The 72,089-nt window shown below is 45.9% G+C and overlaps 1 long non-coding RNA gene across 1 annotated transcript; it reads right to left on the bottom strand.

The window, feature by feature from the left end:
• Window positions 1–41,417: 41,417 nt before the first annotated feature.
• LOC128339801 (uncharacterized) lies at window positions 41,418–70,449 on the bottom strand. Its single transcript, XR_008313220.1, has 4 exons — window positions 70,303–70,449; window positions 69,556–69,670; window positions 45,785–45,914; window positions 41,418–42,385 (listed from the first exon to the last, which is right to left on the bottom strand). It is a non-coding gene; the product is annotated as an uncharacterized LOC128339801 (long non-coding RNA).
• Window positions 70,450–72,089: the final 1,640 nt, after the last annotated feature.

Here is a 72,089-nt window from a genome sequence, read left to right as displayed (position 1 = left end):
TTCCCCCTCCGGCGCTGTATTTAGAAGTGAAGTTTTGGGGGTGGCAGCATTCCTCCCTGCCGCCCCTGCCCCCGTCGTTGCCAGGAAGTAGTGTAAATAGCAGCACGCATGGGCCTATTGCGGTGCGTGCGCGCGCGCCTGTCGCCGCCGTGCGTGCACGCGCCACATACATCACACGCAAGCTGCATGTGACGTATGCGGCGCGCATGCGCATGGTGGTGACAGGCGCGCAGGCCGTGACAGGCGCATGCATGCTGCTATTTACACTACTTCCTGGCAACGACGGGGGCAGGGGCGGCAGGGAGGAACGCTGCCGCCCCCAAAACTTCACTTCTAAATACAGCACCGGAGGGGGTAGAGCGGTGGGAGGGGTAGGTACTATCCCCCCGCCCTTAAAGTTCGACCCCCCTCAGTGCCGGGCCGCGCCTCCATGGTTCCATGCACACCACTACTGCTTGTATTAAGCTGTGGAAAGGAAAGACAGAGGATGTATTGGAACAAGTGGGGGTGGAGCAGTAATTAGAAAGTGATAGCATGCAGTTGCATGCAGGGCTTTACTTTGGTAGAATTCAGGTGCTTCTTCTGAAAGCACATTCATTGTTGGCTCCCTTGGTTGCCTTTCCTATAGGTACCAGACATTGGAGGGTAAGCGCTTGGACCAACGTGGCTGCTTCATTTAGAAGACTGACAACAAATGTATCTTATTTTGAGCCTGTTCTGTGATTGTCACAGATATGTGCTTCTTAACAAAGAGGTTTAGCTGTTAATTTTCAGTTGTTATTTTTCTTCATCATTAATTTATTATTAACATTTTTAATATCCCGCTCTTCCTCCAAGGAGCCCAGAGCGGTTTACTACATACTTAGGTTTCTCCTCACAACAAACCTGTGAAGTAGGTTAGGCTGAGAGAGAAGTGACTGGCCCAGAGTCACCCAGCAAGTATCATGGCTGAATGGGGATTTGAAATCGGGTCTCCATAATAACATGTTTTATTTGTCACATATTAAAGTTTTTATGTCATACTATTGGTAGTATCAGTTACAGAAAGATTAGGCTATAGAAAGTATGAGCCCCTTATTCCTACAGTTCCTAGGGTGCAAAGATACCTATTCAGAAGGCACAGAAACGTGTTGTATTGCACCATAAAAGTACATGGAGTGGAAGCCATTGCTTAGAACAGGGCTACTCAGTTTTGGCCCTCCTGCAGATGTTTATTTATTTATTTAATATATTTTTATACCACCCAAAACATACATCTCTGGGCAGTTTACAACAAGATGTTGACCTACAACTCCCATAATCCCTGGCTATTAGCCACTGTGGCTGGGGATTATGGAAATTGTAGTCCAAAAACAGCTGGAGGGCCGAAGCTGAGCAGCCCTGGCTTAGAAAAACAAAACATATAGTATAGTGTAGCACAGTGGCTAACACTGAAATCCTACGCTGATTTATTGGGGAATAAATCCCATTTAATTCGATGATACATACTTCTGAGTAAATTGCATCGCACATGTGATTGCTGGGTGGCTCTAAGCAAGCAACTGCTGCCTTAACCTCTGCAACTGCAATTAGGAATAATGCTGACCTACCTTACGGAGTCATCATAATTATGAAAAGTGCATCAAACACAAAAAATGTGCTATTGAAATGCTCTACTTTTGTAGTTCTTGCTCCATTGTGAAAGGTGAAAAACATATTTTTGCAATATCTTCTTCAGTTCTTTTTCCATGAATTATGCTGACATATAGGATCCACCTAAACGTGCTGAACTGTCAACCTTTAGAAAGCCATCCTAACAGGATGGGACTTTCAGGCCTTCCCGTTGGCTGTGGGTGGGCCTGAGTACTCACCCAGTGAGGGGACTAAGAAGATGGAGGTAATACAGCACCCAAGTATAGGCAAAGTCAGCTGGTACCCTACACAGTTGCCAGGGAGAGCCATGACACCCAGGAACCCACAGACCATGGATGGGCAAGTATGGCCCAACAGGTTGCCTCCTGGTTGCAAAGAGGAGAAGGCAGGGCCTCAACAGCTGGCAAGACAGGCAACAGCTGAAGGAGGGAGGATGCAGGCAGCTACATTGGAGAGGGCGGAGTCAGGAGAGGGTGGTTGGGATTGCCCTGATTGCAGGGCTTTATTCAAGGCTTGGATGGCCAGAGATGAGGAGGTCTGGAGAGATGGGAGAGATTTGGACCTAGAGTATCCTGGTGAAGAGTAGTCTTACCCCTCTCCCTGACAGCTGGTAGAGGAATAGGGTGACAATTAACCCCCTCACCAGCACCTCTGAGGCCACTTCCGCAGCCTATGAACAGGATTAGAGGAAGGGAGGCAGTTGGATACTGTGATTCCAAGCCAGTGCTTGACAGGGACAATATAGTACCTTCTTATCACTAGATTCATAATAAAAGTCCCTCTTTGCTTTAAAGGTAGCAAGCATTCTGTGAGTGGGGTGTTTGCTGTAAGATTTTGTAATGACTAACAGTTAGTTATGCTAACATGATGATACATAGACTGTGTAGAAGACAGAAATTGGAAGATAGGTTTTTAGGCAACAAATTTCTGAAGCTGAAACAAATCCAGATATGTTTCAATCCAAGTCATCCTGAGATTTAAGATCCAAGGCGTTCTGAAAGCTAAGAGGCTAAACTCCAAGCAAAGCCCAATTTATGCTCTTCTCCATATGGCAATAATGCTAAAAGCTGCTGAGCATCAATACAAGTAAGCCAGAATCCTGGAGAGAGATTAAAATGGAGATGAATTCAGAACTGCCAAGACAAAATTCTTAGAATATATTCCAGCAGTCCTTCATCTGATATAGGCTTTGGGGAATAGAGAGCTAGAACCATTAAGCCAAATCTGTCACAACGGAGATTAATATTCTGTGAATAGAGCATTCTATGATGGGCATGGTTATGCTTAATTCTCATATTAATTGGTGACATGGTAACATTCCTACAATGTAAGTTTGCCCACTAGCATAATGTAGTGACTCTCTCCTTCAGGTGCTGAGATTGATTTTAGAATGGAAGTGAGAAATTTCCTCTCCAGGATGCGCTAGGAGAAAGTAACAAATGGCTGGTTCAGACAATACAACTGAGTCAGCCCTGCCCACACATGATCAGAGCCACTCTTACCCCTGGACTTCCAAGTGGGTCTCCCCACCCCCTGCCCCCCCCCAAATCCTCTTTAGTCTGTCCCAGGTTGGGTGGTCACTGCACCACCAGCCCACACTGCACTGGGCGGCCAAGAGTGCCTGTTACCTGTGCCGAGAGGCAGAACGTATCCTCTGCTTTAGAGATGGGGGCAGGGGGAGAAATATGTGGGATGGGAATATGTTAAGTTTTTGTTTTTGTTTGGTTTTGTACATTTATATACCACCCCATACAATTAAAATGTATATTGAAATGTTTCTGCTAATGCATATTTAGCATAAATATACCTGTTTTATATTCCTACATTATTTTGAGTTCAGTTACTGTTTGTGCCCTCAAGAACTCACATGTTAAAAGTACAATGGGTTACAGTGTGTGTGTAGTGGTGGGGGAGATTATGCTTAATTTGCAGTAGTGGAGGAGTGCTCCAAAGGCCTTTAGGACCAGGCTCCATAATTACCTAGGTACTCCTCTGCACATGATGAGGGGCATGCATTAGCATATACCACCCTGAGCCATTTTGGAAGGGCGGTATACAAATCAAATCAAATCAAATCAATCAATCAATAATAAATATATTGCTCCCCAGCGAGGGATGTGCAAACCAGTTCAAATCTGAACTGGTTTGAATTTGAACTGGTTCAGTTCAATGGTTCCAATTTGAACCGAACCAGCCATTAGGTTCAAGCTGCTGGTTTGAATTCGAACCGAACTGGGGGAGGTTCAATTCGAACTGGATTGAACTGGTTTGAACCTCCCAAAGTGGGTGGGGTGGTAGTTGGCACCCATGGGTGCCTACCACCCAACCCCCCAAAGCAATCAGACACTTTGTACAATTTTTTATGATTTTTTGGGGGGGTGGGTATTTTTCCCCATAGGGTATAATGGGACTCAAACCAGCCCATTATTCCCTATTGCGGAGCACCCATGGGTGCCAACTACCACCCAAACCTCAAAGCAATCGGATACTCCTATGATTTTTTAATGAATTTTTGAATTTTTTAAAAAAATATTTTTCTCATAGGGTATAATGGGACTCGAACCAGCCCATTATATGTTATTGTGGAGCACATAGGGGCACAAAAGTTTGAATTTGAACTGAACCGGGGGGCTTCGAGCAAAACCAAAACCGAACCTCCCCCTCACGGCTTGAACGCAGCTTGAATTCAAAACGAACTGGGCAAACCGGTTTTGTGCACTTCCCTATCCCCAGCCTGCCATTCCCCTTCTAATCGCAAAGGGGGCAGTGGTTCATCCAAAGTACTCCTTCATATGTGATCGTGTAGGCTAGATCACATATGGGCTTAGCCAGCTAAAACTTATATGATTAATGGGCCCCTTGCAGAAGCTTGACTAGTTGTTGTTGTTATTTTAACAGAATTAGGACTGTGCCATCCAAGAAACAGAAAAGGCATTGGGAGTATATCTAAATTCAACATCCATTACACTGCAAAATAAGGAATTTCAATTCAGGATTTGTAACTTGTGCTTCACTGAAGCTGAAATGTTGTAGAGAAACACAAGTGTTTTATTTTGTTTTAAGTTGTATTATCTAGATGTGGGACTATCCAGTTTCAACATGGATACCAATACCAATACAGCTGTCTCTAACTGCTAGGATTAAATTGGTATAACAAAAGCTGAGGGGTGAATGGGAAAATAGAGATATGTCGGCAGATATGTGGATAGCCAACTGCAGGGAGAAGCAGACATTCCAACTTAGGAGGAATCCAGAAGCCTAACCTTTGTGGGGCAGATGCCTACTAAGTACTAGAGAGGGAGAAAGTGTGCCCTCACCACTATACATAAAAGGCATATTAAGTGTAAAAGGTACACATAAAAGGAACCTACTTTTGTTGCTTTGCCATAATTTCCAACATTTCACTGATGGAAACAGGAACACTCCTATGAACAGGCAGTGGGGCGGGGCCTACATAATTCAGATTACAAGAGTTCTGCAAGCAGAGCACATGAAATATATAAGTGCACACAGAACACCTTAACCCAGATAACCAAAGCCATGACTGATCCTAGCTGCACACCACAGGGCAAGTGAAAAACATAATACACAGATGCACAATGGCTGCATTGGCACATAATGTGAAACTGGAGGTTGCTGAACCCACGGTTAATTTTTCTAACTGTGAATCACATAACAGACGTTTGTCCAATCATGGTCCAGTAACATCCATTTTCAGGGCAGGGGAGCCACTCCCTCTTCTTGGTTTGCCACCTCACATCCAGCAAGCTCCCTAGCACTCACATCACCAGACTGTGGGCGAGGCGTCAGAACGTCTGCAGGGCAGCAGCCATTGATCATGATCTTCCAGGGAGTGTGCTGAGTATGATCATGACCTTTTGGGATGGAATGCCTGCCCTCAGCAAGGAAATGGCAATTAAATCCCTTTAAATGTCATGCAAGGCCTTCATCTGTCAGCGATTGCATCAGTGACCCCGTAAGAGCCCTGGAACAAAACTCTCTCACAAGCACAATTTCTGGCACTGGCAGCGGGGGGATGCTGAGGGGCACTGTTTTCCTGTTACTTGGCAAAGGAAAGGGCCAGCAATTGGGCAAGTGAGTGGGTAGGGAGAGAAAGCAGTGGTGGAGGCAGCCGGGGGGTGGGGGAAGAAAGCAAAAGCGGCTGCGGTGGGGGAGAGAAAGTGGCAGCGGCAGCGGGGGTTGGGGGAAGAAAACGGCGGCTGGCCTGAAAAAGCGGCTGGCCAGGCCACTGGCCAGAAAGAAAAAACATTGGAGGGGGGAAGAGGAGGGGGAGGGCTGAGAACGAGGGGCTGAGAATGAGGGGGAACTAGAGGCACAGATGTTTTGTGCCCGGGCCAGCTAGTATTACTTTAAAATTACTACTCTAATAGTAAAGTGCTATATTATAATACTATAAAGCTGCTATCCTTAGAAAAGAGGGTAGCTATGAGTTTAGTAAACAGCTGTATTTACAGAAATTTATGGGCATATAAAATGTAAAGCATCTAAACAGGAACACTAAAAAGTTAAAGTAGTGCTTTAAAACTATGCAGAAGTGATGCAAGGGAATGGGCCTCTGCGAGACCTTTGCGCATGCATGGCGGCAGAGAAAAGGGCACCACGCCAACTTACGGAGGCCTGAACAGGCCAAAAAAGGGGGTAGAACGGGCCGCAGAAGTGATGAATGAGGCTGCTGGGGGAAGGGAACCTTTGTGGACACACACACACACACACACACACACACACACACACACACACACACACGGCCTAGAGGAAGCCCCCCGAAGAGGCTATAGGTAAGACGAAGAATTTTTTTTTTAACTTTGCGAAACCTTCCCCCCCCCCCCCGCACCCGGGACCAAACCGGGTGCTGGACCGAACTGGTCCAGTCAGGTTCGAGTCCAGTCAAGCCGAACTGGGCCAGCTGGTTCCGTGCACATCTATACAATTAATGACAAAGAAGGCTCTCTCTTAAGAAATACACCACTTTGTATTTCACTCAGAAACATATCAGCAGCCAGTGCAATTCTTTCAAAATCGGTGTTACATGGTCCCTTTGGCTTGTGTTTCCACACTATGTACAAGGGCAGCCCCACAAAGAATGCATTGCAGTTATCAGGCCTGGAGGTTACCAGCATATGCACCACTGTTTTAAAGTCATTTACTTCCAGCAATGGACATAGCTGACGTTATCAGCCAAAGCTGATAGCAAATGCTCCTGGCCACTGCCTCAACCTGAGAAACCAGAGAGAGTTTTGGATCCAAGAGCACTCACAAGCTACTTACCCTCTCTTTCAGGGGGAGTGTAACCCCATCCAGAGCAGGCAGATCTGAACTATATCTCATATCACCACCCCATCAGTACCTCCTAATGGGGTTGCCCTGTTAATATTGCCACCGCGACTGCATGTGCTTGTGAACATACATCTTCACCACTTCCTTTTCAGAGTGCAAAGCACATAGTGCCCATCTTGCCATTCCAGAGAGCATTCCCTTTCTCTCTTCCTTGCCAGGCGGGGAGAATAAGAGACACAGTGGGAAGATGGCATGACCCCATGCGACTTTACTTTTTCACAGACTTGGAAGCTTGGGATGGGATGTGGCAGCATCCCTGTTGCTGGGAAACTGCTTTATTAGATTGGAGACAGGGTAAGTGCTTGGAGAGGCAGCCAACGAGAAGTGCTGCAGGCATATGGCTGCGTCCACGTTCAGACGTGTTATTCAATTAAATGTGTATAATATTTAATAGATATAGGTGGTTCTTGTGACTCATCTCAGTTTCTGTCAATGAATCCATGGCGGAGAACTCAATAGCTACATGATATATGCAAAGAATTAAGCATGCACACATTTTGCAGATATGAAATATCAGAGCCTGAAAGATGCGAGGGAGGGAGGTATTCAGACATGCTTTTTCTGATGCACATAACAATCAGGACTCTGACAAGCACACAGGGACAGTGCATGTGCTGCCTGAACACTGTCAGCACTGAACACTATCAGCAGCAAGCTTTTCTACCCGCAGACCCTCCACCTCAGTCCCTTCCAGAGGGATCAGTATTCCCTCTAACAAGGATTCCCAGAAATTGTTGACTACAACTCCCAGAATCCCCAGCTGCAATGACATTTGCTTGGGGATTATGGGAATTGTAGTCAACAACATCTGGGAATCCCTATTAGAGGGAACACTGGTAGGGATTGCATGGAACCGGTTCCGTGCACTCCTGGGAGGGCGGGGGGGTCACTTTAAGGGACAGAGAAGGCGCTGCCTACTTGTCAGCCCCTGCCCCACTGCTCTTCCCCCACTGGTGCTCTTCCAAAAAGGTGTGCGGTTGCAGCATGCCCCTTTGCAGCCAGGATCAGTATCACCATGCAAATGGCCAAATTGAGCACCAAACGGTTCCGTGCACACCCCTACCTTCCAGCTGCCAGCCTGGACAGCCTTTCTGCACCAATAAGCAGCAGCCACAGCCTCAGACCACCTTTGCAACATCACTGCCATCCTTGGGTTGAAGTCCTGCCTCTTCTATTGAAGCCCTACCTTCCTGCCTGCCTGCCTGCCACCTCCCTCAAACTTGGGCTCAAGAGCAGCTTTGTTGGATAGGATAGGGCTGTTGAGAAGAGCATGCTGCAGCATGGAGAACAGGCAAGCTCTTTGAAGCCCCACATGCATTCCTGGATATACAAAAGGCCCATTTCCTCATTTTCTTTGCCACTCTTTGCCAGAGTTTTAAGCCTTTAAGGTGCAAAGTTGCAGGAGTCAGCAGTACTACAACACCCTCTTCATCACAGTCCCATTAAGAATCTGAGTGCCTGCCTTAGCCAGGAAGGTACAAAACCCGGATACTGGTAACACAAGAATGCACTTGTGATTGCCAGTGTAAAGGTGAAGTGTGCTGTCAAGTCGATGTTGACTCCTGGCGCCCACAGAGTCCTGTGGTTTTCTTTGGTAGAATACAGGAGGGGTTTACCATTGCATCTCCCATGCAGTAAGAGATGATGCCTTTCAGCAACTTCCTATATCGCTGCTGCCTGACAGGGATGTGCATGAACTGGTCCGCAGGCCATGTTAGAGGCCTGCGAATCGGTTCGCATGTTGCCTGGTCCGGTGGTCCGAGTGTGTGTGTGTTGCTTTAAGGGCGGGGGGGGGGGTTGTACTTACCCATCCCACCACTTTTCCCCCTCCGGCGCTCCATTTTTTCTTGGAGGTTGCAGTGTTCCTCCCCGCCGCCCCTGCCCCCTTGTTGACTGCAAAACGTGGAAGTAATGTCTGCGCATGCGTGCGTGCCACGCAGCATGTGTGACATGTGTGGCACGCACGTGCGTGCATCAGCAGCGCGCGCATTACTTGAGCATTTTGCAGTCAACAGGGGGGCAGGGGCGGCAGGGAGGAACGCTGCCGCCCCAAAGATGTTACTTAAAAATGGAGCGCCGGATGGGGGAAAGCAGCGGGAGTGGTAAGTACAACCCCGCCAGCGTCAGACCATGCCTCCGTCATTCGTGCACATCCCTACTGCCTGATATAGTAGCAGTGGGGATTTAAACCGGCAACCTTCTGCTTGTTAGTCAAACATTTCCCCGCTGTGCCACTTAAGGTGGCCAATTGCCAGTGTATAGCGACAGTAACCCCAAGATATTTGGGACAACTGGAGGGTATGACTGCTTCTTTGGGAAGCACAAACAGTGGCTAATCCTCCCCCCCAAGTAAATATTTAGCCCTTTTCCTGAATTGCAAAACTGGCCCTGTAGTACAGATGTTGCAAAACTCTTCCTGTTCTCCTGAGAGCTCTGCACACCAAAAGGTGTGCAGAATTAAGTATTGTTAACTATTCATTCTTCCCATTGTCATGTTAGTTTCTTTTCCCCACTTCTCCCAGCATGAACATCTGGTGTGTGTGTGTGTGTGTGTGTGTGTGTGTGTGTGTGTGTCTGTGTCTGTGTCTGTGTCTGTGTGTGTGTAGAGAGAGAGGTGGGGGGGCTACCTTCAGATGTAACACTGAACCATGAGTCCAATTGACCTGAGATTCCGTGCCCCCTCCCCCCACTCTCCCATCCGCATTTGGCTGCTTGGGAGAGCTGCCTCCCCGTAATCAGTGAGACTGCAGAGGCAGGTGATCTGGCTGTACAGGCTTCCTTCTTGAAAGAAGGACAGCCTGCCCAGCCAATTGGGCCCAAGTGAGGGAGGAGCTTCCTCCCTCAACTCCAGTTCCTGGGGCCAAAACTGTGGAGCCAGTATTTGGATGTAGCACTGGCACTGCAGAACCGGAGTTGAAGGCACCCAAACTCCAGTCTGAACAGAAGGTTCAGACTGGAGTTTGGGGAGGGAAACCACATGTCCCTTTCCCTTCTACTCTGGTTTCCCAAATTCGGAGGTGCAGGTTAGGAAACCTGAGGTGACGGGACCTCAGGTTTCCTGTTACGTCTGAATTTGGCCAGAGAGAGAGAGCTGAGTTTCCTGGTACTCTCTTAAAAGCAATGGTTCAGTAAAGCATACACTTACTCCATCCTTTGTATTATTATAATTATTTTATCTTTTATATAGAACCACCTGCATATATGACACTTTAAAAATAATAAGAGTACGGGTCCCTGCCCTGAGGATCTCACAGACTAGATATAAACACAAGGGAGACAACACAAGATGAGGTGTGTGTGAAAGCTGAGGTGAACAGGAAGAATATTCCATTATTTCAGTTACAAGTACTAAGTGTTGTAACAGTACGGAATGGGGACTAACCAGTTATGCCAAAGACTTCACAGCAAGGTGGATTTTAAGGAGAGACTTGAAGGAAGGCAAAGTTGTTTGATGGAGCAGAAGATCTTAGGCTAGCTGAGGGTGCTGGAGCTGGAGGAGCAAAGGTCATGGGTCAGAGTGTAATGGGACAGGAGAACAGAGAGATGGGTGACAAGGCCAAGGGGGTGCTGAAAGAAAGGATCAGGTGTGTGTGCTGGATCTGGGTGCAGCAAATATCCCTTTGGAGACAAACAGCAGTTTGAGAGGTCGTTTTCAGTTGTAAAATTATGCCAAGGAAAGGGTTAACTCTGCACACTACTGCACATGATCTTAGCCAAAACTCCTCCCTTCCAGTGTACCATGGTCCTGTTGGGAATCAACCCATCACAACTGTTTTTACTTAAAGAAGAGGCATTTCTGAGCTCTCCTCTTTAAAGCACAATTATGCGAATGTTTGGTTTGGCCCTTACCTTATAAATTCATAACTGAGCTTTGTTCTGTGAGCTAACTATGTAAACCATAACTGTATTCACAGCTTGTGCTTTTAACACTGCTGATGGGTCTCTTACAGTGTACAATGTTTATGCAATCTTAATTGTCAACTTCCAAATTGCATGAAAATAGATTTTAGCACTGAATAGCATATAATAGCACTGGGTGATCAAAATAAAATCAATTTATATTCACTTTAATTTTCAAATGAGTTTGTTCCAGTCATTCTCAGGGATTCTTTGTACTTGTTTTCTGTGAAATGTTCATGTGATTGAACTTTACAAGTGCAAATGCTCTTGCAGAAGAGAATTTTAAAATCACATGAATAAGTATTATTTGACAATGCCATTTAAATTTGCATGCAAAACTGTTTATGCTAGGAGTGTTTGATCACTCATCCACTCAGAGAACAGAAACAATAGCTCAAGCTGCAAAACATACACATAGAATGACAGGCGGTAGCTAAGGAAACAGAGAGGAGACTTTGGAAGCAATTCAGCTATTAAAAACAGGATTCTACACAAGTCATTGTCTTATAAAAGCTGAAACTCTCAGAAAGTCTATCAGGGCATAAATGATTTCAAACCACTTTGGAATGAGTGGGTTGAGGAGTTCAGTCATAGAAAAGGAAATAAAATTTAATAAATCCACTAAAAGTGGAACTATAATTTTTCATGGAAAATGTGTGTTCCCTTCCCACTATTACATGATATAGATAACAAAAATGAAGGGGGCTCCATAGAAAATCAGTGGGTGGAAGAGAGATATTTAACCCTACACCTGGAAGTAAGCCCAGGTGAGGAAAAATGACCTAGTGCCTCTGAGTACCAGTTGCAGGGGAGAAACATCAGGAGAGAGGGCATGCCCTCAACTCCTGCCTGTAGGCTTCCTGCGGCATCTGGTGGGCCACTGTGTGAAACAGGATGCTGGACTAGATGAGCCTTGGGCCTGATACAGCAGGGCTGTTCTTATTTTCTTATTTGCAGAGGGGATTCAGCAGAAGTAGCAAAGATTAAGAATCCTCTCCTGTCCTACAGTCCCCCCCCCCCGCCTGAAAATGCCCCTCAAGCTTTTCACAAGCATTATGAGAGAAACATGGGGTTTGAAATGCCAAGTTTATCTCAAAATGTGCAGTTCCTTCCTTAGTTCTTGTAAACCTGGATCCATCTCCCAACTATAGAATAAAAACAATTCAATTGCAGCTTCTGGAGATAAATAGCACAGGGTGAGGTATACCCTGGCTCTTGGTTACAAGAGCATTTTTGCATTTTTGGTTACAAGAGGCATTTTTGCACGGGTTCCTGACATCTCTTTGCCTCCTAGTCCTCAAAGGTGGGACTTTTCTCCATTTATCTAGTGTCTCAGAACAGAAAGGAGTCTCGCTACCAGACTCCTGAAACCATCAACCCTGAGTTCTATACTTGCCTTCCCTAGACTTCTGCTTCCCTCCATTAGTCACTAGGTTTTCTATGTCAGCTTTCTTCTTGGTCCATCGTCTCTTGCCTCACCTCTTTTGTCTGCATGCACAAACTGCTTTCCCAGAAAGCCTGTCCCACAATTCTCCAGATCTTGTCTTTGTAACAGTCCATATCCAGAATCAGGTTTCCTAGCCTCCAGCAGTGCAGGCTTCCTCAGCCCTCGCTAATTAGCATTTCAAGTACCTAGCCTCTTTTCCATGGCCAAACTCTGCCTCTCAGTTTCATCATTTTACCAAGTGATAGAGGCTCTGTACCAGAGGACTGGAAAGTAGCCAATGTAACACTGATTTTCAAAAAGGGATCTGGGGGGGATCCAGGAAATTGCAGGTCAGTTAGCTTACTGTCTGTTCCAGGCAAAATGATGGAAACGATTTTGATTCCTAGGAAGGGAGGAGAGCTAGTCTTGTGGTAGCAAGCATGACTTGTCCCCTTTCCTAAGCAGCATTTGCCCTGGTAGCATTTGAATGAGAGACCACATGTGAGCACTGTTAGATATTCCCCTTAGGGGATGGGGCCACTCTGGTAAGAGCAGAAGGTTCCAAGTTCCCTTCCTAGAATCTCCAAGATAGGGCTGAGCGAGATTCCTGCCTGCAGCCTTGGAGGAACCGCTGCCAGTCTGTGTATACAATACTCAGCTAGATGGACCAATGATCTGATTTGGTATATGGCAGCTTCCTCTGTTCCTATGATACTCACTGGGTGTGTGTTCTTGCTCTTTGTGTTTTCTTGAGTGCAACTGTCCCTGGGCTTGCTAAGGGCAATGTATTATCATTCTGCCACCCAACAAGGCCAAGGGTAAATCTGGGGGTAAATCTATCAAGCTAAAAAGCTCCCCTCCTGTGTTGTCCTTGTCATCTGATGAGGAAGATTTAGGCCTGGTGAAGGCCCTCATTGTATGGCTTGAAGCACTTGAAAGGAGAAGAAACAGCAACTGGCTGCCCAAAACCCGGGTGGTCCATCTAGGGTCCCTTCCAGGCCCAGTAGAGTAACAAAGGCTGCTAAGTGTGCTCATCTTTTAAATTCTCTCTCTGAACACATAGCGCAATTGGAAGGGGATACAGCACCATCTGTCCCCGCTCCGGTTGATCTCACGCTGGAGACTAGTCCTCAGAAGCCCATGCCTGCACCTGTTCCTGGTAGCCCGTCAGCTGCTCCTGAGTTAGGTTTGCCCCCTTGATCTATGGTTCAGTATGGGTTTTACCTGCCCACCCTAGTGCCGGGTACAGCAGGTCTGCCCACTGGGCCTATGGGTTGGCCCCCTGGCTCCTTTGGCCACCCCTTTCCTGCTTGGGGTGCTTGTTCACAGGTTTGGAGGGGAACTGGTGGGGTGGGCCAGCCCACCTGGCAGACGCCCTTGCTGGCTCATCTCTGTTGCTGAATATCACTCCTGAGAATTACCCGGCACTTGGTGTCTCGCTGCCTTTGGGGGACCATCTTCTCCCAGCCACCAAAGCAAAGATAAGGAGCAAGGGAGTACGTTGACGTGTTTCAGCTTCTGTACCGTGAACCTGAGACAGTTGTGAAGGAAGGGGAGGAGGTGCTAGACTTAGAAAAGAGCAAGAAAAAGTCCATTGAGAGGAACTGGGCTAATTGGCTGTCTGCCTTTACAATATACATGGGGGTGGTGCTTCAAGTCCAGCCTGTGTGTGGGGCCTGCCCTTGTGAAATATTTTGATATCATTCATAGGGAGTGCAGGGATTTTGCAGGTAATGTATGGTAGGGATGTGCACAAAACGGTGCAGAGGCCATTGTAGAGGCCTCTGAACTGGTTCAAATGTGGCAAAGTCCAAAGGTTCGGTGCAAGGGGGGGTGTTCTTTAAGGGCGGGGTGGTGCACTTACCCCTCCTGCCACTTTCCCCCTGCCGGAGCTCCTTTTTAAAAATAACTTCTTGGGGCAGCAGCGTACCTCCCTGCCACCCCTGCCCCCATTTCCAGCTGCAAGTGGCCGGAAGTACCGTGCACACATGCGCACGTCGTGCACTTGCACGTCAGACATGCAGGCGTGTGCACGGTACTTAGGAACATAGGAACCTGCCATATACTGAGACAGACCATTGGTCTATCTAGCTCAATATTGTCTTCACAGACTGGCAGCGGCTTCTCCAAGGTTGCAGGCAGGAATCTCTCTCAGCCCTATCTTGGAGAAGCCAGGGAGGGAACTTGAAACCTTCTGCTCTTCCCAGAGCGGCTTCATCCCCTGAGGGGAGTATCTTGCAGTGCTCACACATCAAGTCTCCCATTCATATGCAACCAGGGCAGATCCTGCTTAGCTATGGGGACAAGTCATGCTTGCTACCACAAGACCAGCTCTCCTCTCCTGGCCACCTCTGGCTGAAAATGGTGGCAGGGGCGGCAGGGAGCTCTGCTGCCGCCCCAAGAAGATTTTTTTTTTTTAAGGAGTGCCAGCAGGGGAAAAGTGGCGGGGAGGGGTAAGTGCACCCCCCACCCTTAAAGAACCATCTCCCCCTGGCACTGGACCACAGAGGTGCGGTTACGTGCAGACCACCAATGCATGGCAGTGCTACGATCAGAGCTTCCACTTCAGGGCGTCGTTGAAGCTTTCCCTTCCTTGGAATAAGCAGCACCAGGAATTCTAGTTGCTCATAATGACACTGTCCCATCCCATACCAGGGGAGCGTGCTGACAGCAAGCACTTGCTCTCTAAGACCCCAGGGGAGTATGCCTCCCTGGCAACAGGGGTGGGGGCAGCTGGTTCAACCCAAGTTGGTGTGCTGGGATTTTAACACAAGGGGGTGGTGCATGTGCTTATCCTGCAAGTTCCCCCATGACTGCAGATTCTGTGGGAGTAAGCACCCCAGCACCAGCTGTGCCAGGATTAAGAACATTAGAGGAGGAAAGGAGTCAGGTCCCAGCAGGAAGGTTGGGCCAGGTACTGCACTAGGAGCTCCTGGTAAAGGGGCCTAGTCCTATCAACCTTGAGGCCCTGCAGCAGCTGCTTGTGGGGTTCCCACAGCAAGTAAAGGCTGCTTATTTGTTGTATGGTTTCACCTTTGATTTTCATAACCTTGTTTGTTTCCCAGGCCAGCATATTTTGTCAAAAATCTGAAATCTGATGTTGTCCTCTGGAAGATCAACAAGGAGGTGAAGCTGGGGAGGGTGCCAGGCCCCTTTGCATCACCTCCCCTGCCTAATTTGTGGGTTTCCCCACTGGGGGTGGTGCCCCAAAAGGCCACTGGTGAATTCAGACTTTTTCACCATCTTTCTTTTCCTAAGGGCTCGTCCATCACTGATGGTGTCCTGCCTGAGCTTTGCTCGGTGCGCTACAATTCATTTGATGAGGCAGTGTGCATTGTACATGGTTGTGGGGTCAGTGCTCTCCTGGCAAAATGCGACATTGAGTCAGCCTTTCCCCTTTTGCCTGTACACCCTGACAATTTTGGTCCAGGGCTTCTGAGAGGAATTATATCAGGGGGTACAACATTTCTGTCAGGGCCCCCTTCCCTTCTCCATTAGTCATCCTGTTTTTATTCACTATGGTTTTATGCCATGAGCTGTAGCCTGTAAGGCCAAAAAGGGTATAGAAGATGAGAGAGGGGTGGAATGGAGTGCTCTGTTGCTTTTCTGCATTTGAGGCCTTATGCTCCTATACTCCCTCCATGATAAATATAAATATAATAAAATAAAATAAGAGGATCAGAGAGAAGAAAGCACATTTGATTTGAACATCTTTGTTTATGCTACAATAGAGATAAGGAGAAAGAATTCACACTGAAACATCCTTTTATTATTGATTGATTGACTGATTTGATTTTTATACCGCCCTTCCAAAATGGCTCAGGGCAGTTTACAATTAAAACAAACCATAAAACAGTAAAGAGCTAAAACAAAAATTAAAAACAATATAACAACAATTAACAATTTAAAAACGTTTTAAAACGACAATTAAATAATCGCAATAATTAAAAACCCTGAAACAGGGTTAAAATATTAAAACCGATTTAAAAACCCTGGAAAACCAGGCCAAACACATACGTTCTAAGGGCTCTCCTGAAAGCTAATAGAGAATTCAAATTACAGATTTCCACAGGGAGCGCATTCCACAGCTCTGGAGCAGCTCTAGAGAAGGCCCACCTCTGAGTCGCCACCAGACAAGCTAGTGGTAACTGGAGACGAACCTCCTCAGATGACCTTAATGACGCAGAAGAATATATTGCAATGCAGATCAGATCATCAGAAAACAGAATCATTAGTAAAAAGTTGTTGTTGTTTTTAAGGTAGATAGGCTTAGTATTTACTTAAAAAAAAAAAAAAGCACATTGGGTGAACAAAGCATTTTCTGTATCACTCTTTTTATTGGCTTGTTCCCTCTACCAGAGAGCTGTACTGCAGGTTGCACCAGGTTCAATCTCCAGGTCCTGCCAGAATGTTTTAGTTAACAACTCTAGGAGCACAGAGGGCATGGCCTTTTATTAGCTTAGGCACCATTTCACCAAGGGCCTCTAAGTGAAATTCTGTTTTGCCAAAACAGAAAGCACTCATTAGCACCAACAAGAGTTCTCATCTGGCACACAAACATTAGCTACAGGGTAATCCAAGTCTGGACCATGATGAGTCATGGGTGCAGGAGACTTTGGTACTGATCTTTATCACCTCCCTGCCATAGCTACTATTTAGCAAACAATGAACAAGCACATAAGGGCCAAATGCATGCTTCACATAAAATGTAGCTTGACCTTGCCTTGAAAGCAAACAGACACAAAACTATTCACCGGTGCTATTCAAAATCAGCAGTAGGATATTTGATGCAGCGATATCATGGAGCATCTCACAGACACCCAAGCAACCAGAGAGTATCCTTGCAACCCACCCTCATCCACCCCAGTTTAATTGAATGAGTGATGTGGGCCATAGGAAGCTGCCATAGGTACATCTAGTTCACTATTGTCTGCCCAGACTGGCAACGGCTTCTCCAAGGTTGCAGGCAGGAGTCTCTCTCAGCCCTATCTTGTAGTTGCCAGGAAGAGAACTTGGAACCTAGATGCTCTTCCCAGAGTGCCTCCATCTCCTAAAGGGAATAACTTACAGTGCTCACACACCAAGTCTCCCATTCATATGCAACTAGGGCAGACCTTGCTTAGCTCAGGGGACAAGTCAGGCCTGCTAACAATGAAGCTACCAATGACGACACTCATCGTCATTGATGTGATGTGATGTGGACCGCTCATCATCATTTGACCATCTCTGGCCTAAAGAAAGCTGCATTTATATTTTAATTCCAGGTCTCCAGTTTTCTATTATTTGTTTGTTTACTTTTTAAAAAATGAATTACATTTAAGAACCAATTCCCATAGCAGAATTTAATTAAATATGATCACAAAGAAATTTCCAGTGATGTCCTCAAGTACATAATGTACATGAGTCACCAAAGTAAAATAGTTTTCCCCCCCAAAAATGTTGATCTATTAAGCACTATGTCTTGCTATCAAGCTGATGTAAAACATAATCACAGTGGAACACTATATATGTTTATTCAGAAGCAAGTCCCACAGTGTTCCAGGTAATTGCATAGGATTGCAGACTTAATCACATTTGTGTGAATATATGACCTTTAATTATATCTTGTTTCTAAGTGAGCAAAGAAGCACATTTTTAAAATGGTGATTCTCTTTATTTAGCAGGGGGAGAGCAATTGGCCTTATCTATTCCCAACACAGCATCTCTGCAATGGCTGTTGCTGGTTTGTGTCTTATGTTTCTTTTTTAGATTGTGAACTTAAATAATTCTCAATCAGGAATATTTCACAAATGACCTTATTAGGTATGTTTATTTCCAGCATACTGTGTATTAGCAACATGCTTTTCACAAGCTCCTGTAATATAATAAAAGTCTAAGGACAAAACACACAAATAATTATTTGCACAAATTGGTATTGTTCCAAAAAGAAGAGGAATGCCAGTTCCTTTAAGGTCATTGATAAAAACTAATGTTCCACAGGTGCACTTTCCCCAGTTCTTAAGGACATATTTACACTACACATTTTAAGCCAGATTCAAACCTGTTTAATCATTGTCCCTCACCACCCAGGCACTGGGAGCTGCAGTTCTTTGATGAAAGGGTTCTGATAAAGTCTTCTCAGCATTTGCACAAAATTGCAGTTCCCATTGTGTTTTTTTGGAGGGTGGGGAAGCCCAAAATCATGAAAGCTGTTTCAAACTAGTTTAAATGTGTGGTTCACTTGCTTTTGGAATATGATCACCATAGCACAACCCACCACACAACCCTTCTCATTCACCAGCCAAATTACTCTCCATCTCTCTTTAACAAGCTTCCATCAATTTGAGATTTACTGTGGGAGGTAGACAAAATAGGGGAATTGTCCCTTTTTAATGCAAATACAGAAACCTTAATGATGTCTGAAGAAACAGAACAGAACTGTTAAGCAGGCAGGAAAGAACAATATGCAATTCCAAGGGGGAAAACATTCCTCTAGTCTTCAGAAGGGAACTATCAAATTTGGGCTATCAGGTTGAAAGATTTATTACAAATAATAGGAAAAGTAGGAATCCTCAGTTGCTAAATGTTGAGTACTGTATTTGTAGTTATAAAAACTACAAAGCAAAGCTAGCCACCCACCATTTTAAGTAGATGTAAATGATTCATTTTGAGGTGGGGGGGCAAAATGCAGACTATGAGAAGCTGGCATATTTATTCATAGAGATAGAAGGAGCTTTTGAAAAGTGTTCATGCAATTGATATTTACTTTAGGAACATATTGCAGACACAGCAACTGCTTTGAAGGGTAGCTTGGTTTCTGAACATAAGAAAAACCCTCAAATACAAACAAGTTGAAACACAATTCATTCAGGGCAGACAGGGAGACTAATTTCAAGGGTACAACAAATATACTCACCACTACCACTCAAATGTTGTCCAGTCCTATATTAACAATGGAGTTTGTTTCTTTGCTGAACTGAACATCTTATTGTCAAGTGCATTCCTCACACGATGCAGGAGGAACTGTTCCTACAAATACTGCAGTGCTAAACAAAATGGCGATTCCGGCTCTTTTTGTCTTGCCTCTCTCGAAATAGACAGCCCTCCTCTCTGGCCACTCGGATTGGCTGATAGGGTAGTCAGTCCACATGATGCCTCCTATTAGGTCATTTCAGGGTCGTTTCAAGCTCTGCCCACTTTATGAAAACAAAGGCAGGCCTTTTCCTTGGCTGCTTCCTCATTAATATTTAAATGAAGGAGGAACACTGTTCTGCCTGTTCAATAGGAGCCTGCTACCGGTGCCCACTCTATGTAAACATTGCTGGGCAGGCAAGCTGCAGGCAGGGAAGTGCAGAAGGCAGCCACACACAGGGAGGCATTAGGCCACAAAAGTTCTATAGATAAGCTATGAACTGTTGCAATAAGGTGTAATAGATTATAGTTAATACTTTGGTTCCTGGGCCCCCTTTTGGACCCTGGGCCCAGGTACGATGTACCCCCTGCACCCCCCCCCCTTTCATGGGCCATGTTTGGGCTTTTAGGTTTTTGTTTTTAGGGGTGCTACTATGTTGACAGGGTTTTACCCATGGGTTGCTCAGTTTCCTGCGCGGCCTTTGAGGCTTTCAGCTCTTGGCTCGAATGTGCCTTGTGTAAAAGGACAAGCTTGCGCACAACAGCACATTTACTGGATGATATTTGATGGTCGGGCATAGCACCTCAGGGCAATGTATATTCCTGCTGCATACCTTCATTGAGCTATGCAAGGAACTTGGGGTCCCCTTGGCAAAGGATAAAATGGAGGGGCCTGGCGGTGCAGCTAACTTACTTGGGCATCGAGCTGGATTCAGTGGCCGGCTGTGTGAGGCTGCCTGATGACAACTTACAGCAATTGAGGTCCATGGTAAGAGACTGCCTGTCCGTGGCTAAAATCACTCTTAGACAACTTCAGAGTTTACTGGGACATCTTAACTTCGCCTGCAGAGTGATCACCCTGGTAGGGCCTTCTTGCATTGCTTATACAATTCCACCATCAAGCTTAAGGCCCGGCATCACAGGATTAGAGTTTCTGCACAGATGCATGAGAACCTGAAAGTATGGGAAGTGTTCATAGAAAGCTTTAACGGGGTATCTTTCCAGTGTGCAGAGTGCCTCTTGGAGGCAGAAGTCCAGATCAACTCTGATGTGGCTGGTAGCTCCAATTTTGGGATATATTTCAGGGGCATTGGTATGCAGAGCAGTGGCCTGTGGCTTGGTTTGAGAGAGGTATTACCAAAGATTTCACCTTTCATGAATTCTTCCCCATTGTGGTTGCTGTGCACCTGTGGGTCTTGGCTTTCACCAATTCCATGGTTAGGTTTTGGTGTGACAACCAGGCCACTGTTTAGGTTATTAACTCACAAACTTCTCACCCAGACAGCATGCCACGATGGTTATGGAGCCTTGGCGAGTAGAGGCCCAGGAGGCCCAGCGGGCGGTGTGGGCATCCCTTACTCTAAGTACCAGGGTTGCCTATTACAGTAAGATCAGGGCTTTTCAGTCCTTCAGGGAAAGGGTTGGGGTGTGAGACACTTGGCCTGCCCCAGTGGAACATCTCATGCAATTCATGGTGCACCTGCGTTCCATCAGCCTGTCATCCAACTCTATGGCTGGACATTTGGCAGCCTTGGCCTTTTACTTCAAGGTGCAGGACTTAGGTGATACTACTCAGGATTTCAGGGTGTGCCAAATGGTTGAGGGTTGGTCAAGGGACTGTCCTCCTCAGCATCATTCTAGGCAGCCCATCACACCTGAGATGCTAAGCTCTATTCTGGGTTTCCTGCTGGCCTTGTGCTCTTAGCCTCACGAAGTAGTTTTATTTCCAGCAGCTGCTCTTGTCGTTGTGTGTGTGTGTGTGTGTGTGTGTGTGTGTGCGTGTGCGCTTTCCAGGCTTCTAAGCTTCTGCCCAGAGGAAAGGCTTCACTTACAGGCAGGGTGGTACAGCAGTCGACGGTGCTGCTGCATCCTGACAGAGTTCCCATCAAACTACAATTCTCTAAGCCTGACCAGAAGGGTAAGGGACAGATGGTTATGCTGTACATGTCTGAGTTGTCTGCACTTTGCCCTGTGCATGCTTTGGAGCTCTAGTACTTTGGGTGGTGAGTGAGGTTGCCTGTTCCAGCATGGTGATGGTTCCTCCTTGACGCACTACCAGTTTTGGACTATGGTCAGGCAGGCTTTGGAACAGGGTGGTTGGCCAATCGGGACTGTTTCCCTCTATTCCTTCTGGATTGCGGCTGTTTCAGTGGCTGCACATTTTGTCTTTTTCTGAGGGAGACGTCATGCGCATTGGACGTTGGCAGTCTCAGGTTTATAAGCGTTATGTTCATTTGTGATTGGTTAACACTGTTGTTCCTTTGGCAGGTCCTAGGGTGTCCAGTCAGCAGGCCAGGCCAGTGTTCACATCGTGGGCCACTTCATAGTGTTCTGGGTGCACAAGAAGAAATGGCATTTGGTACCCAGCTTGGGCTGAGTCAGCGGGCTGCTATCTGTTGGATTGGAAGCTGGGGCACAATGCTCCAGCAACTGCTGCTGACAGTTGCAAATTTCTTGGGGGCTAACCCTCCTCTTGATGTTCTGTTATTACATTTGGGTGGGAATGATTTAGTGCAGAGGGTTGGCCATTTCCCACCAGGTTCATAGAGATTTAGAAGCCATTCACAGCTGGGTACCTGGGGTGATGTTGGTTTGCTCTAAGTTGCTGCCACAAAAGGTTTGGTGAGGAGCTCAGCACCCGGGTAGGATAGACTGGGCACAGTCCAAAATTAATAGCTATGTGAGTAGGTGGTTGGCTGCAGAGGGTGGGGCATTCATCCCTCACCCTGCAATTCATCCCTCACCCTGCCCAACCAGAGTTGTTATGGGTGGATGGTATGCATTTGACCCCGGGTGGTTATGAATTATTTTCGTCAGACTTAAAGGGAGGATTGGTAGTGATATTGCAAGAGGTTGAGTGGTGAAGGGGTTAAGCTAGGTCAAACCCTTCTTATGGCAGGTACAGTGCAGTTTCTTGGATATTTGGCTTCTGGTGAGCACCTTTTCAGGCATGTGTTTGGCGTATGGAGAGGTCATTGCCTACATACTTTACAGCTCAGGGAGTCCTGGTGGTGGCTTACTTCTACCTGCCAATAGGATTCAACACCCTCTAATGCTTTATGGCTTGGGGGTGGTGGAGACTACAGCAGGTGCCTGCACATTAGGTGCCTATGATTGGCAGCAGATGGCCTAAGGCCTGATGCTGCCTGGAGCGGAGGTGTATTGCCCTAGGTTATTCTGGCTGGCTTGTGCGTAAGCCGCGAGTTCTTCAGCCCTTCACAGTGGAGGGTAGAGTGCCAATCCTCTCCTTTCATTATCCAGTTAATAAAGTTGTGGCAGAAATGCTAACCAAACATAAAATACAACTTGTCTTATGTCTTTGAATCCGTACAACTTGTCTTGTGTCTTTGTTGTCCAGGTGCAAACAGCACTGTGCAGATTTCCCCATTGTACTAAATGGGGAGATCTGCAGAAGCACCGATTGTAAAACTGCCCATTTTGTGCAGTCCCAATGCTGCCTTTGAAGGGTGCAGCATCATTGCAGTCAGTGTTATGGACATGTAACGCTGAGCTGAATGTCAGCCGCTGTTTCTACTATGACTGCCACTGCTGCTGAAGCTCCTTCTTTATGAGTTACCACTTATGTGCATGTTGTGTTCAATAGAAAAGAAACAACTTGTATTACATCCTAACATGCAGAAACAAGACTTGTTCATACTTGAAGGCCACAATGAAAAAATGAATCCAAAACACAACACAACATATCGAATGATACAATTGGGGAAAAGGACAAAAAGAATGAATATATAAATGTAAACTATTTTGTAAATTATAAAATCATATGAACATAGTGATAATGATGGATCATGCAAAGCAGAAATGCTAACAAAACATAAAATACACTAAATGACAATTGTTCAAAAAGGAGAACTATATAGTATGTAATAGATGTTACAATGACAGCACCCCTGTCATTAAACATAAGCTGTTTAGAACTAATTTGTCAAGTGTCCATATGAGTTCATATTGTCTCCTATGAATATCAATCAAATCTTCATTGAAACATCAAAGCCATGTTGAAAAAAACTTTTGAAGATATGAAATAAATCTTCTTCATAAGGAACCTCAAATCTTCTCCTGTGATGGGACACTTCCTATGAAATATACATATACCCATATGCATCAAATTGCTACTAACATCATAATCTACTAATTTTAAAACAGACTCCTTATGTATGTATGTATGTATGTATGTATGTATGTATATATCTATCTATCTATCTATCTATCTATATCCATACTCCTTATGTATATGTATAGTCATTATTACAAAGTTATTGGACATAATCCCTTATTTTCCCATTAAGGAAATGTTGTTTACCATTAAAATAGTTGTACAAGAGCAATATCTTTGGTTTATATTTCAGATCAGATTGGAAGTATCATCAAAGAACGTGCTAAACCTCCCATCTTGTATATCTTGCCTAAAATTCACAAGGAAGGTTTCCCACAGGAAGACCCATTTGATTGATATTCATGGAAGACAATATGAACTCATATTACTGGGGTGCTGCCATTGTAATATCTGTTACAGACTGCATAGTTCTTCTTGATCAATTGTCGATTTATCCTTTTTTTCACACTGAAAATACTTCATGAAGAGAAGAATGCAGTGGTTCAGCTTTCAACTGATGGGCATTTTGCAATTACAGGAGAACCTCATTATCTGCAGATTCCGTATCCGTGGATTCGCATATCCGTGGTCTGGTAAATGACACCTGACCTCAGCATACGCAAGGGAAAAGAGGCAAAAAGCATGTTGACCTCACATATCCGCAGGTTGGGGGTAGCTGGAAATGAACATGGAGGTCATTTTCAGCTGCTATTTCATTTATCAGAGCCACAAAATGGCTACATTAAGTTAAAAAAGAAAAGAAAAATGGGTGATTTTCAGCTGAATTGTGGCCGATTTGGGGGCATTCCAGGACACTGCATGACTTGGGGGGATCAGCAAAGTGGGATAAGGAGCTCCCCCCATGTTTTCCTCGCAAAATCGGCAAATTTTCAGCCGGCCAGGAACCTAACCCCTGCAATACCATATCCCCAATTCCTCAATGTTCACAGTTTCCATACTGCGGCTGCAGCCGGGAACAGAACCCCCATGAATATTAAGGTCCACCTGTATACATTTGACAGGCATAAGGACTATTATTATTGATATGGCACTTTTAATATATATGGGGTATCCATTTTATTTGTATTCACAGTCACAATACTGTTAAAAGTATGACATGAGATGCATTCAACAAGTAATATCTGGTAGGTCAGTTTAATTCACTTACTGATGGAGTAAATCTCAGTATATATTTCAGGTTGTAAATTGCCTGTGAAGGATGAGGAGATAGTAGAAAACATAGGCACAACCACATGATTCTGTAGTGTCTGCTTTAAATGAAAAAAGAGCACTGCAATAAAGAGAGAAAATATCTAAAAAGAAGATTACAGTTTTTAAAAAAACCCTAGGCTAATTCAGCAACATGTGAAAGGAAAAGGATATTGTGTTTTTTTAATCACTGCATGCCTAAATTGATATGTATTTATATATCTTCAAAGATTATTTTTTGATATGAATGTAGAAGAATTATTCCTGAGAGATGATCTCTATTTTAATCCCTTTCGGAGGTAGGCAAAAGCTTCCTTTTCCCAGAATGTTTTTGTCTTTCAGTCTAGATCTTAGCCTGACAGAATAGTGAACAGGAAGAAATAGACCACTGAACAGGAAGGAAGAAGATGAAAGCATAGATGTGGGAATACAGGAAGTATGAATGGTTGATAAGAACTGGCTTGTGGCCTAATTCTTTGAAGGTTGTTCCTTTTTCTCAGAATTATGTATGAGGGCTATAACTAAACAAACAGAGCCAGTGACTCATTCCTGTTGATACCAAGGGGATGCACAGTTCAGGCAAGTATCTGAATATGCAAAATCTGCAGGTAACAAGAAAAGTGCTGCGGAGGCTTCCCTTCAGAGGTTCCAAGGAGTGGGAAGACTGAACATTTGAGACACGATAAGGTTGTTCTCACAAGCAACCTAAAATATGCTAGGGCAGCCTAGCCTGGTCTAGGCTGTTCATGTGGAGGGCCGTGATCCACGTGCAGAAGCGTATCTAGGGGAAATAGCGCCTAGGGCAAGCACTGAAATTGCACCCCCTGTCCAAACATCTGACACCAATCTTTCAGATTACTTTCCCATAATATCAGCTGAAAAATACAAGTCAAGCTTGTTAATCTTTTAATATTTCAAAAACGATTTCGCAGTGGACGTAGCCAGACCAAAAAATGCTGGAAAACTACAAATTTCATTATGCTGGGGCTCATGGAATACCCAAATACTATGTGGAGGTGTACTTGGAAAACTAAACAGAAGTGCCTGTCTAATTGTCTACTATGCATTGTAGCATCACTATTACGTAAGTTTTAAAAATAAATGGAAAATTTGGCTTTTCCCAGCTACTCTGAAAATAATTAAAGGATATGCAGAAAAAACTGTGTCACTGCTTGGAATATATTCTAGTATTTCAGAAAGACAGTTAAAATGAGAGAAAGGGAGCAAGAAACTCCCACTGGGCATTAATACTAAGGATTTCACACTGATTCAAAGACAAACTCACCATTGATAGCCATATTATTAAGACATCACATTTAGCTCTCTTATCACAAGAAGCAAAGTAAGAGCAAATGAATGCAATCCTAGCTCATAAGCTTCAGCTCAGTATTTACAAGCCCTGATTCTCTATACATAGTGCCAAACTGAATATGTGTACAGTGATTTATATTATATTATTTTTTAATTTATTTACCTGTAGCCCCTTCAGGGGGCTTCCTAAAGGCCATGGGGTGTCTGCAAAGGTTCCCCCTCCCCCGCTGGCCTCTAGGGCCTCGCAGGGACCATTTGGGCATGTGCAATGGCCATTTTTTAAAAATAATTTTTTTTAAAAAAAAAAGGCCACTGAAAACTTAAAGGCCACCGCGCAAGCTCAAATGGCCTCTGCAAGGCCTGGCATGGCCTAGGGAATCACAGAGGCCATTTGAGCATGTGTGGTGGCCATTTTGATTTTAGTGGCCATTTAAAAAAATTTTTTTAAAATGGCGCCCTCTTCAAGTAGCACCCGGGGCACATGCCCTGCCTGCTCTACCCTAAATACATCCCTGTCCATGTGGAACCCTGCACTCCCACCTAGCCTGACCGTACTGCAAAGCCCAGCCTTTAGCTGAAGGTAAAGGCACGAGTTTATGCTTAACCCCAGCACTGGATCATGTGTGTGCTCGGGCTGCTTGCAGCCCAAGCACACACAGAGATGTGCACCTAGAGCGCCAGGATCATGGGGGTATCCGCCAATGCACTGTGCTCATCGTGCAGTGCATTGTGAGATACATGGAGGATAGGAAGCAGCATCCCAACCTCCAGAGATCCACACTGCATGCAGCCATGTAGATCATGTGGGAGCATGGTCCATGCCTCCCACCAGCTACAGAGATCATCTGGGGGGAAGTTAAGGTTTGCAAAATGCCAGGAATGCGAACTAAAACACAGATCTCCTTCATCATTCATTCATTCATTCGATTTCTATACTGCCCCTCCAAAAGTGGCTCAGGCCAGTTTACATTAAAATAATTATTTTATATTAAAATAATTTGTTTTGTTTGTTCATTCATTTGTTCATTCATTCATTCATTCATTCATTCATTCATTCATTCATTCATTCCACTTTTCACCAAGTTCTCAAGGCAATTTACAAAGAATAATAATAATAAAAAGATGGTTCCTGTTTACAAAGGGCTTGCAGTGAAGTCTAAAAATAACCACAAGCTAGATGCTGACAGCAGCCACTGGAGGGATACCATTCTGGGGCTGAATTGAGACAGTTACTCTCCCTTTGTTTAATCCCATATAAAGACTATTATCACTTTAAAAGGTGCCACTTTGCCTAGTTAGCAAGTTCCTGGGTGCGAGTGGGGTCTGTTTTCAACAGCAGAAGAGCTGAGTGGGTGAGGAGTGTAGAATCCTCCTCTGCCTTTGGATTTCCCACACCGACTAGCAGAAATGGGCTCTGCTGTAGGGATGTGCATAAAACCGGTTCTCCCGGTTCGGTTCGGGTCCGAACCGGGTCCGGACCGGACCGGGGTGGTTCGGTTTTGGTTTTGCCAGACCACCCCCCCGGTCCGGTTCGGTTTCGAACCGGTTCGGATCTGAACCGAACTGGTTCGGATCACAAAAAGTGGCTGGTTTTGAAGGGGACATTGTGTTCTACCTGCCACCCAAATTTCAAGTCGATTGGACCTTCCTCTGATTTTTTACAAATTTTTTTCAAAAAATAAATTTTTGCCCATAACTCACAATGTGGAGCCCTTAGGGGCAAAAAAGCTGGGGTGGGTGGTAGCCACCCATGGGTGTCCTCCACCCCAAAAATCCCAAGGCAATTGGTGGCTCCTAGTATTATTGGTGAATTTCTGAAGAAAAAATTTTTTCCCATTGGCTAGAATGGGGGTTTGGGGCTGCCCCAGACCCACCTCTGTGGGGTGGCAGCACCCCCAAAGTGGGTCCGGGGCCATGGCAAAAATGCCTTCAGTCCCTCCCAGCAATCCCCGTAGAGATAGGAGTGATGGTTCTGTTGTTTTTCTGAGGTATTCTGAGTGTAGATTCTATGATAGCTTATGAGATTTCCAATGAGACACCATGAATCCACTCTCATTTGCTATCACAGAATCCACACTCACTCAGAACACCTCAGAAAAACAACAGAACCATCACTCCTATCTCTACGGGGATTGCTGGGAGGGACTGAGGGCATTTTTGCCATGGCCCCGGACCCACTTTGGCGGTGCTGCCACCCCACAGAGGCGGGTCTGGGGCAGCCCTAAACCCCCATTCTAGCCAATGGAAAAAAAAATTTTCTTCAGAAATTCACCAATAATACTAGGAGCAACCCAACAATTGCCACCCCATCTTTTTGGCGCCTCTCTCTGGGCGCCCTAACACGTAACACCTAGTCAGTCCATCTTAATGCCTACCTACTACCACCACTCCTATCCAAGCAAGTAAGAGGAGGACACTCAGAGAGACAACACCCACTCTCTGATCTAACAAAAAGGCCACTGCTGTGCTGCCTGCCAGCACAGCAGCAGCAGCGGAGAAGCACACTAAGCACAAGAGCAGCACACACAGAGAAGAAGCAGGAGGCGGAGCAGCAGAGCAGCAGACCTGCCGCTCTGCATGATGGGTGACGTGATGCCCAAAGAAACCACCGCCTCACTCAGTGCCTGCCACTGACTAGGCCCGACAGACAGAAGCCAGCCAACCTGCTCTGCTCTGCTCTGATGCTCCCCATGGATGATGCACACACACCCTACATCTGCATCCCAATGACCAGACCAGACCAGACCAAGTGCGCAGAGTCAGCACAGGCCAGCAGCCACCAGCCCAGCAACAACAACAGCTACTACTGCTACCACCACAACCAGTGTTGCCGCTACAATAACATTCCCAGTCCAGTCACGCGCGCCACAGCCTGAGCCTAGCACACAGCCAACAGCTGCTGCCAGCCAGTGCCTGGCAAGCCCAGCCAACATGAGGAGGAGAGAGCTAACAAGTAGACGGCGCACGCACATCACCAACCCATCACGACGGCGCAACTGCAAGGGGAGAGGGCACAATTACAGGCAGGAGGAGGAGGAGGAGGAGGAGGAGGCGGGCGAGGCAATCCTAGCACAGATTTGAAAGTTTAAAATCCACCAGGACATCTTCTAGAATCTAGACTTCTGTTTTTTCTACCACCAGCTGTAGTGTCTAGTTAGTCAGTGTGCTGTGCAGCTGAGCTGAGCTGAGCTGAGCTGCATGTGAGGAAGGGTGATTGTAGCTAGTTCTTTAGTTTCAGCAGACTGAGCATTGAGCATGGGCAGTGGCCTTGGGAAGCAACACAATTACACGACACTCACCTGCTGCTGCTGGTTCTAGAAGTTGCCTCTTCTCGTCTTCACCTCTTCGTGTGTGTGTGTGTGTGTGTGTGCAGTGAGTGCATGCCTTTTGCCTTGCTGGAAAGAAATGCTTCTCTGGTCCACCACCACATATCTGCTCAAGGACACAGAGGCCCAAGGCAGAGGTGGTGGCACCAGTGTGAGTGCATGTGTGCTGGTGGTGTTTGCCACCACAGGTGTTTTGTGTGTGTATGTGTGCGCTGCTAGCTAGGAGGGGGGAGGGAGGCAGGGAGGGAGGCTGGGAGGCAGGGGGGAGGAAAGGGGAGGGGGAGAGGGATGTAGAGGGGATTGAAGGGGGGAGGGTCCGGCTCAGAGTTGGTCAGCCACATATTTGTGCACACACGTGCTCACGTGTGTGCTTCGGTGGGAGAGACCAGACTCTCATCATCTGCCAGACCGGGGTTGGGGGCAGGTGAGGCGGTGGTGGGCTGGAAGGGAGGGAGGATGGAAGGTGGTGAAGAGGAAGGGGAGAGGATGAGAGGGGAAGGATGGAGGGAGGCATGGGGGGGAGGAAAAAAAACATGTAGACAGACACACACCACACTACACACAGAAAGCATCCACACACAGAGACAGTGCTAGGCATCCATTCACACAGACAGACAGACAGACAGACAGACACACAACAGGAAGAGACAGACTGAGCCTGCACCACACACACACACACAGACCCAATTCCCCCCCTGCACAGTTATCAATCAATATGTTGTGTTGGCAGCCAGTTCATTGCTATTCTGATGGTTTTGGGTTTTTTGCCATCAGCCAACATCAACAGTGACCACAATCAAGATGAACATAAGATGATAATAATTCATTCGTTTCATTTCAAAAAATCACCCAATCATTTTCTCCATGTAAACCAAGCCCCCCACACATGATTTCTGGTGACATTTTCAATAAAATCAATTCATTTGGCATTCATCATTTTGTTCTCCCTTTGTCACCTTTTTTTCTTTCTTTTGCATAATTTTGAGGCTTGATTTTGACATGGGGTTTTTAAAGAAAAAATTATTTACATGTTTATTTACATACAGTATTTACATATCTACACTGCATTTTTGAACGTATACCCGCCGCTGCCGCTAAGTCTAGTACTCCGTGGGCTGTGCTACTTTGGGGGGGTGTGCCGTGCCCACGCCAGGTCCCCAAATGCTGACAGGTGGATAGATAAAGGGCCTGTGCTGGTCAGCATTGGGTTTCTTTTTAGGTGGGCGTGGGCATTGTAAACATCTGGCCAGTCGCAGCACTACAACTACTACTACAACTGCATCTCTGTGTGGGCACACTACACGCTGCGACTGGCTGGCACGGCTCAGCATCTGTCACGTCAGCTCAGCTAGAGGTGGAAGGGGGGAGGGTAGGGATAAGCACAGAGTTCGAGCCAGGCAGGTGACCAACCATGGGGCAACCCACGGTAATCACTCGCCCGTCTCAAACTGCAGCTTGGGGTAGCCCAACAGGGGGAGGTTCACCTTAAGGAAGACCAGCTGCTCCACCAGACCAGGGTCCAAGCGGGAGCGAGAGGGTGTCACCACGTCCCCGGCACGTGAAAACACCCGCTCGCTCTGGACACTGGTTGGGGGGCAGGAGAGGAGGCGCACAGCCACCACCGCCAGGTCCGGCCAGACTTGGCGGCGGCTCGCCCAGAACTGTGCGCAGTCCACGCCGTCTCCCTCCACAGGCTCCTCCAAGTACTGCGCAACGCATTGCTCAGCACTGGAGGGGGGCCTGGCAGGTCGAGCCTCCCGCATACCAGGCATGGCGCCATAGCAGAACCGCTGAAACCACTGGGCGGATCTCGAGTCGGTAGCAAATGGCTGCTGCGATGGCGCCGCCTGGGATGCCGCGCTGCTGGACTGGGAAGAGGGAGGGGAAGGGGAAGCTGACGCCGGCTGGCCGCCCATGCTGCTGCTGGGTGCGGGTTGGGCCGCGAGGGCTGCCCCCGCACCACTACCAACACCCTGGTCTCTGCGGGCCCTAGCGGCCTCCTCCTCCCTAACCTTCTCGACCAGGATGCCCTTCCACCTGGGCAAGTCGTCGGCACTCACGGCATTGCCCTTGAGGGCTGGGTGACAGAGACAAGCGAGGACATACTCCTCCCTGTCTCCCAGCACATCAACGAGCCGCTTGTCAACCCCAGACCTCAGCCTCCCAGCCAGAGCACGACCCTCTGGCGTGGTCAGAGAGATATGGAGTCCACCCATCAGCTTCTCGAGACCAACAGCTGTGGGCAGCGCCTGGCTCAAGGGAGTGGTGTCGCCACACAAGCCCTTCGTGGCAAGCTGGAAGGGCTCGAGTGCCGACACCGCCTCGGACATCTGCTTCCACTCTGCGTTCGAGAAGTCGCAGACATCCAAGGACTCGTCCCTCGCCAGGGCGACAAGGGCTCTCTCCTGCTCCAACAGGCGCTGGAACAGGAGGAAGGTGGAGTTCCACCGCGTCTCCACATCCGTAGGGATGAGATGGCGAGGAAGGCCAAGGTCATCCTGCTTCTGGCGAAGCAGTCTCCTGGACTTCTCGCTGCGGTGGAAGTGGGCGGCCAGCTTGCGGGACTTATCCACAAGCGTGGCCGTGGCAGCAACAGCACCTGCGATGGGGCGGGCCCCCATCTCCTGGGACGCCCTCAGCTCCTTAAGGCCAAGGGCGTCCCTGACGGTCAGATGGAGCGTGTGTGCCATACACCGTATGTTCACACAGTCCATGACTGTCTCGACAGCGGCGGTAACGTTGGCTCCATTGTCGGTGACAATGAAGCCGCGGGAGAGGTGTGGACACCCGCCAATCCACTCCTCTATCTGGCGGTCGAGTACGGCCGCCACCTCCTCCGCGGTGTGCCTCGTGTCCATCGTCTCCACGTGCAGGACGGCCCACCTGTGCCGTAGTGCATCGGGAGCCGCGCCGGACCCGGAAGCATCGCCCGCGGAGGTCCCCTCACTCTCCGGTCCCCACCAGTGGGCAGTGAGGGCCAGGAAAGAAGCGTGCATCCCACTGACACTGGTCCAGAGGTCAGTCGTGAAATGCACGCTTGTCCCGGCCGGAGCTGCACGCAGCTCGGCCGACACGAGCTCCCTGCACCGGCGGTACAGGGAGGGGACCACGTTCCGGCTGAACGTCGTCCTTGAGGGGATGACGTATTCGGGAGCCAGGTATTGGAGAATACGGCGGAAGCCGTTGTTCTCGACCACCTGAAACGGCTGGTCATCGGTGGAAATCATCTCCCCTATGAGGCGGGTGAGGTGATGATGGTCCACGCGAACAATACGCTGGCTGCCCAAGGACTGCGTCCACCGCTGGACGGGCAGTGTAGCCTGCCTGCTGGCTGGCACACTGCCGCTGCCCGCCCTAGTGGCAGATGCACAAGGCGCACTAGCGCTGCCAGCCTGTCCCCTGAGACCTGGGTGGTGACGCTCTAGGTGTCTCCACATAGGCGTCGTACCCAGGTGCGCAGGGTCCCTTCCACGGCTGACAAGCATCCTGCAGTGGACACAGCGGGCGTGGAATGGGGCATCTTGAGGGACCTCAAAATGCACCCATGCACCACTGCCCTTGGCCTCCTGCGCCCTGGGCGCCGTCCTAGGCCGTTTCTCGCAGGGTGGCTGCAGTCCTAGGGGGGGGGGCGGCCGCCGCTGCCTGCCCACTGCTGCCACCCAACCCGCCCCTTCCGCCCTCCACAGCAGAGGAAGGGCCCGGCTCAACTGGCATCGGAGAGGCAGGCCTCTCCTCCACCACCTCGCCAGACCGCTCCCCACCAGAGTGTCGGGCTTCACGAGGGGGGGCCCCACTGAGCGGCGAAAGGATAGGGGGAAGGGGCCCCAGAGGGAGGGAGAACCTGGCTGCATCGCTGCCAGCCGCACGGTCCTCACCGCCCTCTACCTGCTCTTCCAACTCCACAGTCTCCTCCACCTCAACAACTGGCGGTAGCTCAGCAGCACCTGGTGCCGCCGGCGAGGAGGGACCCGCCACAGCCCTAACAGTGCCTCTGCCTCTGCCGCGATTGGCGGCAGCAGGCGTGGGGAACTGAATCCTGCGCACCAAAGATGGGGCCGGAGCAAAGAATTCTCCAATGGGGAGAACTGGGGTGTCCTCAGGCTCCCCGCATCCTCTCCCTCCCCGTGCCGCAGGCGCACCCCGCACCTGGCCTCTCCCACCTCTGCCTGCCAGCCTTGAGCGAGCCCTGCCCGCCACACGGCGCTCAGACATGCTGCTAGGTCAGAAGGAGGGAGACTTTAGGAGGAAGGCCAGACAGGGTCAAAAAAATAATTTGGAGGGGCTTAGGGGCCAAAAAAAAGGCAGCTGATTTGGAGGCGGCGGGGGGGAAGTTTGTTTTCAAAAAAGGAAGCCAATTGGGGGGAAAGGAAGACTTTTTGATATGGGGGGGGAAGCCAATCGAAGTGAGGGGGAGGGTGTCCTTTTTGAATTTGGGAGTCAACCACCAAGCCAATTGGGGAGATGGGTCTGGGAGGGGTTTTTTTTTAGAAAAATAGGGGGTTAAAGGGTGGAACCCCGGTGTGGGAGGGTGGCACGGGCAGTTGGGTGGAGTAGTTGTGGTGTGGGTGGCAAGTTTTTAGCTTTTGGGGGGGGGGAGTGGATGGGGGGAGGGCACAGCACCTACCGGGGGTGGGGGAGGGATGCAGTCAACGCTTGGGAACCTGCAGATCAAAGGAGGAAACCCTTATTTAGTGAACTGGAACACAAAGTGTGGGTTCTGGGGGGTGGTTCTCAAGTAATGCTCCTGTGGGGGGAGCATCAAACTCAATGCAGCCTATTTAGTGACTCTAAATTGCACACAACCAAAACCAGAACCCAGTCACACCAACACAGAGGTTGAACCCACCCACTCTGTGACTCTGCCTGCCCAATGCCATGGCAAGCAAGCAGCAGCAAACACTTGATGGCAGCCTCATGGATTGAACATCATGATCATCATCATACGTGTGTATTGGCCCAGCATGTAGTGGCAGCATCAGAGCCCAGCCAGGACCCCACTCAGACTGCCCCAGAGGCAAGGAAGCACTCTGGCATGGCATGGGCCCAGCATGTAGTGGCAGCATCGCATCAGAACCCTGGACCCCACTCAGACTGCCCCAGAGGCAAGGAAGCACTCTGGAAGGCACCTGTTCAAAAACCACCTGCAAGACGCATGCAATGCAACGCAACACACAGCAGCAATTTCTTTACTGGGCATGGGCATGAAGACACAAGTTTTACAACAGTACATCTCCTCTCCAAGGTTCCCTCCCTCCTCCCCACACCCAAATGCATTTCAGAATAGGGGTGTCCCTATTTAAAACCGCCAGCTAGGGAGAGAAAGGGGCAACAAAAGGTGCACAATCGCACACGCACTAACCCCTCTTCTTCCGGTCCTTCTCCTGCCGCTCACTGCTGGTCACGGATTCGCCGCCGCCAGCCAGCCACCCTGGGCTGAGACACAGCAGGGCGGCCGCACGAGGCACACAGGCAACCGGGGTAGTTCAACAACGATGGAGGGGCAGAAGTGAGGAGACAACACTATTTGTGTCGCTCAACTCACCCCCAAGCAGAGACAAAATCAACCAAAAACTATAAAAAGAAAAAAAAAACCGATGGCAGCCGCCAGGTGGGTAGGCTACTGTGTGTGGCTGCAGCTGTGGGAGAGGAGGTGGAAAGTGAAGGGGAGCAGAGAGAGAAAAGACTAAGAGAGAGAGAAAAGAGAGGGGGGGCAGGGACAAAGAGAAAGAGAGGAGAGAGAGAGAAAAGAAAGAGAGAGAGAGGAGAAAGAGAGATGATAGAGAGAAAGAGGAGAGAGGAGGAGCGCAGCGCAGCAGGGAGGGGGGATTCAGGTGTGGGGGGAGGACACAGCAGTAGCAGCGGTCCAAAGAGGTGGGGGGAGCAGAGAGGGTGTGTGTGGTTGGGGGCTAGTGTGTGGCAGGGGGCCTGGGGTAAGTGGAGAGAGTCGGGGGCAAGGAGAAAAAGAGGTGGGGTGGGGGGAGCAGAGAGGGTGTGTGTGGTTGGGGCTAGTGTGTGGCAGGGGGCCTGGGGTAAGTGGAGAGAGTCGGGGGCAAGGAGAAAAAGAGGTGGGGTGGGGGGAGCAGAGAGGGTGTGTGTGGTTGGGGGCTAGTGTGTGGCAGGGGGCCTGGGGTAAGTGGAGAGAGTCGGGGGCAAGGAGAAAAAGAGGTGGGGTGGGGGAGCAGAGAGGGTGTGTGTGGTTGGGGCTAGTGTGTGGCAGGGGGCCTGGGGTAAGTGGAGAGAGTCAGGGGCAAGGAGGAAAAGAGGTGGGGTGGGGGGAGCAGAGAGGGTGTGTGTGGTTGGGGGCTAGTGTGTGGCAGGGGGCCTGGGGTGAGTGGAGAGAGTCAGGGGCAAGGAGAAAAAGAGGTGGGGTGGGGGGAGCAGAGAGGGTGTGTGTGGTTGGGGGCTAGTGTGTGGCAGAGGGGTGTTGGGGGGAAGGGGAGGGGGCAACAACAAACAGCAAAGGAGAAACTGGAACAACTCGGGCAGCAGCAGCGATTAGGCTGGATGGGGTGGTTGGGGGAGGAGCTGGGCCTGGGCTAGGGTAGGGTCTGGGAGGAGGGAGGGTGGGGGGGCAGGCAGGGGGGGGAGGAGGAGGAGGAGGGTAGCAAAATATATAAAGCAATATATATCAAGAGAACACAAGCCAGAAGTTTAAAAAAAAAATTAAAAGAAAGACTATAACCAGCAGAAAAAACTTGGGGGTGGGGGTGTGGGGAGGGGGAACCAAACACAGACTCTGAGGGGGGCCACTAAGTGAACAGAGACAATGAAACCACAATTGCTGCAAATTAATAATAGCAAATGAATAAGTGGAACCAAGCAAAGAAAACTGGACTCGGTTTGGCAGCAGCAAACTTGGGAGAAGGCTGGATGGGGTGGGGTTGGGGTGGGGTGTGGTTGGACTTGGAGGGGCAAGTTTGGAGCAGGGAACCAAAACTGATTATATGGGACAACAAGAAACAACAACAGAATCCTCTGGGGGTGGGGGGGGGAGGGATTCAGGGAACCAACTCGCAGGGCAGCAGCAGTCAGCAGAAACAAACAAAATGGTACAATTTAAGCAAAACCAGCAAGCAATATATAACTGAAACCAATGGAATGCAATGTGAAAATCAAAAAGTTGGACAACAACAAGGCAGGACAAAGAGCAATAATTAATGGAAGAAGATTTAAAGCAATGAGGATGCAGTGGGTGGGAGTGGGGGAGGGGGAGGGTAGGCCCAAAGGATGAGAAGGGAAAGGGGGGGAGGGGGGGGAGAAAAGCAGACAGACAAGGAACAGGGAAAATTGGGGGAAATTAAGAAGAAAGTAAAGTGAAGTAACACACAGTATACAGACAAGAGACAGACAGAGAGAGGAGACACACAGAGAGTCACAAAGGGCAGGTGGACAAAGGATTAGACAGAGCACACACAGAGAGACACAGGACACAGTCAGGACTCACAGAGACACCAGAGCAGCCAGCAAAGGGCAAGCAGGTCTCAGAGATGATCCCACAACTGCAGCCAAGAGAAGTTTCCAGAGAAGAGGCTTGGGTTTATATAGGTTTGAAATTCCCTCCTTTGGGAGCCCCCACCTTTGCACTCCCCCCACGGCCAACAGGGTGCCAGCTCTCAACAGTGCAACAGCCAAGCAGCCTACCAGACCAAAGGACTCATTCTGGCCAATCAAGGATCAATAGCGCAGCCAATACAATGCCTGGAAATAGCATCACAAAATGGATGCAAGGAGGAGCAAAAGTTTCGGGAAGGAGACACAAAATGGAGGACAGACTTGGAACTTTAAAGAGACACTCCAGAGACTCAATTTCATTCCCGAACCGGTTCGGGAAACCCGAGCCGGTTCGGTACCGAACCGGCTCGAATTCGGTCCGGCTCGGTCCCGGAAGGGCCCGATTCGGTCCGGGATCGGGCCGCCGGATCCGGACCGGTTCGGACGAACCGGTCCGGATCCGAACCGAACCGCACATCCCTACTCTGCTGAAAAAAATTACTTGGGGGAAAGGAGTGCACGGAGATAAGCTGCAGGCAAAAGAAATATTCTGCACTTGTCATCTGTGCCCCCACCCCCCTCTATTAAAACCAGCCATTCACATCTCAATTTTTAAGTGAATGGGGCAGATCCATGCTTGAACACAGGGTATAATCTTGTGAATGAGAAGTGTTTGCATTCTAAATGTTGCAAGCCTGCCAGTCTGTCCTATCTGGTCAATAATAAAGCCAATCAGCAAAAGGAACATATTCATATTAAGCTGGCATTACTCTTGAACTATTTTTAAAATGTGCAATGCAAAATGAAGATGTCTACCAACAACTGAATATACCTTGGCAGCTCTGCCTGGTGGGAGGATGGTCCCAAGTGAGGAAAGATTATTAATGAATATGAATATATTGAGAGAAGTTTTCTATGACACTGTGTAGTCTAAAAAGACATTGATTTCCATTTGTTAAATGAAAAATGGATATTTAAAGTTCTGTCTGTTACTAGTACCTTGAGAATTGAGAATTAAATTAATTGTATTATACAAGATAATAAGTAGCTTAAAATATTATGTGAAGAAAATGGAAAAGAGAGAAACTTGTGAAAGTTGTCACTTTTAATAAGCTTTAGAGACTAGCACTTTTAAACTTGTAATGGGCCCAAGTTCGGTCAGCTATATGCCCTGATTGATTTCTGTTAATTATGTGGACAAGAACAGCAGCAAAATTTATTTCTACATAGTGGCCCAGATCCAGAAAAAATGATAGAAAGCAGCATATTTGGAAGTCCCCACTTCAGTCCTGTTTCCATGGGGAAAGGATCCCTCGACTGTGCAGAGACTTGCAGAAAAAGGACATACAAACAGAAAGGAACAAGAAAGAATAGTGATTTCACATGGGTATTGTGCTGACAGAAGGAAAAGACAGTAGGGAGAAGGAGGAAGGAGTGTAGTTTGGAGAATGGGGAAGCATGGATGAGGGTTTAAGAGTACTAGTCAAAGATCAGTCCCAAGCTTGTATCCTAGGGATATGCAAGAAAATCTGTACAGTGGATTATGAAGGAGGGAGGGGGAATCCTGTGAGAGGATGTGGGAGGATATGAATGAATGAGGGGGCGGGGAGCTCTGTCTTTCTTCTTTCTGTTCAGTTTGAGACAGCAGTGGGCATCCAGGAGGAAAGGGAACTCTCATGAGGCAGTTAGTGATGTGAAATGGACAAAAGTTGAAAGGCCAGCAGATAGCATGCATTCAGATGTCCCTTTGCAGTTATTTTGGGAGCTCTTTAGCGGTGCAGCGGGGACGTAACTTGCCTAGGGAGCAAGAGGTTGCCGGTTCAAACCCCCACTGGTATGTTTCCCAGACATATATCAGGCAGCAGCAATATAGGAAGATGCTGAAAGGCATCATCTCACACTGCGCGGGAGATGGCAATGGCAAACCCCTCCTGTATTCTACCAAAGGCAACCACAGGGCTCTGTAGACACCAGGAGTCAACACCGACTCGATGGCACAACTTTACTTTACTTTACTTTTAGCATTTGCATTTTGAGTTTCAGAGTAAGCTCTGGAACGAACCCAATTCTATACCAGTAAGAAAGGATATGAGTTTAGGTGTTAAATGATTTTATTAGAAATATTGAAATGCACATTCACCATTGCAGTTATATGATTATTGAGAAAGGCATTTTAAAAAGTGAACTTGGATACAAATCTTTCAAATGTATGGTACAAACATGAAGTGTACTCAATGGTAGCTCAAAATCATGCCCACATCACTTGAGGCAATGCCATGGCAATGCCAGGCACACTCCTGATGCTGACTATGCCCCTGGCACTGATGTGCTGGAGTCAGGGGCCATGTCTGGCACTGGGGATGCCCCATTGCCCCACCTGCATTTCTGAGTAGTAAGAGTTTCACTAGCTGTTTAGATGGCTTCCTTTCTCTAGGAACTCATCCAAGTGGCTAGTGAAGTGCTTGCTAGCCAGGAAATGTGGGCAGGGGTTTTTGCGTGCCCTGATACTGGCCACGTCCCTGATGCTGGCAAGCTGGCATCAGGGACCATGGTCAGAATCAGGGCATGTGCTGCTGCCCCACCAAGTTGTACTGTATCCAGTAGGATTTCTAATTTAGAAACCACTGGTAGGTGCAGTGTCACTTCGGAAGAAATAAATGTGAGTAATTAAAAATTTCTAACCCTTTGAGTTAACATAATTTGTTGAAGGTACTTTTTTGTTAAAATTATACATGTGTTATTGTGTATTTAGCTCACTTCTCCTGATGAAGTCCTGCTCAAGCAGGAGGAAACGGGTAAAAATTACCTAGGATACCTGTTGGGTATTATTTGGACAAGGAGCAACAACCAGAAGGAGCAACATTTGTACAAGGAGCTACCATTAGAATAAGAACTTGCAAGGAAAAAGATTTGGAACAATTTTGAGTAACATTTGGAGCAACAACTTGAACAAGAACCAGTAAGAGAAAAGATCTGGAAGGACTATATATCTACATGTATAAGGACTACAGACATAATTGACCTTCAGTGTATTATTTGGACAAGGAGCAACAACCAGAAGGAGCAACATTTGTACAAGGAGCTACCATTAGAATAAGAACTTGCAAGGAAAAAGATTTGGAACAATTTTGAGTAACATTTGGAGCAACAACTTGAACAAGAACCAGTAAGAGAAAAGATCTGGAAGGACTATATATCTACATGTATAAGGACTACAGACATAATTGACCTTCAGTGTATTATTTGGACAAGGAGCAACAACCAGAAGGAGCAACATTTGTACAAGGAGCTACCATTAGAATAAGAACTTGCAAGGAAAAAGATTTGGAACAATTTTGAGTAACATTTGGAGCAACAACTTGAACAAGAACCAGTAAGAGAAAGGATCTGGAAGGACTATATATCTACATGTATGAGTGCATTACAGTAGTCAAGCCTAGAGGTTACCAGCATATGTACCACTGTTTTAAGGTAATTTACCTCCAGAAATGGATATATCTGGCCAAAGCTGATAAAAAGCACTCCTGGCTACTGCCTCAACATGAGAAACCAGGGGGAGTTTAGGATCCAGGAGCACTCCCAAAGTAAATACAATATGACAATGAATTTAATACAAGCCTCTTAGAAAATAAAGATTAAATTCAAGTTATACTTTTATTTACCCCCAAAGGAAGAGGAGACTGAATTTAAGATGACTTCCTGACTTCTAACATGAAAGAATTTGGGGGGAAATATAGTCTTGGATTCAGGTAAATACAGTATGCATTGGATAAAATCAGTTGTAGTCTTCAAATGCAGCATTCATATCTTTAAACCATATGTGAACTATATCTCCCAAAGGCCAGACTGAAATTTTCTATCATATCCCTGCTCAATTAACCTATTGCTCACTATGCTAAAAGAAGGCCTCGTTTCAGTCCAAGTGAACAATGAAACAATTTAAAAAACAATTTCCTTGGTGTTTGTATATCTCTGAGACTTTACTTCTAGATATAATGAAATCCCACCCATATGGCTTCAACCAGCCAGGCTGAGCACATTCAAAGTTATTTCTACTTGTCTGTCTAAAGCAATCATATCTCGATCTGTTTATCTAGCCACAAGAGCATATGACATGGATTACAGAAGTTAAATAGCATATGTTCAGAGATCTCTGAAACTGCTTCTCACTTTATATATTTTGTATTCAGGTACAGAATCACAAGTAAAAAATACATATGCTTCACATCAGGGCAGAGTGGTGCACAGTCCTAAAAGCAGCCTTGCCCCCAGAGCTGTGTCAGAGACACTGACAGAGATTTGTCAGTGTCAAAGAACACTGACAAAATCATGCTACAGGTTGCTGGTTATTGTCCCTGTTTTATAACGGTGGAGGCAAAGTTAGGCCTGTCCACTTGGAGTATTTGTATTGGAGACGCAAGCCAAAGGAATGCAGTATTGCCCCGCTCCCCAAGAAGACTCGAGACACTTAGGTATGGTGAAATAAAGGGCCACAATTTATTTTGCCAATTCAAATCACAACTTCAAATAATAAGAACTGGGATTGGCTCTCCACCCCTACAGTGTGTCAGCTAAAGATATGCACCCTCAGGGCATGCCTGCCTAAAGCGTAAAAACGGCGATGCACCATGGCTCCAAGTCCAGACAGCCCCAATACTCTAAAGCAGGGGCTGCCCATCCTAGCCGACCTAAGGTCAGGCCTCTGCCATGCTGTCACCCCCCCTCCCCGACAGCCACCCAGCATGTTCAGGGAGCTTAGCCTGACAGAATAGATTAGTCCAAGCCAGAGTTCCCTGAGCCATGAAGCATCTAGGGAGTTGACCTGTCCAATCTAGTAGCTAAACACTTACCTGAAGGTGCTCACTGACTTAAGATGTTCTTCCCAACCGCACTGTACCTGCCACAATGGGGGTTAGCCTAGCTTAACCCCCCATACTGCCCACCAACCACACAAAACAGCAGCCAATGCCATTCTGAAATCTTCAAGAAAAATACCCGTCCCCTGTGGGGAAAGCTGATCTCCGTCCCCACTAAACAATTCAGGGGCTAAAAATATGATGTCTGGGTGTGCCCAGGCACTATCCCCAATGCTCTGAATACAGCAGGCCATGTGTGTGTTGATCTTGTGGCGGGCCCTCTCAATCCTGCCTGGGTGCATGCCCCCCCCCCATACTCTGCATTGACCAAATATCTATTAACCCAGGGATCCACTCCAGTACTTTTGCTAAGTCAGCATGCACTCTAAAAATGATGGAAACCTGGACTGAGTAACTAAGTTGTTCTCCCCCATATGCACCACCAAGATGTCTGGCGGTGGATTGGACGCCAGGAATTCTTGTAGCAAGGGCAGAAATTGAGCTATCACTATGCCCTGCCAGCCGATCCAGGAGATCAAAGCCCACATCCCAAGTCCTAGTTGTCTTGTGGGCCTAGAACTGGCCTTCTGTGCCCAGAACACAATCAAATGGCCCAAGGTGAGGAGCTGAGCCCGACTGGCCAGCCGTGCTGGTCCTGTAAGGAGAAGAACAAACAGTAACTGAAGCCAAGACCACTAATGTACATAATGCTTGTACACTCCCGAGCACCTGCGGCCAAGCCACTGAATGGCCTCACCAGGGAACCCTAGCCTGGATGCTGCTGTTGCAGCACTGATGCAGAAAGAATGAAGAGACAACTGCTCAGTGTGGGCCCCGGCCCCTGACAGAGCTCGCCACACCACTGTCCAGAATTGATATTGAGAGAGAGGTAGCCCCTCATTGTGCACGAAGAGGCACCCTTCTCTGGTTCCCCGCAGGGCAACATAACACTCTAATGGCCAAACAGGACAGAAAACTGAGTTATTGGAATGGCATAATTCCACAGCCTGACCCCTGCCCTTCTGGTCTGTCTTGGAAAAACTTAACTGAAGCTTAAGTGAACTTTGCCTAAAGAACAGATCCCTGTACTGCAGAACCCTGGCCACAGGACCCTTACATCCCCTGGGGAGCAGCTCACTGGCCCAGAAAGCCCAAAAGAAGGCTACTAACGTGGCAGCTCAGAAGAGCACCACCTCATAGGGAGACTGGCAAATAACTTCAAATTGAGCCACTGCACCCTGAAGGGCCTGAGGTGTAATCGGCTCACGTTCATCCTTCCCCAGTGGATGCTCCCTGGACCAACCTTCAAGCATTCAACTTACTCTAAAATCCCCTGTGTTGTTCTTAAGGCCCTCTACCTTTGCAAAGAATGCCAGAGCTGCCAGGTGATCCGCCATAGGGTCTCATAACCCTTTCCCTTCAGGTGCACAAGATATTGCATAAGGTGCTCAGCGGGCGTAGGCCACACCTGCATGACTCCTACCTGCTCCCTAAAGTCCTAGAAAGCCCTGCAATGCTGACTATAAGCAGCCCAAGTACTCAGTGCCAAAGAAGCTAGTACAGCCCTATGTGCATCTATGTGCCAAGATTCCATAGCTAGGCAGGCATCAGATCAGGTTGCCTCTCTGCCTCTGGAACCAGTTGACAAAAGTGGTGCATCTGAAAATGAGAGAGGGCATCCGCCAAGCTATTCTGCACCCCGGTACATGACAGGCCATGAACAGAGTGTTATTAGTCAGGCAGGCCAAAACAAATGACCTGGCCAAGGACATGACCCTGGGAGATTTTGATGTTTGCGTGTTAATGACGTGCACTGTGGCCTGGTTGTCACACCAAAATCTAACTGTGCAATCCCGAAACAAGTCCGCCCAGATGTGAACAGCTACAACAATTGAGAAGAACTCTAGGAAAGTAAGGTCTTTAGTCATACCCATAGCTACTCAGGGATCTGGCCACCATTCAGCATACCACCACCCCCTAAAGTAGACCCCAAAACCTAGGCCCCCTGCTACGTCTGACTGAACCTGCAGCTCCACCTCCAACATCTGCAAGCTGTGCCAAAAGGACACCCCATTGTAGGATTCCATAAAGGAGGCCCACAGACCTAGGTCCGCCCATATGGGGGCAGTGACCCTTATGTGATGATGAGGTGCCAAGACACCTACAATGGCATGGCAAAGGCATCGCAGGAAAGCCTGGCCTGGAGCAATAACTCTGCAAGCAAATGGTGACCTATAATCCTTTGTAGCCGATGAAGCGTGACCTTATGGGACTGCAGGCATTCGGACAGTAATGCCTTTAACATGACCAACTTCTCTGTGGGCAGGTGAGAGCATCCTTTCAGCGTGTCAAGCTCAATGCCCAAAAATGTAAGGACAGGGGCTGGGCCTTCATTTTTCTCCCGCACCAAGGGGACCCCCAATTCCTCACATAATACTTGAAAAGACTCCATCAAATGCCTACATTGACTGGTTCCAGCTCGTCCAGAAAAAAGGAAGTCATCAAAAGAGTGCACAGTTGTGCTGAGTCCCGCCCTGCGTTGAACCGCCCACTCCAACATGGAGCAGAATTCCTCAAAATAAGTCAATGTAATACCAGCCATGGAAAGCAAAGCCTAGGAAGTCAAAATCGTCAGGGTGCACAGGTAGCAGGCAAAAAGCAGTATTGATGTTGCACTTTGCAAGCAAAGTGCCCTGCCCACATGAATGAACCATTTGAACTGCCTCATCAAATAAGGTATACCTAACTGAGCAGAGCTCAGCTGGAATCCCATCATTCACTGAAGAACCACGTGGGAATGACAGGTGATGAATCAACCTGTATTCCCCCGGGGCCTTTTTTGGCACCACCTCGAGTGGAGATATGCACAGGTTAGGCAAAGGGAACTCTTCAAATGGACCTAGGACCCGACCCAGGGCAATGTCCTTCTGGGTTTTCCGCAAGACTACGCCCTCCATGCCCAGAACAGACTTCAAATTTGGGGCCGAGCAATGTGTCCTCTGCAGAGTACAAGGGATTCAAAACCCACAACTAAAACCACCCCAAAGGTAACAAGCCTGATCCCTCCGTGGGTAACTTTCCAAAATACAAGCGAGCGCTGTGAGCCTAATTGGGCTGGATCCCTTTTCCAGCGCTGTTGCCCTGCTGTGAGCCTCCACCTTTTCTATTGCCCTGTTTCTGCTCCCTGAAGCCTCCTCGGTAGCCTTTAGACCTTTGACAGTATGCACTGGCGTGTTTCCCACTGCAGAAACCGCAGTCATGCCTGAACCTACAAGGGGAACGGGAGCATTTCCCATTGCTGTTGAACTCCCAGCATAGCAGGGGACTTTGAACCCCTGCACAGCCACATGAGTAGAGGCCTGTGCTGTGGGAGTCTTGGAAATAATGTGACCACTATCAAAGTGTTCCCCTTGGATGGGTCTGGATGGTGTCATGATCACCAGCCACAGCTCCTGGTGTTTGTCCCATGGAACTGATGGATCCAGAGGAGCCCGTAACCGGAAGGCACAATTGTAGTGTTCCCAGGCATTTCCCATGAAATCCATGTAATCCCTATGTATTATGTCCAGATATTTAACTTGGGCTGGCCCCTTAGATGACTGCACCTGAAGGACAACCCCCACATAAACCGTGAATGCTGACAGCCAGTTGGACCAACTATGCTCAACTGGCTTGCTCTTGGATTTCTCAAGTTCCCTCTTTTGTTCCCCCTCCTTGTCTACTGGCTCAGGTTCCCTAAAAAGCAATTGAAAGGCATCTACAAATTGACCCTGTCAATTGCACTCCTTAACCACCGGCAAGAGGTGATCCCCTAATGGAAGGGGCATGCAACATAGTGGATAAGGCTCCTGGGACACCGGCACCCCCACTGCCGAAGCAGGGAATGGTAACAGAGCTCCCGGCACCCTGGCCGTGCCAACCCCTTGCCAGACCTGAAAGCAAGCCCCAAAGGGAGTGGTCATGCCATAAAGTCCTGGGTGCTATCCATATGGGGTGCCATAAGGGGTGCCATAAGGGGATATGCCCCATGGCCAAAAACCTTGAGGGGACTCACCTTGCTGCTGTCCAGCTCGCCACCATCTCCCCCTGGTGTGCTTGGCTTATAGGCAACATCGCTCTTTTCCACAGTCAGGTCCACAGGTGCCAGCTCCAGCCTGTTTTTTTCTTCCTCAAGCGCAGCCCATCTGTCAGATAATGATTGCACTAACTTGACCTTCTTAGTCCCCCGGTGAGTTTTTTAGGCCCAGCTGGGATCCCAGAAAGCCCCCCTCTATCCTGACCTCCTGAGGAAGCATGTCTTTCTTTTTCAAGAGCATTCATGTGTACTATAAGAGCCCTGATAGTGCCCATGTCATTGTCCTCATCAGATGAGGAGTCTGATGGAGGAGGCCTCCTGGGTGGCCTAGTTGGCTTTCCACCAGATGTTTCCTAGGTCTTTTTGGGCCCCATACCACCCACCCAAGCCCACCTGGTGTGCAGCAGAGTACCTTCAGAACAGCCCCCAGGCAACCTGATCCTGCCATGTAATAGTTGTCCCTGGTGGGCTCAGTGCACACACTTATAGTTAATGCCCCAAGGAATGTTGCCAATTGTGCCACCGATACTGATCCAGGCCAGCCCCCTAGAGCTTTCTCAGGCCCACTAGGACACGCCCAGCCCTCCCGCTAGCCCAAGGCACCCCCCTCTCTCAAACTGGGGGGGGCAGAGGTCCCCTATCTAGCTGCTCCAGGATTGCCGTACGCTGCACCAGCCAGAGATGCTGCAGGCCGAGGACAAATTATGCAGCAACAACCTCATGTCTGCTCCTGATGCCTGCAGGGAGCGAACTGAAGGGGAAGGATGCCAAAGCCAGCAGTGCGGCTGAAACCCCGCCCCCACATGCCTTGTGGCCAATGGGGCTGCGACCTGCCTTGTGCTCCTTTCCAGGGGGGCATGGGCAAATGGGCCGCACCTCCCATTCAGGCAGCAAGCAGCTGAATTAACTCTACTCTTGCCCTCACACTCACCTCAGCTGATGTTGATATGTTCAGACCAAAGAGTTTGAACATAGCAGTGAGGGATGGTATACCCAAATTGCCTAAGAATGCTACCTGTAAAAACAACCACCACAACAACTACAACAACCGAATGTTTCCTGCAAATCTCCTTGTTTGCATCTGATTTTTCTGAAGTACTGCTACTGCAAAAACAACCTATTGCTAGGAAGCTTTATAGCCATTAACACAATTAAGAAAAAGTGAAGGTCATTTGATGAAGAAAAGCTCATTAATCAAAAGGCTCAAAAGTGCAACTTGCCTCCCATTTTTTGAAATTTGTATGCTTAAGGAAGCGAGAGAACAATATAGGATGAACACAAACTGGAAGCAAATGCTGATATCCAGAGGTGGGCAAGATCAGTGAAAATTGCTCCCCCTCTCCCCTGCGCACGCTCTTCTGCTCAAGAAGCTTCTGGCTGTGAGGACACAGCTCCTGTTGCCTTCTCAGAGTACTTCTCTGGATATCAGCCACTGTGCCGGTTCAGATGAACACAACCCCTTACACATGATGAAGATGTGGATGCACTGAGAACATGCCACCCACCCACCATCATTAAGGGACATGCTAACACATTCTTGGCACATCCTGTAATTGCATGATCATTGGAATCACCCCTCTACATGTGCTGCAAAACCCTGTTTAGGCATGGTTTTGCAGCACCCTCAGATAAGTAGACAATATCTCTATCCATTATGTTCATTATGTATGATCTGTGTATAATGTACCCAGTACCCAGTTCAGATCTGTACACATGCAGAATTATTCACATGTTATGTTCAATGTGCAAACAGTTGTATACCTCCAATCTGTACCATGAATTTGAGACTTTTAAACTCATTGCATGTGTAGTCATTCACATGAACATATGTACATGTGTGCAGATTTGTATGCACACAACATGTAATATCTGAATAGGTCTAATGGTCTCTGGAAATATGTCACAAAGCACAGAGGCTAGAAACATATAGTGATTTTCCCAAAAGAGACCCCTCTTTTTAGTTGAGAAGCATATCATCATGTATCTTTATATTTTATTACGGATTAAGAAAGCCACAGTGAAGAATTTCTTTGGAAGTTGTTACCAGAACTGCTCCAGAGTGCTGGCTAGACACTCCAATGTACTATTGGCTCAATGTGGGAATTAACTCAGCATGTGCAGTTTGGCTCTGGTTTCAAATTTGTGCAGTTTGGTAACTGGAAAAGATGAGGAGGCAGAAATGTAATAAATAGATTTATTGAAGGTAAATTGGACATACAGGAAGGCAAAATATTTTTAGGTGAGGCAATAAAATATTAATTAACATTCTAAGAAAGAATCTTGCTGAAAGCAGTTTAGCTTAAAGTCCAAATTGCAGGTAGATTGGCTTGGCTAAGTTGCTTAGACCAGAGCCTGGACTTAATGCTTGCTGTAGAAAGTGCTTAAATGAGGGGAAGGAGTGCAAAAGAAGGGGGCAGGGAGGCTTCTCAGAGGCAGGAAGTTAGTTTACCTATTCTCGGTCCATGGTGCGTTTCTTGCACTTGTAGGTTTCCTCACGGGAAGGGCAGCAAGATAAGGAAGCAAGAGGGAGGCATGCGGTGAAAGCCACCATTCTTTTTGAGAGTCCAAATGGGTTCCCAAATGGAAAGGTTCTGAGAGGAAAAGATTCTGAAGCCATGTGCTTTGACCAGAGGTACTTATACCTCAAGAGTAGCCCTGGAGCTATTTCTAAATCATTCTACACACTCGGAAGGTGGCATATTCCATAAATGTCAAAGGTGTGTATTGCTGCTTGAGTGTAATCTGGCCGAATGAATCTTGGCCAACAATGGCAAGAGGAAGTTATGTGAAATCTGTTAATAGGGTTGAATGGAGCTGTGCTGGGTTGCATATCTGAAGAGCAGGGCACATTTAAGAGTATAAGATTATACCTCTACAGTTTTGATGTGCTCATTTCCCTGAGTCTTTGTCATTCTGACCTGTAGGTGCATTGCCCCATGCTTTGCTCATGTTGAGCGACCAGCTGCGGGTTTTAGCAATAGCAATAGCACTTACATTTATATACCGCTCTATAGCCGGAGCTCTCTAAGCGGTTTACAATGATTTAGCATATTGCCCCCAACATTCTGGGTACTCATTTTACCGACCTCGGAAGGATGGAAGGCTGAGTCAACCTTGAGCCCCTGGTCAGGATTGAACTTGTAACCTTCTGGTTACAGGGCGGCAGTTTTTACCACTGCACTACCAGGGGCTGGTTTTGCTAAAGCCAGGCAGATGAAAAGTTCATGAGCCCATGGACTGAATCTTCCAAAATGGAGACTGTGATCTCACAGTCCCATGCACATAGAGGAGTGCTTTCTGAGCTACTCCAAAACACAGCTTGTCTGGTAACAAAGTGGAGCATCCAGTTCTTAGTACCTGTTTTCCTAAATAAAGGCAACATATTGCAATATCTTGCTTTTGATTTTATCAATTAATTACATTTTTGCTAAAGTTAAATGATAGGTTACCACCTCCTCTTTATGGATATCTATTAACAATATCCTTTCCTGTCTTTATTCTATATCTAAGATGCCCATAAGGAAAGAGCCTTTGAGTCTTTGTTAGTGTTTTTTTTTGGGGGGGGGGGGAGTTCCCAGCAGTGTTCTCTCTATGGTGTGCATGTGTGTGCGCTCTCAGGTTTTTTGATGTCAACTCAGTTAGTTTTAGATTCCGCTCAGGTTGAATCAGGAAGGCCCCACTCTGAATGCACATGCCCACATGCTGCCTTGATACTGCCACCCGGAACAAAACTTATTCCTCACACAGATGAAAAAAACTAGAGAAAACATTGGTCCCCAGACTTCTTGTGAAGATAGCAATCTAAATGTGGTCTGCTAAAAAAAGTATCTTCAGTGTCCTTGACCTTGGAAATATATTCAGTTGCCATAGGATCATAGGAAACTGCCTTATACCGAGTCAGATACAATAGGCCATCTAGCTTAGTATTGTCACCGGCAGTGGCTGTCCAAGCTTTCAGGAAGAAGTCTCAGCCCTACCTGGAGATGCCAGGGATTGAACCTGGGAACTCCTGCATTCAAAGCAGATTTCAAACCACTGAGCTGTGGCTCCATTTAATGATATGACCATTAAATGATCTTGACCTATATGCAGTCTACTTGACTCAATACAATTTATTGATGGTAGCAGAAAAATGGACGGAATAATACAGGCCCTAAAAACACAACCACTCTGTACTGTTACAATTCAGGATTGTAACAGCCACAGCTCCCAAAAACTACATGAGCTGCAGAGGTATAAAGAGCATTAACTAAAAACACAGCGCCCCCTATCAGACACAACAATTGACTAACACTAACACTGTGCTCTTTATTCTGGGTCAAATACTCCAAAAATCCACAGCAATGATGAGGTAATATTTCAGATTAATAATTTACCATTGGCACATGAAATGATCTCTTAATAGTCAGGCACTCTGTTTCCTTGTTCAAAGAGAAATCATTTTTCTTAATTTAGTTTTTATTGATTTTTGCAGTACAGACAAAACAATAATTAGAAACAAACAAGAAAATATTGTCTCTAGTAAATATTATATAGAGTTGTAAACAGTGGTATATATTAATAAAGATAAAATGAAGACCCACAAGGGAAGACAGGGTGGAGGAAAGAGGAGTATAACCCATGAGCCTGCTTAATAGAATTCATTCTAATACTTCCTGGAAGGTGCCTCTATTTTCAGAAATGTCATTTTTCTTTTAATTCAGTCTCTCGGGAAAAGATTTAAATAAATGCTTTCCACAGAGACGAAGAATGCTATGTCTGAATTCCATGGCTGCTACATCAGCAAATGCTTATTCAAGGTTCATGTGTACCATACAAAGGTGAAGGTTAATAAGCTTTAGTTGCAGACTCGGCCCATCTGGTGTTAATGCTAGATACAAGGAGTTTGGGAGGGTGCATGCACACACATGTGTACACAAACACACTAGTGAAGTTGTGATTACCTTTCCTTCCTGGTGGCTAACTTTTTTTCCTTAGGCAAATTAATGTTCTTTAATGTTTCTCATCAGTATGATAAAATGTTGTGCGTATCAATGCAAATTTGGATTAGGAGGATTTAGGAGTAGTTTTCTTGTTGATGATGACTTAATTTGAATGGGGTCTATCCTGCACCCCATTATGATATTGAAAACTAGCTGAAAAACAGCCTCTTTAAAAACATATACAGAAACATCCCCAGTGGCTACTCTACACCTCTGTACACTTTCCTTCCCCTGAATAATTGTCAGGAACCAGGCCTGGACCATTTCTGGAAGTAGTATAAAACTTTTTTAAAAAAACAATATAAGACATCTTGTTTGTATATTCCATTTGTATATTCCATGGTCCTGTATAAATATAGGAACATGCTCCCCATTTACCCAAGCAATGTGAAGTTCTGAGGCAGTGCTAAAAGGTTTAGTTCAGGTTGGCTGGAGAATTGTGGCAGTTTGTGTCAAAGGTGTTTATTTACAAACTGAACATGGACCAACAGGCCAGCACTCAAAAACACATTGCTGGTCTATAAAGCAGCATCTATTTCCCCAAAGCAAATAGGTGCCATTACACCCTGGCACTTTTCAGACTAGACCCTACAATGGGGTCAGGACATATCTCTGAAGTGTGCTTCCACACTTCCTGCGTCATGACACCGCAGTTCCTACATGGACAGCAGGGTGCCGCTCACACTTCTAATGCCTTGTTTCGAATTTAATAGGACATTGTATATCTGGCGTGAAAAAGTTGCCGTTTTTTCGGGTTTTTAGTTGCTGCGAGACTGCTCCCCCTACTGTTTACATTTTGAATGTGACTTGCCCAAACGGAGGCATTTTGCTGCTGATGAGCAGCTAGTCCGGAAAGCGCCCCTGCACCTCATACAATTCCACAGCTTCTCCTGACAGGCCAGCTGCAAAAACCAGAACTTTGTTCCCCATGCTGCCTGCATTCCAACTCCCAGTGCTTAAAAAAATATTTTAAAATATTTGGCATAGTACATACCATATATTAGACATAATGCATTCAGCATATTCATAGGTTTCATGTTTACAGCTGATGGGACCACTGTAAAAAGTTGTCTGCAAGCTCATATTGCTGTATTATAAACTGAATTATGGGCAACCATGGTTGGTATAAGACTACTGTTATTTCACTAACTGCATTAGCTCCCCTACTTCTTATAGCCATTTCTTTCTTGAGGGTTCTATGTATAAGAGATGTTTCATATATAAAGCTTGCAGTTGATAATACAGGTGATAATACAGGGATTATCATAATAAAATGGACCTACCATCTGAATCAGAAAACATGTTCATGACATTTTAAAACAATTAGAAAGAATCAGAAGAAAACTGTGTTTTATTGGTGATAACTAAACTTCTAATGACTATGTACTTTACACAATTTAATGGCACGGTTCATATGGAATGGGAAACTGGAGGTCCCTTCACCTCGGGTTCCAAAACCTGAATGTATGAACCAGGAATTACAGTTACACACAAACACAAAAGGACCCACAGTTTCCCTCACCAAACTGCACGTTGTAACCTTCGGTTCTCTCTCCATTTCATCTGCTCAGCCTCTGGTTTGCCTGTGCCAGCATTACATAAGAACGCTGGCATGCAAGTTCACCTCTCTAAACTTGGAGTTAAGGGAGAAAGCTCCTCCCTTGCTCTGGCTCCTATTGGCTGTGCAGGCTTATCCTCCAAGAATGAAGAAAGCCTGCACATCCCGCTCCCCCGCCTCTCTGAAGTCTCTCTGACTGCAGAGAGACTGCTCTCCCAAACATATAAACATGTACAGGAGAGCAGGGGCGGGGAGGGTGCGGAACTGCAGGTTCACTGGACCTGCGGTTATGCATTACGTATGACCCAGGCCAATGTGTCTCCTATTCATCTACAGGTGGTTATAATTGTGGATATTGCTAATACAATGATATTATCATACATGATTAAATACAGAGATAATGCGTTTTTCAATTTAAAATATTCAGTAACTGGAATAATGTTTGTCTTACATGTTCAACACTATTTGAACATGATGATGCCATGATGATGATGATGCCCAGGCAACTAAGCTGACACTTGTGGCCTTGCCCATTGCACTGGCAGTTTCATTGCCCATCAGACATATCTGAATGCACTTCCCCATCATCATCATCATCATCATCATCATCATCATCATCATCATCATTTATTTGAGTTCTATACCACCCTTCCAAAAATATCTCAGGGCGATTTACACAGAGAAATACCAGGTATTTCTCGGAGAAATACCAGGCATACCAGGTAATCAGCTACATGCAACTGGAACCAGCTAAGGAAGTGCTGGCCAAGTTGCCTTCAGAAGGGGGACATATTCCCCCACATCTGCTCCCTCGCAACAAATTCTCAGTCTTTCACATACGTGTACAGAAAATTACCAATGGGGGGACATTTTTGCAGAGGGCAAATGCGTCTTTGAACCATATGGGCCTGTAGCTCGGTGGTAGAGCATCTGCTTTGCATGCAGAAGGTCTCCTGTTCAGTCCCTGGCATCTCCAGATAGGGCTGGGAAATAGCCATGTCTGCAGCTCTGGAGAATGGCTACCAGTCAGAATAGACAAGACCGAGTTAGGTGGACTAATGGTATGACTCAGTATAAGGCAGCTTCCTGTGTATCTCAAATATGCCCCTTGTTGCTCTTCAGCACTAATTTGTAATTGTGAACACCTGTACTGGCTGCATATTAGATCAATGCCCAGTGCTGTTGGCACAAAAAGCTTGGCCAGCACCACTGCTAAAATGAAAACTCCCTTTATTGGTGTTCCTTGAGTTAAAGAATGGATGAACTATGCATGCTCCACTAATAATTTTAAATTGGAAAGTCTCTCCCATTAATCACAATGCTTGTCATTTGTTTATTTCATGAAACAGTAATCAGTTAACCAGCTAAACTGAAACACTTTTGTTTATAATTGCTTTATCTCACTGACTGTAAAATATCTAAACCATCAGAATTTCCAGAGCTCGAAGGCCACCCAGTGGCTATAGTGGTTTCACTTCCAAATTTAGTAGTCTCCAAGTTCCCGTTCCAACTCTTTGTTCATTGGACTATTCGTGTTAGACCAGTGTGCCCATACAGGATTGCAGGATAAATATATCTAGTCTGCTTCAGTAGCTATATTTATTGTTAACGTGGTTTTCTAGACAATAAATTATTTTTGATCTGTGTGTAATTTTCTCAGACAAGTCTTCTTCTCTGAATCAATTTAAAATGTGACAATTTAGATTTGTGATCTCACAAAACAGCACAAAGGGAATAAAAAGGAAGATTATTTTGTGGAAGGAATACCTCAGCTGTCCAGTATAATGAGTTTCTTCAACTGGGCCTTTGTAACAGGTCTTTTCATTATCAATTCCCTACTGAACTATAAAACATAGGGGATATTTCTCTCTGTGCTTCAAAAATGAATATTCCATATTCTGTAATGATGTAAAGAGTAATAAGGCAGACTTAACATCAGCAAATACATTTTCTTCAGTCAAGTGGCTATTTTAAAGTAAAGCGTTCATTTATAATTGCAGAGAGCCTGTCAGTTTGATGAGTATGTTGGAGGTTGGTGGATCCTTGAGAGAAGAATGACTTTTATGCTGTCTTCTGTGTCCAGATCCACTTCACAGCCCGCTCACTCCCTTCATTCCTTTTTATCTCCTCACTTTCTCTCACTCTCACCAAACTGAGGGACACTCTAAGGGTTCCCAACCTGTGATACTCCAGATATTTCTGAACTCCAATTCCCATAATCTCCAGCTACTATTTATTGTGGCTGGGGATGACGGGAGTTGTAGTTCAGCAGCATCTGGAGTAGTACAGGTATGGAATCCCTGCTCTAAGCAATCTCTAGGTGTTTAAAGAAGACATGAGTACTTAAAAAATCAGGAAAGCCTTGCCGGATGTCCCCTGTGACAATCCAGCACTAATTTGTATATTTGAACAATACCTCTACTGACTGAATAGTGGATCAGTGTGCAGTGCTGTTGGCACAAGACGTCTACCCCATCTAATCCAGCATCCTGCTTCATGCAGTGGCCAAGCAGCAGGTGCATGTGGGGTTGTTGTTGTTGTTGTTGTTGTTATTAAATCATTTAAAACAATCAACAAAACAATATTAAAAACAAATTTAAAAAACCATTTAAAACAATTTTAAAAACAGTTAAAACATTCAAGAACAATTAAAAAACCTTTGAAGGGCAAACCAAACAAAAAGATTTTAAGGGCTCTTCTAAAGGCCAACAAGGATCCCAAACCATGAATTTCTGCTGGGAGTGCATTCCACAGTCCAGGAGCAGCTACAGAGAAGACCTCCTTCTGAGTCGCCACCAGACATATCACTGGAGACGGACCTCTCCAGATGACCTTAAAGTGTGGTGGGGATCGTACAGAAGAAGGCTATCTCTAAGGTAACTTGGACCTAAGCCATTCAGAGCTTTAAAAGTAATAACCAGCACTTGGCAGCCAGTGCAACTGTTTAAGTGCAGGCATAATATACTCTCTCTGAGTTACCCCAGAGACCAATCTGGCTGCTGCATTTTGGACTAAATGAAGTTTATGAACTACATACAATGGCAATCCCACATAGAGCTCAGTGCAATAGTCAAGCCTGGAGGTTACCAGCTGATGCACCACTGTTTTGGGATCATTCTCTTCAAGAAATTGATGCAGCTGCCAAATCAGCCAAAGCTGTTGGAAGAAGCTCCTGGCCATAGCCTCCACCTGAGATACCAGGGTGAGACTTGCATCCAAGAGCACTCCCAAGTTGCTTACCTGTTCCTTCTGGGAGAGTGTAACTCCATCCTGCACAGGAAGATCTAACTCATCCCTCAAATTCTGATCCCCCACAATGAGCACCTCCATCCTGCTTGGATTCAGCTTCAAATTGTTATCCCTCATCCAGCTCATTAGTGCCTATAGGCAGGCATTTAGGGAATGAATGAATGCCATTCCCTGATGAGGATGATAATGGCAAGGAGAAATTGATTTGGGTGTTATCAGCATACTGATAACACCCGGCACCAAATCTCTTGATTATCTCATCCAGCGATTTCATGTAGATATTAAAAAAACATTGGTGACAGAATAGAGCCCTGAGGGACTCTATATAATGGCTCCTATTTTGAAGAGCAGCAGTCACCAAACTCCACCATCTGGAATCTAGCCAAGAGAAAGGAGTGGGACCACTACAAAGCAGTGCCTTCTATCCCCAGCTCTCCAAGGCAATCCAGAAGGATACCATAACCATGGTCAATAGTACTGAATGCCACTGAGAGAGCCAAAAGAAACAGCAGAGTCACACTCCTTCTGTCAATCCCATGGTAAAAGTAATCAATCAGGCCGACCAAGGCTGTCTCAACCCCATAGCCAGCAAGAAAGCCAGTTTGAAATGGGTCTAGATAATCAGTTTCCTCCAAAACTGCCTGGAGCTGGTTAGCCACCACTCTCTCAATCATCTTGCCCAACCATGGGACTGGCCTATAACTATCCATCGCTAAGAGATCTAGGGATGGTTTCTTGAGAAGCGGTCTAACCATTGCCTCCTTCAAAGAAGGAGACATCTTACCCTCCCTCAGCGATGCATTCATATTAACTAGGCCACCTCCAACAATTTCCCTTCTCGATAGAAGCAGTCAAGACAGGCAAGGATCCAGAGAACAGGTGGTAGGCAGCACTGACCCAAGCAGCATTTCCACATCCTCAGGAGTCACAGACTGAAACTGACCCAATCTAATACTGCAAGAGGGATTGCTGGACATCCCTTTAACAGACTTTACAGAAATAGTGGAGTCTCAGTTGGCCCGAATACAAGAGATTTTATCTGCAAAGAACCCATTAAAAGCATTATAGCAGAATATAGTCTTTGGTGACTGATGTGAAACAAACGGAGCATGAATTAAACTTCTCCCGGCCTGGGATAATTCTGCTGAGTGCAAACCTGCAGACGTAATCCATGCAAACCAGAATTGCATTTTTTTTTTTTTGGCCACATGCACTGCTGTTGCATAAGCCTTCAGATGGGCTCTATGCTGTGTCCTGTCAAATTCGAGCTGAGTTCTCCGCCACTTGCATTCCAGTCACCTCACTTGCAGCTTCAGCACCCGTAGATCCTCTGTATACCAAGAGGCCACTTTTAAAGCAGGTCGGAAGGGATGTTTAGGAGTGATCGTGTCTACTGTCCTGGTGAGTTCCCTATTCCAGGTTCCCACCGGGACATTGGCAGAATCACTGGCAGCACCAACACTAAAACCCTAGAGGGTTTTTGGAATCCTACTGGAATCAGCAGTCTTCTCAGGTAGACCATCCTAATAGGCCCCCTGCCCCTGCAAGCGTGGACTGTGATTATGAAATCAACCTTAACCAGGTAGTGGTCCAACCATGACAACGGGGAAACCACAGGATCCCCCCCCGCCACAGAACACCCCCCTGATCCAAACAAAAAGCCAAATCAAATGTGTGGCCAGCAACATGAGTTGTTCCTTAAGCTAATTGGAATAATAATAATAATAATAATAATAATTCGATTTCTATACCGCCCCTCCAAAAATGGCTCAGGGCAGTTTACAAAGAGAAATAACAATAGCAATAGCAATAGCAATAGCACTTACATTTATATACCGCTCTATAGCCGGAGCTCTCTAAGCGGTTTACAATGATTTAGCATATTGCCCCCCAACATTCTGGGTACTCATTTTACCGACCTCGGAAGGATGGAAGGCTGAGTCAACCTTAACAAATAAGGTGGCTCCCTGTCCCCAAAGGGCTCACATTCTAAAAAGAAACATAAGACACACACCAGCAACAGTCACTGGAAGTACTGTGCTGGGGGTGGATAGGGCCAGTTACTCTCCCCCTGCTAAATAAAGAGAATCACCACGGTAAAAGGTGCCTCTTTGCCCAGTTAGCAGGGGTCCATAGGCCCATAGTTGTAATAGTCACTATGAACTCCTGAACCGCACCAGACAATGAGGAAAGACCACAACATTTGGTCCTTTTTTGTTTAGAAAGAAAGAGGGGAAGGGAGAATATTCACCCCCGGCACAGTACCTCCAGTAACTGTTGCTGGTGTCTATCCTATGTTTCTTTTTAGACTGTGAGCCCTTTGGGGGCAGGGATCCACCTTATTTTTTATTTCTCTGTGTAAACCGCATTGGAAACCTTTGTTGAAAAGCGATATATAAATATTTTTGTTGTTGTATCTGTACCATGCATTTAAAGGGCCTGTATCCAGGTTCACTTTTAAAATGAACACAGGCACAGTCATTCACATGAACACATGTATGTGGGTAAAGACATCTATATACCTGTAAAGCATAATGTCTGAATTGGGCTATAACATGTAGTTAAACTATGAAATTTGCTGCTGATGGATATGGTGATGGCCAGCAATCTAGACAGTTTTAAAAATGGACCAGACAGGTTCATGGAGGTGAGTGCTATCAACAACTACTAGCCTTGATAGCAGGGCCAGCCCAAGACTCAGGGGCACCCCAGGTGAAGCCCTCCTGGGCAGCCCCACTGACCACTTGCTTACCGCCTAGCAGGCAGGAACTCCTGGCTGCTCACCCGGCGACCACCTCCAATTGCCAGAAGCCACAGTTGAACACTGCAGAGTTGGCAGGCAGGAGGATAGCAAGCGGGAGCACACCCCTCCCCTCCTTGCCACCACCTCCACCTGCCACTTTTGCAGCAAGCTATAATTTGGCAGGTGGTGGTGGAGGAGGAGGCAGCAGTGGCAAGGAGGGCAGGCGGGTGAGTGTTCCCCATCAACTACCCACCCACCTCCTCACCATTGCCACCTCTGCACTCACTGCTTTCACAGCAAGTTATAATGGCATTGCCATGCGATGCAACAATGTCATTTTAGATCACCATGAAAGCAGCAGGCGGTGGCAAAGGCCACGGAGATTGGGGGAGGGCGATGGGGAACACACACCGGTCCACTTGTGTGCCCACCCACACGACAAGTCCCATTAACCCACCTGCAAGGCCCACCCATATGCATGGGTGAAGAGCACAGGCCGGCCCACATAACATAGGCCCTAGGTTTGCCTAGCAGGTAGGCTGGCCCAGCTTGATAGCTGCTTATTTCCAATGGAATCAGAGGTGTCATGCTGAAGGAAATGGTGGAGTATAACACAACAGTTGTCTTTGAAGTATTAAATGTGAATCTAAATGTGAAGCTTCCAAGCACAATTTAAGGTACTGGTGCTAAACTGTATAACTCTCTAGAAGGAGTGTCAGCCACCAGTGAAATTCCCTACCCCCTACACTCTTCTGTTGAGATCAGCAAATGAGGCTTTGTTTTATTTTTTACATTATTACCTCACTCTTTCACCAAGAAACCCAGAGCTGTATACATGGTTATGTTTATCTTTACAACCACCCAATGAAGTTGGAAAGGTTGAGAGATAAGTGACTGGCCCAGAGTCACCCAATGAATTTCATGGCTGAATGGGAAACTGAACTCAGGTTTCCCCGGTCCTAGTCCAGCACTCTAACCACTACACCATACTGGCTCCATCATGATATTCATTCCAAACAAAATCTGTTTTCATTTCAACAAAGCATTTTGAACTTGGCTGCTTTTTAGTGTCATAATTTTTAAGCATATTACCAGTCATAAATATTTTCACAATTCATACAAATAACCACAGACTTTCTTCATGATGTTTAAATTACATTTCTCATTGCATTATTTTCTAACCTATTTGAATCCACTGAGCGGTTTAATTTTATAAGGATTTGGAGGTTGTGCATCAACAGAAAGACAAAGGCAAAGCCTTCATTAGATTGTGGGCTCTGTTTGAAAATAGAGATAGAGGTGTGTTTTTATAGGTCTTTTTAATTAACATTCTCCATGGTAGGCAGCAAAATAATTTTAATCATGGTGAAGCTAATGGGGTATTAGGTTTTGATACAATGTGCTCTCCTGAACTTGTTCTTTTATAATTAATGTGCCATGATTTGTAAATGTTATTAAGTCCTGTAAAAGCCCATTTGGTTTTATTTAGGTTAATTAAACAATGATACTGTTTTCATATGATCTCTGTTTGTGTTGGTTCTTAGACTGCAGTGTATCCATCACAAGCTACCTGAGTTGGAGTGTATTGCCAAAATGGCTGTTATTACTTCAAAGAACAAGACAGGTAATAGTCATGAATATAGCAATGCTTTCTCTTGTTCCCTGGCCTTTTCTGAAATTAGCTTGAACATCCAGCATTTCCCTTTCCATATAGGGCTTTAATCTGCGTTGGATGATCCTGAGCATTATTTTGCTAGCATGTGAATTTAAGGCTATTGTGCGATGGTTTGCACAATCTGTTCAGTCTCCTTTCTTTGGTATAGGTATGTAGACTGACCTCTTCCAATTCGCTGGCCACTGTGTCGTTCTCCAAATTTCCTGGCATAGTTTGGTTAGAGCCTTGACTGATTCTTCTTCTGTTGCCTGCCATATTTCTGTAGTTATTCCATCAATTCCTGTAGCTTTCCAACTTGGTAATGACCAGAGTGCTGATTTAACTTCATCTTCCTGTACTAGAGGTTCTTGCAAGTAGGGAATATCTTCTAGAGTATCTTGGATGTTGATGTCCCTGCTGTACAGATTTTCAGTATACTCCTTCCATCTCTGTTTGATCTTCTCCGAATCTGTTACTATCTGTCCTTTGGTATCCCTTAACATACCAATTCGAGCTTGGATCCTCCCTCTGAGTTTAAAGCTCATGAAGAAGGGTTAAAACACTGCCTTCCCCTAGCACTACTTCCCTGTTCTTCAAGACCTGATTTGTGTGGGGTTGATAATCATCTTTTTTTTAAAATCACTATGTGATCCATAGTGGTTGTGCCTTTGACTGTGCATTTCCCTTTCTTTGAAGGGGATCAGGGTATTGTTCAGTAATAGAACATGTGGTCTGCAGAAAGTTTCCAGTTCAAGGGCTGGAAAACAATAATGTCTGATAAAAATGAGCCCTTCCTCAAGATCAGTGAGAAAGGGCTTGAGGGAGAGAGAGGAGAGAGGCTTCTTGTACTTACCTCCCCACAGACAATCTCTCTTCTCTCCCTCGATGGGTGGATCACTCATCCACACAATTGCTGGCAGCTGCCAGCAGCGCGACAGGAATTATATGGAACTCCCATAATGCACTATATGAGTACACGGTACTTTATGGGGATTCCTCCGATGCCAGCCAGGAGCTCCGCTGGGGCAGGCAGACAATTGAAAAAAATGGGCCTAAGAGAGCTCTAGCTCCCATAAACCCATTTAAGAGGTTAAGCAGATTTGCCGCTGAGGCACCACTGGGATAGGGCATGATCCCAGTGGTTCTTACATGTGGGCAAGACCGGGCTTGGCGTCATTAGCCTGGTTTTGCCTGCACGTGAGCAGCCTCACTGTTGCATAGATGGAGCAATGGCCTCAGTGTGAGGCAGCTCCCTATGTTTTCAAAAATATTCCCCCAAAAGGAGGACAGGATATGTAAATAGCCATTGCATCAATATTATCAGCATACCACCTAGGTGAATTAATATTATTCATAGTCCAAAATAAGACATTATCTTGCTTTCTAGCTTCAAATATTTCACTTTTCATTTGTGACAAAGGCTAGTGCCTTCCAGCGCCACAGCTGTGCACTGTTGTGTAATTCGATACAGAGTAAGGCAAGTGGGTCAGCACTGAATAAGTACATTTCCCTCCTTCGCCCTTTTGACACAAATTCAGCATTGGAAATTTGGCAGCTAAAGTAAAGTTGTGTCAAGAAAGGTTTTGCTTAATAGAACCATTTGGCATCTTGAACTTGATTTACTTAGAGCTCATTGAGAAGCTGTCATTTCCCCAGAAGTTGTTCATCATTCATCCATCAGGAAAGCAAAGTGTAACCATGGCACATTCCAGTGTAGAACAGAATCAGCTGGGCATATAGAAAAGCTTTGTGCCAAAGTACTACTGTAAAAATGAAGCAATCGGTGAGAAGTGAGTGCCAATTTTATGCATTCCAGATAGATGCCAAAGCTTATTTTTCTATATAAGTACTTGCAAATGAATGCATGCCTTATATAACATCTTTCACATCTTGTAACAAGAGCAGTTTTTTCATGTTACCATCAAGCAGGAAGAGAGTTCAAGTGACTCATGCTTCTTTTTTCTTTTTTTGCTACCCCTGTCAACTGCATGTGTGGGGGAGTTCTGTGTTATCCCTGAAGTTAGTTTTGCAAGTTCCTCACAGCTGGAATGTGTGCTAAGGCTGTGCAATAATTTTTAGAGTTTTCTTATTCCATAATTTTTTGTTATTAAAACTCTCATTAATTTAGTTGCTCACGCATTAAAAATAGCATTCGTTTAGTAATGAATGTCATCCATTTTCATTACCACATTTGTTTTTGTAAGGGGAGGACTTATTTATAGTACAGCAGAGAGGTGAGCTTTTTTCTTTCTTTTTAAAAAAACCATTTAAAGTTTAAAAGGAGTGGCAGAATTGCTGCTGCTGATGATGATGATGATTACTATTATTTTTATATAGATAGATAATTCTCCTAAACATACCTGTTGCTAATCCCATGTGTGGCAGCTCTTGTAAGAGTTTGCGAGCAGCTGCCTGGGAGAGAGCAATGGGAATGGGGAGACAATGGCAGTGGCAACCGGTCAGTCGGAAGAGGAAGCGGCAGTGGGCTGGCCCGGCCAGTAGGAGCAGGAGGCTGAGACGGGTGGCCTGCCTGCTGGGAGGAGGAGGAGGGCCGACCTGGCCTAGCCGGTGGGCGCAGGAGGTGGTGGTGGGCTGGCTCGCCCACCGGGAAGAATATGCAGTGGCAGGTCGGTCTGGCCCGGCTGTCAGGAGGAGGTGGCTGCTACCAGGAGTCGGCAGGAGGAGGTGGCGGGCCGGCTTTCTGGCCGGTATGCCAGCCAGAAAATGTGGAGGGTGGGGTGGAGAAGAAGTGAGATGGCTGACTGGCCCGCCAGAAAGTGCGGGGGGCGGAGTTGGCGGGGAAGCAGTTGGCGGGGAAGCGGCCGGTCAGCCAGAAAGCCAAGCATGCCAGCAATGGGGGGGAAGCAGCCGGAGGTGGGTGGGTGGGTGGACTGGCCGGAGGCTCAGATGCTCTGCGCCCAGCTCTTCTTCTTCTTCTTCTTCTTCTTCTTCTTCTTCTTCTTCTTCTTCTTCTTCTTCTTCTTCTGCTTATTCTATTTAAAAGATTTTTATAACTCTGGCTGACATCCAGACTAACACTGCCTATGCTGAAAACATTTCATGTGAGAAATTGGGGAGGCATGGGTTTTTTTTTTTTTTGCCAATCTTCCCTTCCCTCTGCAGCCCACTGTGCCTTCTAAACATATGTCCCTGAGGGCTGCAGGCAGTGTTCCCTCTAACAGGGATTCTTAGATGTTTTTGACTACAACTCCCATAATCCCCAAGCAAAAGCCATTGTAGTTGGGGATTCTGGGAGTTGTGGTCAACAACATCCAGAGATCCCTGTTAGAGTTGGTTGCGCAGCCTTCAGAATATAATCTGAGGCGGCACAGAGGGAAGATAAGATCAGTTAAGATTGATCTTAATTTTGACTGACCCTCCCCCATTGTACATGTGAAACATTTTTTGGTGCATGCAACATTAATCTGGATGTCAGCTAACATTCATAAAATTTCATAGTGCTTTGCACTAGTAAACAGAATGCACATACCATGTAGAGAAAGGAGTACAGGCATCCACAATGTGAAAGAGGTGGGTCTGTTCTGCTCCTATGAACTCCTTCACAATCACAGGTTGCAATGATATTTCCATTATTCCCAACTGAAGAACTGCTGAAAACAGTGGTGCACAGGAGTTGGTAGGAGTGGAAGTAAAATCTAACTGGCCTGGGCTCAGAGCATCTGCGCCTCTAGTTCTTCCTCGTTCTCAGCCCTCCTCCTTTGTTCTTGGCCCCTTGTTCTCAGTAGGGATGTGCATGAACCTGTTCAGAGGCCCTTTTACGGACCTCTGAACAGGTTTGAACAACGAGGGGGGGTTCGAAGTTCGAAGCCAGGGGGTGCCACTTTAAGGGCAGGGAAGGGTGCACTTACCCCTTCCCCTGCTTTCCCTCCATAGTGCTCATTTTCCATAAAAGCCTTTGGGGTGGCAGTGTACCTCCATGCCAGTGTACCTCCCCCTGTTTGTTGGCCTGTCCATTGCCCTTATGTTTCCCACCGCCGTCACTTTCCTCTCCCCCTCCCCTCACCAACTGTCATGAGAGCTGCCACACATGGGATTAGCAAGGAGTATGTCTAAGAAAATTACATATAGAAATAAAAAGAAATGTAATCCCTTCCTCCCCTGCTTTATTTTTAAAAGTAAGAGAGAGCGAGAGAGAGTGGGGAAATTAAAAGTTTCAAAATGGAATAATCAGGAGGATATGTCACTAGTGCCTGGGGGTGGGAGGAATGAAAGACCACAATAGCAGTTAAACTAGCCTCAGGTTAAAAAAAAAGACTAGAAAATGCAATGACTCAAAGTAAAGTGGGAAAGGTGCACTTAGATATGGAAGGAAGAGGACATGTTCTCTGCCCTCCAACATTTCACCACCTACACAGAATATGACTCCTCCTTAGACCCAGATCATTTGTGCAATGGTCCAACTACGTCTTTGCTCATTGTGGAAGTTATTCCACTAGGATGTTCAAATCAGAGGAATGAAAAGAAATGTATTTCATGAGAGTAGCAGATATCACTCACAGAACACTGATCATGTCATATAACTGCCTCATGAAATACCCCAGCATAGACAGTGTTCTAGCTTAACTAAACTATCACTGGAAGAGTTCCTTGTCTGGTCACAAAGTGCACCACCAATCTCATTTACTGCAAAAGGAATTGTGTGGGAACAGTACTCCCAAGTTTTTCTAGAAGCAATTGCTAGCTGAAAAGTTTTATGTATTTCTTTCTTTCTGTTTTTTAAGATCAAGCTTGTGAATATTTCTTCATTAGATTCCAACTATCCTTTTGAATTTACATTTTTATTGGTTTTGTCAATTGCACTTTCAAGAATGAAAATCGTATCTGGTACAGAAGCAAGAGTATACTGTGGACGATGCATACAATGGGATAATACAGCAGGCAAGATAAGGAAAAGATATGAATACTCTCCTCAATCCATCATATTAATCCATATTAACATACTTATATTAATATTATTAATAATAATATCTATTTCTTGAATTATTGAAAAAGTAGATCAAGGATTGACAGCTTATCATCCACCTAATGTATGCAGATGCATCAATTCATAGGATTTCATTAGGAAGTGCAATTGAATTGAATACCAAGAAAACTATTTAAAGAATGTATTGCTGCAAGCACTGGTATTTTCAGTTGTTCATAACTTTTACAACAGAGTTATGGGTGTTTTATAAATAGCTGAAATTAGTCAATTTTCAATTATTATTTTTCCAAAGAAGCTTAGAAAACCTATGCACATTTTTAAAAGAAGTTTTTATGGCATGTACCATAATTATTATTATTTGGGGGGGGGACTTTTTCAACAGCTGTAGCTTCAGGAAATAAGATACATATGTACATAAATAAATTGCTGCAATTTATACAGATCCCTGGATGTTCCCACTCAGAAAGGCTATGAAAACTCAAGTAAATGCTTTTAAATTTTCTTACATAACTCAGCCACTGGCTTTCAATTTCTAATAGTAATTCAAAGGCAACTTGCTTCCAGATGGACTCCTTTTCTTAGGTAATTGAACCAGGCGCGTAACAATGATAGGGCAAGGGGAGACAGTTGTCTGGGGCCCCCACTGCCTGGAGGAGCACCCCAGAGGCACCTCATGTGACTCCCCATTGCCCCCTGCCCAGCCCCATAGCCTCTCAGCCACTTGCCCTCTTCGCCGTCTCTCCTGCTTGTTCTGCTGGCCGCAATCGAAGCAGCAGGCAAGCTGCAAAGAGCTCCTTTTCTCCCGCCTCTCAGCTGATCGGCGGGTGGGCGGGGCTTCCACGGAGGCCTCCGTGTAGGCCGCAGTGAAGCCTGAACTCGAGTAGGGCCCAAGCAAGCCAGGAAGGAGGAGGCAGCAGGAGTGTTCTCGGCAGCAGAAGACCCCTTGCTGCCCTGCTTAACCCAGACCAGCATTTGCCAGGTAGAGTGTGAACTCCTTTTTGTGGTTACCTTTCCCGCCCCCCCCCCCCCCCATATATAGGGATCTGCTTGCCATAGGGCTTGGATATGGGGGGGAGGGACCGAGAAGTCTCTGAATATTTATTTTGAAACAGCTTGGAAAATTCGCTGACTTAAAAAAACTATCTAAAAAGTCCTATAAGTGGCTTGTTTCATGGCAGAAAATTAAAAAAACTTCTGGAACAGTATTTTATTAATTTTATTCATTCATTCACTCATTTATAAATGCACTTATGTTCAAGTTGTTTTGCAACCCAGAAGGTCTGAGTGAGAACTGTGAAGCATGTGTGGTGCTTTTTATTTTATTTTTCTTGTGTGTGAACTGCTCCCCAATAACTTGCAGGGACTTCAGGGTAAATCTGGCCAACATGTGAATGCAGCACCTCCATTCCAGAGGAGATGTGCCTTAAAGGGCTTTAAAAGCCTCCTGTGAAAAACCTCCTGCAATCAAACTTGACTGAATTTGTTCAGAATTCTGAGAAAACAAACATAGGCTCACCCTGCATGGTTGAAAGTCTCCTTTGCTAATCTGCAGCGAGGGGCCCATTTTAATCATTCATCTTTCTAGTGTGTTCTAGGCATTAAAAGTAATACAAATGTATAGTACTCAATGTATATCACTATATATTGTGACGTGTGTGTGTATTCAGTGAAATGTATTTGCAGGCAGCATACTTATTTTGGAATATCAGACTTAAATCCTTGGGGGCCTGGGGTGTGCGGAGGCCCTGGACTTTGTGGGGGGGGGGCCATTTTAAAATCTTGTCTCTGGGCCCACTCCAACCTTGCTACGCCCCTGAATTGAACTGGAAAATAAGTTCTATTAAACATTTATTAAATAAAGGTATTTAAGCATTTTTACATATATATTTGAATTTACCAGTGCATTGGTTTGGTTTACAGTTTGACTTCTTCCATGGACTGCCATATAGCCATGGGGCATCAAATGGTCATAATTTTGCATTTCCTCATATATTTGGGGGCATAGAAGCAACAAAGATTGTAAAGCAATTTATAGAATGCAAGTTTTATACATGGAAGTAATAAATCTGTGGGTTAGCAGGAAATGATTGATTTTGTAGCTTACAATTGTAAGTATTCTCAAAACAAGTTACGTGACAATTTGTACATTTGTATATGCAAAAAAATTGGCCTTTGGTACATAAACTGCTTTAACGATTATCAGCAGCACAAACACATCTTCCCTGTTACTCAGAGCTCTCTCTTACCTTTCTAGATTTGTTCATGTTACTGTTGCCTCAGCAAACACATTATGCATTTTCTTTAGGTCTGTATAGTCTGTGATTTCTCACTATAGAGTACCATATTCCATTTCCCTATGCAATGATAATGACCTATGGGCTGTTAACAAGGCACAGTGAAAGTTGCAGTCAGCAACCCAAAAAAGGATGTGACTGTAGGAATGCAGTGCCTCTTATCAGCAGGACCAGGCATAGCCTGTACACTAGCTACCTCCTTATGCAACAAAACAGGATTACAGAGTGAATTTATGTAAACCAGAATATTTGTGTGCTAGGAAAACAGATGTGCATGAGCAAATGAAAATGTGTGCCCTGAGAGAAAGGCAAGAAAGGAGGCGCCCAGGCCAACCAGCTCTTGTCCTCAGCTCCTGAAAAGACCAACAGCCTGAGACAAGGATGTTTTTGATCTTATGTAATTTCTTTGTTCATTGATATTGTAAACCGCTTTGGGTGCCTTTGTCAAGGCAGAAAAGTGGTATAAAAATACAACAAACAAACAAACAAATATACTAACTAATAGTATAAATATACTAACTAACTTAATATAAATATACTAACTAATTTTAATTAATTAATTAATTAATTAATTAATTAAATTTTTAGGTAAAAACAAGTTTTTCTAGTAAGAACTATTCTGACTACTTTCCTTTCACTATCTCTACAACTGAACTAAATTTGATTGAAATCAAAGTCTACAAGTTAGATCACTTGCGCCTCAAATGTTATTGCGTCCACCATATTGTATTGGGGTGGATGACATCATCATCCATCTAAATCGGTTAGACAGTCCACAAGTTAGTCCACTTGCACCTCAAAAGTTTACATGTCCACCATCTTGAATTGTGGTGGATGACATCATCACAGATGATGTCATTTTTGTTCGCCTGTGTTCCCCTACAGCTGTAGGAAATTTGGTTCAAAACGGTTAGGCAGTTCACAAGTTAGCTCAGTACACCTCAAATGTTTATATGTCTGCCATCTTGAATTGGGGTGGATGACTTCATCACAAACTACATCACTGAGGTGTCCCTGTGTGTCACTCACTACAACTGTACCTAATTTGGTTCAAATGGATTAGACAGTCTACAAATTAGCCTGCTTGCACCTCAGAAATTCGTATGTCTGCCATCTTGGAATGGGGTAGATGACATCACCACACACCATGCCATTACGGCATCCTTATGTGTCCCTACAGCTGTAGCAAATTTGGTTCAAATCGGTTAAGCGATTCACAAGTTGGCCCACTTGTGCCTCAAAGATTTACGCAACTGCCATCTTGGAACAGGGTGGATGACATCATCACAAACTACGCCATTGATGTGTCCCTATGTGTCCCTACAATTGTACTCGATTTGGTTCATATTGGTCCAGGCGTTGCAAAGTTGATGGTGTGGGACACACACATGGACACACAGGCACATGGACGGACACACACATACACACACACAGAATCCTGGGTGATCTCATAAGCCTACTGGAGAGTAGACTAAAAATGGCTAGCAGAGAAAAGTGTAAGCAGGCCCTCTCCTCATGCACTCTCTGCTCCGCCGTTTAAAACCACAGTCTCTTGAGACTGCTTTTCATTTTGAAAAGAATCTGAGTTTCATTTTGTGCATTTGCTTATAATGTGCACGTTGCCCCTGATAATATTTGAACAATGTGTAACTTAGTTTTTCAAAATGTGTGTGAAGTTATTCTCACGATCAGCAGAAACTGGGCTAAGGGAGCCCAGCCCGGTTTCTACAGCTTGAAAGAACTGCTGGGAGTTGCGTGGCTCCCGGCAGCGGCGTGGCAGCTAGCACTCCTAGGTAGCTTGCCACTTAACCTGGGTTTTGGGTGCGAGCGCAACCATGTGTGCAACCATGGATCATGTGTTTGCAGCCACAGCGGACACACTCGGAGGGGAGGGGGATCCCAGGAATGCACCATGCACTTACACCGTGCATTATTTGGGCTCCTGGGGGCAGGGCCCTCCTGCCTGAAGCCTTGGAGAATTTGCTGCCAGTCTGCACAGACAATATTGAGCTAGATGGACCAGTCGTCTGACTCAGTATATGGCAGCTTTGTATGTTCCCTTCAGACAAATGGAGTCATAACTGTGAGCGACCAGCTGGAGGGAGGGAGTGACAGCTCCAAGGCAGGACTTCCTCTCCACTTTCCAAACTATATGCATGAACAGGGCTTTGCTTAATAACCTCTAAAGAGAGCTATGGTGTCTCTTTACACTGCAAGAAGTGTTGCAATAGTGGTTGTGCAAGAGTTCACAGAACACTTCTCCTTCCATTCATTGTTATTTGGATTCAAGCCATTGTGCCAATACATACACATATGCACACATACCTGCATGATGCATCAACACAGGTATTTCAAATGTCCTGCTAATCAGATCTGAGGGCTCATTCTTTATACGAAAACAAATTTCTGTATCTGTGGTGAACTTGTCAGAGGAAAAGAACTGAAAAGAAGTACAGAAATTTCAGTAGAATATAACTTCCAAATGAATGTACATCTAGTCTTAGAATACAATTAAAGCAAAAAAGAAGAAAAACCATTAGTTTACAGGATAATTATGAGTTTGGCAGCTCCAGCTGAGCTCCAGAAAGTGAGGAGATTCGATGACCCATGATGCCCACACTATGGAGGCATTAGATTATTTTTTGTAATGTGTGCTAATTATAATGAAAAATTGCATGGATGAATTTTATCTTATGAAATATTGTATTCATTGTGGAATAATGTGGGTGGGTGGGGCCATAGCTCAATGGAAGAGCATCTGCATGCTTGCATGCAGAAGATCTCAGGTTCGACTCTGGCAGCATCTCCAGGTACAGTAGGGCTAGGAGAGACTTTTGCCTGAAACCTTGGAGAGCTGCTGCCAGGCAGTATAGACCCTACTGAGCTAGATGTGCCAAGGGTCCAACTCAGTATAAGGCAACTTCCTATGTTCCTATGAGAAACAAGGTTGGAAGATGGTAAAAGCCATACAGGAGCACTGAGGCCTACCAGTTCTGAGGTAAAAGGAACGAAACAGAAACAGCCAGAGGTAAGATGTGAGGCCTGTGTGATTCAGCCTGTTCTCCTATTTACCTCTATGAGTTAAACCGTTCAACTGTAATGGTTACTTTTTCTTATTGGAGAGTGGAGAAATTTTCCCCAGCCAGCATTACCAGAGGCCCCTTTCACAACTGTTTCCAAGGCAACAAGGGTGGAGGCGATTTACTCCCCACACTCTTCTCTGCCCACTCACTGCCTTCCCCCTCCCCTCTTCTCTTCATAAACTGACTGAACTGAGCACAAGCAAGATTGACATTATGAGACCCTCATTGTTCTTAATTTGAACGTATTTATTTCAACTAACCCATGAGAGTACATTGTATGGAAGAAAGAGACCTTTCCCAAGAGACCTTTCCCAAAGAGACTGAGTCAGTTTGTGCTTCCTTATTCAAATTTTTAAAATCCTATTATAAAGATGGCTGGGGTGGGGGGACTGGGTGGGGGAGACCCAGCAGTGATCTTGAGGTTCCATGTCTGCTATTCAACTTTAACTCCTTATAACTTAGCCATTTTTTCATGGATTTGCCAGAGGGTGAGAAAGAGTCACACGTGTTGCACAGGAGATTCTGAGTGTAATAATGGCCCTTCTAGCACAAATAGTACAAAGGGAAAGCTTTGAGAGGCCACACAATGTTGGAAAAACATGACTGAATGCTGCTTTACTCTTCACTCATAGGACACAGGCACTCCTGTGCCTATGTATCAATCACACAGTTATTGCACATGTGTAATTATGAATCTATGCAATTGTCTTTTTAAAAAGCAGCCATAGAGAACATGCACACATTATTCCACAATGAATAAAATATTTCACAAGATAAAATGGAGCGTTTTCATCCATGCAAGTCCTGCACTTGAGGAAATATAAAACTCTGTTATGCCAATATTAAACACAGCCCAACTTATATGTCTCTTGTTAATGTGTTCCTGTCATAGCCTGTCATCTAATTCATTTCATAAAATAGGAATCAAAATAATCAATAAGCAGGAAGCAGGAGGGCCTGTTTTGTATGGATTTATGCAAACTGGAGCTCACAATTAATATCAGAACTGTAAAGGTAAGTGTTACAGTTCATTAAAACTCATTATTCCATATCAAGCTGAAAAGACTCCAGTCACATGGGAGAAGGAAATGGAGTGTGGGTAAATTTCATAGTTAACATTTATGGAAATATTTATGACCCATGAATATTACATAGCATTTTATTAAGCAAATAGAATAGCTAATAGTGCAGGGACAAAAATCACTGAAGCTATAAATGGATAATAGCTTGTGAAAATGCTTCTCTTGAATACTGTTCATCGTCCCCCAGTATACATACGAATGAGTGTTTTTGATATGTACATGTATATTTGCAATATAGTAAGGTTGGGGTGAGGGATACATCCCTTAGATTTAATTCCAAAGAAACAGCCATATTAATCCAGATTAAGCTAGAAAACAAAAAATGCTTGAAGACTCAGGCTACAATCCATTGCCTATTTGCTTTAATGGAACACAGTAGGACTTCCTTGTGAATAATAATGTATTGGCTTTCACAACAAATGGTCTATTACTTCACATGAGTTTTTGTGGCTGGAAATTCCTAGAATTGTGGCTGGGAATGACTGGAGTTGTAATTAAACAACATCTGAGGACCCAACTCTGGCCTTCTTCACTGGATGCACGTGGAGACAAACTGAGTGAAATGAAAACGATCCATGACTAAGAAGGATCTTAAAGTTGGATCTGAGGATCCGATGTCAAGATTTGAGAAGGAGCTGTATGAAAATGATGAAAAATTAGTTTCTAAAATGTATAAGCTCTTGCTTTTGGAGGA

Source organism: Hemicordylus capensis, chromosome 1 (genome assembly GCF_027244095.1).
Source record: "Hemicordylus capensis ecotype Gifberg chromosome 1, rHemCap1.1.pri, whole genome shotgun sequence".
Lineage (NCBI taxonomy): Eukaryota > Metazoa > Chordata > Lepidosauria > Squamata > Cordylidae > Hemicordylus > Hemicordylus capensis.
The sequence above is the reverse complement of the archived record's forward strand: the minus strand, read 5'-3'. Positions and strand labels throughout refer to the sequence as shown.